This window comes from Gymnoscopelus microlampas (assembly GCF_963454915.1).
Source record: "Gymnoscopelus microlampas genome assembly, chromosome: 14".
Lineage (NCBI taxonomy): Eukaryota > Metazoa > Chordata > Actinopteri > Myctophiformes > Myctophidae > Gymnoscopelus > Gymnoscopelus microlampas.
The window spans coordinates 50,851,142-50,923,230 of NC_139951.1; the positions used below are offsets into that span (position 1 = coordinate 50,851,142).

Here is a 72,089-nt window from a genome sequence, read left to right on the forward strand (position 1 = left end):
TGTCACTAGAGATGCTATGGAATGTCCGTGCGACGTGCGTCTTTTTTCTTTTTTTTTAAACCGGTGCTGCGCTGACAGCAGAGCAGTGCGCTCTGTATGTTGGATGCCATGTATGCTGGATGGCTGTATGTTGGATGCCGCATGTATGCTGGATGGCTGTATGTTGGATGCCGCACAGAGTCTGTCTGTTGAGCGCAGCAGAGCAGTGCGCTCTGTTCAGCGCAGCACCGGTTTTATATTTTGACATACGGGAAAAATGGTTGGTGCGGATGCGGATATTTTAATTGGATAATATAATTATTGCGGTTGGATAACGGGCGGATAATTAATTTGTACATGCAGATTCGGGTGACATGAGAGGCCATCCGCGCATCTCTAGTTGTCACCCTCCCGAGTATCGGGATTGTAATTTATTTTATTATTATTATTATTATTATTATTATTATTATTGTTATTGTTCATTATTATTATTCTGTGTTGGCTTATTATTATTGTTATTGTTCATTATTATTATTCTGTGTTGGCTTACTGAAATATAAAAAATACTCTGTTACAAGTAAAAGTCCAGTATTCAAAATTTACTTGAGTAAAAGTACAAAAGTATTGGCATCAAAATGTACTTAAAGTACCAAAAGTAAAAGCACTAAATATTAGAAAATAGCAGATCTACAAGCTCACAACACGTCGCGATGCGACATGTTGTGAGCTTGTAGATCGGCTATTTTCAAATAGCCTAGGTATAAAATAGGGCTGAAGTGGTTAATGTATGTTTTATAATATCATAATTTATTTCTGAAAACTAACTAGTAACTAAAGTTTTCAAATAATTGTAGTGGAGTAAAAGTACAATATTTGCCTCTGAGATGTAGTGGAGTAGAAGTAAAAGTATTGGAAATTGGAAATACTCAAGTAAAGTACAAATACCTCAAAATTGTACTTAAGTACAGTAAATGTACTTAGTTACTTTCCACCACTGCAGCTAGGCAAACGATAGCTTCCCCCCCCACACACAGCAGAGTACAATACAAAAATAGAATGAGGCACTATTTTAGGACGACAATTGTTTTATAAAAAATAATAATAATAAAATAAGGCATAGTACATAAAGAATAAAAACATTGTCCAAGACCAGTGAAAGTGACCAAAGTGTCACTATTACTAATATCTTCCTGGGTGATCATAGGGCCATCACCATAGTCACAGATGGAAGACACACTGACACATACAACATGTGTTTCTAAGGGGATGAAGTTATAAGTGCACTAGTGTGTTACATTTAACTTACAAATGCACACACACACACACACACACACACACACACACACACACACACACACACACACACACACACACACACACACACACACACACACACACACACACACACACACACACACGTGTCTACCAAACTAAAAATCTTTTGAAGTCCGTGTTGCAGAGTGGGCCATTGTTTGTTTTCACACACATTTATTACAGAGAAAACAGAACCGAATGTTTGTGCAATCATCACACAGTAGCCTACTGTTACTGTATGTATATTAAAGGGATATTTCACTTTCAAAAAAACTTTTGGTCATTTTATCGTCTACTCAGGCTTTAGTGAGCCCCCCAGACCGTTTTTAAGTTGCTTGATTCAGTATTTAGATATTTGATATTCATTTTATCAGACACGCCCCCTTCCTATACAAACACATTATAACTTCAAACTCCATTTTTAACATGTTAGATTCATGAAAAACACCCGTCCTTGGTTCTGCTGACTCACCCGGCCCTCCTAATATGTGAGGGGGCCGTGTTTTTTCGATTACTTTTTTAAGTACTCGCTGCTGTCTAAAACCGGAAGTGACCACGGGTCCGTGAAATGAAGTCCTTGTACTAGGTTCCTCCTTGACCATTGCAAATCCTTTAGCTCCACACGGACTCGGACCACACAAATGCGAGTCACCACATCAACACACAGAATTCTTTTCCATCCCAGTCATAACCACAAATAGACTAAATAGTAATACTACTGCTAAAATGCACATTGCAACCCCCTCAAATCTCATAAAAGTCACTTTACTTCCCCCCATTCAGCGTGCTCCTTTTATATCCTCAGCCCCTTCTTTGTCATTAACTCCACAAGCATTTAAAAATAGAAAAGGACTAGGTTTACTTCACCTAAATGTCAGAAGCATTCTGGCAAAGGAAAGACTTGACCATCTGAGGATTTTGGTTGCACAAACTGTTCCTGATATATTGGTTCTGAGCGAAACCTGGTTAAAGAAAAATTATTCTGATTCAGATGTATCTTTAAATGATTTTAATTTGTTTAGAATAGACAGAAATGCTAGATCTGGTGGAGTGGCCATTTTTATAAAATCATGTTTCTCAGCTAAGGTTTTAAAAGCTGTTACTATAAAAAAAATATTTTGAATTTATTGCTGTAAATGTTAACCTGGGGCCAAATAATGATATTATTGTGATTGGAGTTTATAGACCTCCCTCTGCAAAATCTGATGCCATTGATAAATTAGCCGAATTAATTTCTAAATATTGTAACAAGGAAGTTATAATTCTTGGGGATCTAAATTATAACTGGGTCTCAAATGCCTCAGATTATCTAAAAGAGGTATGTGGTAGTCTAAACCTAGTCCAACAAATTACAGATCCTACCAGACCTAATTTAATAGATATGGCAAGGTCGACCCTAATAGATTTCATTCTGACAAATAGGGACGACAAAATTATTGCCTCGGGAGTCTTTGATCTGGGAGTAACTGACCACTGTCCTATAGCGTGTATCAGAGATACACGGGTAAAAATGTCTCACCCAGAAACTATCATAAGGAGAAATTTTAAACATTTTGATGAGATGGCTTTTCTATCAGACTTATCAGACAGCAATATCTCAAACATTTTTGACATCATGGATGTAAATGAAGCTTTAGATCATTTTATTTATTATTTTAACACAATTGTAAATATACATGCCCCATTTAAAAAACAAAGGGTAAAAGCTAGATCTAGTCCTTGGTTCACTACTGAGCTGTCATCCATGCTCCAGGTAAAAAACAAGGCCTGGAATTTAGCAAAGAAATCTGGGGAGCCCTCTCTTTGGCTTACTTTTAGGCAGCTGCGAAATAGTTTCACTGCAGCTGTTGAAAAAGCAAAAAGTAATTATTATCTGGAGGCTATTTTTAGCTGTGAGGCCAATCCAGCCAAATTTTGGAAAACCGTCAACTCGGTCAAAGATAAAAAAGCCACCTCTTTACCGGCACATGTAAACGTTGGTCCACGTATGATCTCTGACCTAAATGGTATTTGTACAGCTTTTAATGAACATTTTGCTACGGCAGGTCATCTTTTTGACAATGATGACATGACAAGGGTAGACGCTGAGAGACATGTCTCTCACTCAGAGACACAAAACTCAAATTTCTCTCTTGAACCTTTTACTTCTAATGATGTTTTTTCTGCTTTGCTCTGTATTGATCCAAAGAAATCAACCGGGGAGGATGGTTTAGACCCCTTTTTTCTCAAACTAGCGGCTCCCTTAATCTATGAGCACATATCACACATTTTTAACCTTTCTGTGTCATCAGGTATAGTTCCTAGAATATGGAAAATGGCACATGTTACACCACTACACAAAGGTGGAGATGTAAATGACCGGAACAACTATCGACCCATCTCCAAGTTGTCCTGCCTGGGAAAAACCTTGGAGTCATTGGTAAACAACCAACTTAAATTATATCTATCAAATTACTCTATTTTATCTCCACATCAATCGGGTTTCAGAGCGAAACATAGTACAGTTACAGCCACTACTTTAATTGTAAATGATATAATCTCTGCCTTAGATAAAAAAAGGAGTCAGGGTTTTTACCCATGTCTAAAGGTGTCCCGCAAGGATCGATTCTAGGCCCTGTTTTATTTACCCTATACATAAATAATATTGCTTTATCCCTCAATAATTGTAAGGCTCACTTTTATGCAGACGACACCATCATCTACTGTATTGCTGACTCTGTCCAGCTCGCAACTGAAAACCTGCAACTGGCTTTTAACTTACTTCAGAACTCACTACAAGAGCTGAAGCTTGTTTTAAACGCAGGAAAAACAAAATTCATGCTATTCTCTAGAGCCAGAGAAATTGATTTTAATTTCTTACGTATTATTACTTCAAGTGGATGCAATATAGATAGGGTTACTGAATACAAGTACCTCGGAATATGGATTGATGATAAGTTCACATTTAAACACCATGTAGATAACCTTGCCTGTAAGCTAAGGCAAAAGATTGGCTTTTTCTATAGGAACAGTGCCAGTTTCCCAATGGCTTGTAGGAAAAGGGTTATTGAAGCCGTCTTTCTTTCTGTATTGGACTATGGAGACGTTATATATGGAAAGGCATCCCCTTCTGTCCTCAAACCCCTTGATACAGTTTACCATTCTGCTCTGCGCTTTGTATCAGGTGCCCCATACATGACCCACCACTGTATCCTGTATGACAGAGTAGGTTGGCCTTCTTTGAACGACAGACGAAACAAACATTGGTACCTGTTTATTTTTAAGACAATCGATGGGACTTTACCACTATATCTTAAATCGTTGCTGGACTGGACAGCCTTTTGCTTTAATGCTGCAAACACGTGGAATGAGCTACAGCTTAAATTCAAAATAGATTCTCCCATAACATATGGAACTTTTAAATCTTTGATTGCTGACTTACCTGCAACTGTTTGCAACTGCTTTTAAACTTGTAGTACTGTTATTATTATTGTTGTTGTTATTATTTTCCTTTTGAAAAAGTACTATTTTGTGATGTATTGTCTCGATGATGTTGTAAATGAGGGTAACCTCAACTTCTTTCGAGAATAAATAAAGGTTTGATTGATAATTTATTTAATTACATTTTTTTATTGTATTACATTTTTTAAATTTTCCCAATAAAATATTAAAAATAAATGAAAAAAGTTATCGAAAAAACACGGCCCCCTCACGTATTAGGAGGGCAGGGTGAGTCAGCAGAAACAAGGACGGGTGTTTTTGATTAATCTAACATGTTAAAAATGGAATTTGAAGTTATAATGGGTTTGGATAGGAAGGGGGCGTGTCTGGGGGTTCACAAAAGCCTGAGTAGACGATAAAATGACCCTAAGTTTTTTTGAAAGTGAAATATCCCTTTAAACATATCATATTCATCTGCAGTCATCCATCACACAGTTGTTCTATTAAATAAATGATATTAATGTCTATTATGGCTGTTTTGGACGACTGGGCACATGGACATCTGGGCACTATGGTACATGTGGGCACCTGTACAACTTGGCACTAGGGACATGTGGGCACTTGGAGAGGTGGGCACCAAAACCATCTGGGCACTAGGGACAGGTGGGCACCTGGAGAGGTGGGTACCAAAAACCATCTGGGCACTAGGGACATGTGGGCACCTGGACAAGTGGGCAATTAGGGGTGGAGACATCTGGGCACTAGGGACATGTGGGCACCTTGACAACTGGGCACCAAAGCCATCTGGGCACCATGGACATGTGGGCACCTGGACAACTGGGCACTAGGGACATGTGGGCACCTTGACAACTGGGCACCAAAGCCATCTGGGCACCATGGACATGTGGGCACCTGGACAACTGGGCACTAGGGACATGTGGGCACCTTGACAACTGGGCTCCAAAGCCATCTGGGCACCATGGACATGTGGGCACCTGGACAACTGGGCACTAGGCACATGTGGGCACCTGGAGAGGTGGGCACCAAAACCATCTGGGCACTAGGGACATGTGGGCACCTTGACAACTGGGCACCAAAACCATCTGGGCACTAGGGACATGTGGGGAACTGGGCACCCGCCGTTCTAAAAATGGTTTATGCCACTTTTTAAGGTTAATACCATGGTATGTTGTTTTATATAATGGCATATACCGTATTTTCTTTCCAAAACGGTATGTGCCTTTCCAAACCGGTATGCACCGTTCCTGGGAGTGGTATGCAAAATTGCTTTATACCACTTTTTAAAAGGTATGTCGTTTTTTATATAATTATCTATAATAACACTATTGTAGTGGCTATTTGTCAACAACAATAAAAACTCAAAAGCGACTGAGGCACCAGGCAGCGAATCTTATGCAGATCAGGGGGTAATTGGAATGAGTCCATTGTCCAGACAGGCGGCGAAGTTTTGTGGTATTTATTTAGCTCTCCAAAATGAACAATATAGAAAAAGGATGTTGAAATGTTTTCACATTATAATCACAACACTATAAGAATAATAATAATAATTATATTAATAATACTAATACTAATACTAATAATAATAATAATAATTAACAACAAGTGGTATAAAGCAATTTTGCATACCACTCCCAGGAACGGTGCATACCGGTTTGGAAAGGAACATACCGTTTTGGAAAGGCATACCATTTTAAAAATATGGTATATGCCATTATATAAAACAACATACCATGGTATTAACCTTAAAAAGTGGCATAAACCATTTTTAGAACGGCGGGTGCCCAGTTGCCCACATGTCCCTAGTGCCCAGATGGTTTTGGTGCCCACATGTCCCTAGTGCCCAGTTGTCCAGGTGCCCACATGTCCATGGTGCCCAGATGGCTTTGGTGCCCAGTTGTCAAGGTGCCCACATGTCCCTAGTGCCCAGTTGTCCAGGTGCCCACATGTCCATGGTGCCCAGATGGCTTTGGTGCCCAGTTGTCAAGGTGCCCACATGTCCCTAGTGCCCAGATGGTTTTGGTGCCCACCTCTCCAGGTGCCCACATGTGCCTAGTGCCCAGTTGTCAAGGTGCCCACATGTCCCTAGTGCCCAGTTGTCGAGGTGCCCACATGTCCATGGTGCCCAGATGGCTTTGGTGCCCAGTTGTCAAGGTGCCCACATGTCCCTAGTGCCCAGATGGTTTTGGTGCCCACCTCTCCAGGTGCCCACATGTGCCTAGTGCCCAGTTGTCCAGGTGCCCACATGTCCATGGTGCCCAGATGGCTTTGGTGCCCAGTTGTCAAGGTGCCCACATGTGCCTAGTGCCCAGTTGTCCAGGTGCCCACATGTCCATGGTGCCCAGATGGCTTTGGTGCCCAGTTGTCAAAGTGCCCACATGTCCCTAGTGCCCAGATGTCTCCACCCCTAATTGCCCACTTGTCCAGGTGCCCACATGTCCCTAGTGCCCAGATGGTTTTGGTGCCCACCTCTCCAGGTGCCCACATGTGCCTAGTGCCCAGTTGTCCAGGTGCCCACATGTCCATGGTGCCCAGATGGCTTTGGTGCCCAGTTGTCCAGGTGCCCACATGTCCATGGTGCCCAGATGGCTTTTAAATTATTTATTTAATTATTTATTCAATTATTGATTAAAAAGCAGCTCAGCTTTGGCATTTCGACAGAGAAAGAGAGATATAATATATATATATATATATATATATATATATATATATATATATATATATATATATATAGCTATGAAAATGAACTTGGGATTTATGGACTGTCGGAATGGCGGGACTAAATGTCGGAATGGCGGTATGTCGGAATGGTGGTATGTCGGAATGGCGGTATGTCGGAATGGCGGTATGTCGGAATGGTGGGATGTCGGAATGGAGGTATGCACCCAGGGAAGTCATGTGGCTCTGCTGGGGAAATCTCCAACGGTCAGTTTGTGTACACCGGATCAAAGTTTGGAGGTTCTGCTACAGGTGTCTGTGATGAAGGGTAAGAACATTATAAATATATATAATAAGAACTAGGGCTGGGACTCGATTAAAAACATTTATCAAATGAATTAGAAGCTTTGTAATGAATTAATCACAATTAATCACATTTTAATCGCATATCAATATTTTATTTGAGAACAGGGAAAGGCCATTTTTTCATACGTCTTTTAAGTACATGTAAAAAAATAAAAGGCTTAAAAATACTAAAAAGAAGGAAAAACGTTGCGACGCTGAGGAGGAATAGCCAAAGTATAAAAGGTCATAATTATTGTGATGCTATATTAACACATTTTGCTGGGGACCCCCTGGAACCCCCTCAAGTACCCCTGGGGGTCCCCGGACCCCACTTTGAGAACCAACGGCTTATGGGCTATGATGGGATGCCACCGGCGATCTGCAGAGCCAAGAGCTGGCTGGTGCAGATTTCTCCGTCTTCTCCAGTGCTCTCAGCTACAAACGTACTGCTCTGTTAAAAAATGCCAGGACTTGCCTGGTGAGTTGAGAGTAACCAGTAACCACCGGACCCACACAAATTAAACTATTACTGATAATGACAGTCAAATCCACTGACATTGGGTCTCAGGGAGAACATTGTACAGATGATCTTCAAACCTTCACATTATAACAGTGATACAGGACAATATAGATAGCTTACAATCCAATTTCAATGCTGTGATACTAATAGTTCTGATGCCATTATTTTCATGAATGAACCGAAACCTTTAACCACTTCATTGACCAGAGTCCCCCAGGGGTCTATATTAGGCCGCCTATTTTTTTCCCTGTACACAAAATCGATCTATGAGCTTGTAGATCTGCTATTTTCACAGATTTCATGTGCTTAAGTTTATTCATATTTTTTCCCCCTTTTTTTCTGTCTTACCTTGACAGAGGATAACATCAGTTTTGGGTAACATGTGCTGTAAGATTGGTGCGGCTTATATTACGAATTCTCACTCATCCATCCTGGAGAAACTAAAGAACTGCCCAAATATCAACACAAATCGAGCGGCTGCCATGGAAACCCTCCTGTTGTCAGGGACAACGACATACGGGTAAGCAACGACAAGCACAGTTCAGTTATTAGCAGTGGTGGAAAAAGTATTCAAACTTTTTACTTACAATAAGTAAAAGTATCAATACAGCAATGTAGAAACACTCTGTTACAAGTAAAAGTCCGGTAATCATAATTGACTTGAGTAAAAGTACAAAAGTATTGGCATCAAAATATACTTAAAGTACCAAAAGTAGTTCAAGTACTCATTATGCAGAATGTTTTTCAAGTCTATAAAATGCATAAAAATATTTAGAAAATAGCAGATCTACAAGCTCACAATGCGTTGCATCGCGACGCATTGTGAACTTGTTGATCAGCTATTTTCAAATAGGCGAAATGTATATAGGGCTGAAGTGGTTTTGTAATAATAATCAAAATCTACAAAGTAACTTGTGGCTAAAGTTTTCAAATAATAATGATTTATTATTTATATTTGCCTCTGAGATGTAGTGGAGTAGAAGTAAAAGTACTGAAAATTGGAAATACTCCAGTAAAGTAAAAAATACCTCAAAATTGTACTTATGTACAGTACTTGAGTACATGCACTTAGTTAATTTACACCACTGATAATAAAATGCCCAAAATAGGGTCACCAGTCTGCCTGTGGGATTTAAAAATATTTAATAAGTGAAAAGTATCAACAAGAGCATACGACAAACAACTACATGGGATCCAATGGACAACAGGTTATTTTCCCCATTTGCTGAAAAGTAACCTCCAACAATTTGAACGTTGATGATGTTTTTTGTTTTTCAATGACAACTGAAATACCGTATTAAATGTTTTTGTGCACCCAGAGATCCTGCAACATGGAATAGAGACACTTTGAACAACCTGGGTATTCTGCCACTGTACTTATCATCGACCTTCTACGATAAGTTTGATAAAGTGAGTAAAAGATTGCCTTGGCTCTGTTAGGGATAGTTCACCCAAAAAATACTTTGATTCTATCGATTAGTCACCCCATGGAGACTTGAATTCATGGATTTTTGTTTTTGTCGCATTCCTAAGCCAATCATTTGATGACCAGCGGTTCCGGTAGGAGACACAAAGGAGACTCTTTGTGTCTCCTACCGGAACCGCTGCCGGTCATCAAATGCCACTCCTATGAATTCAAGTCTCCATGGGGTGACTAATCGATAGGAAAAAAATGTCATTTTCGGGGTGAACTATCCCTTTAACATCATTTCCACTTTTCTGTTGCTTTGTGCATTTGGTCATGTCTGTCTGTTTGTCCATCACTTTTATTGAGATTGGCGTTTTCATTTTGCCCGAGCAGAAAACTAAGCGACAGTTCCTGAAGGCATTCCTTAAAGTCCTTAGGCGGGATGGAGTGAAGAGGTGGAAGAAGAGGAGAATGAAGAAAGCCATCAGGCATTCCATTAGGAACAGCAGGACAAAACGATCCACCAGTAAGTCTCAGCTCCTATTTCTGCCTGCTGTCATCTCTCAGTGGAGTCATGGTTCCCAGACGTTTTGGCTCGAGACCAAAAAGATAAATGTGATGTCTCCCTGGGAACATAGCTTATTTACAAACGCACAACGTTGTGCACTTGGAGATACGCTATGTTCACTACTTCTTAAAAGTATTATACATTTATGGAATTTCTTAAATTGTTTTCTTTTATTTATGACATTCCTTTGAAAGATGTTAGATTTTTCTTTTAATGTATGATTTTTCTTTCTTTTCACAATCTTTTGAAATATATATTTTTTTATTCATGTAGGAAATGAAAAATATATATATTTACTCGCGCCCCATGAAAATGCGTCCGCTCCTGACCCACTGTTGGGGAAACCCTTAGGGCGTTTCCGTGGGGTCCCTGGTCCCTGGACCCCACTTTGCGAACCACTGTCTTGGTGCATTTGTTTCCTTTGGTGACCTAACATACTGTAACCACTTTAAACCTGCCGTCCCTGTTTTGGGCTTGTCATCATAGGGGAGACATTTGTAAAAGAATTTCAAGAAACGTTAAATAGCAAAAATAGCAGATCTGCAAGGTCACACGACCTGTATGAGCTTGTAGATCTGCTATTTTCGTAATTTTCTTTTTGTATAAAACCACTCATCCCATTAAACGCAGGAATTGCTTGTCTGTGTAACCACTTAAACCATTCTTTTATACTTTGGATATTCAAAAATAGCAGATATACAAGCTATGAGCTATTTTTGAAAAATCGTGAACATTTTAGCAAATCTTTGAATATACATATTTTTAAAGCCAAATACATATAATTTTGGGGGTCCTTGACATGAAAAGGTTTGAGAACCACTGACATAGTAACATACGTTTTTCATAAAACTGTTAGGATTTAGAAGACGTTTTGTAGAATCGGAACCTCAGGCCTTAATGGGTTAAGCCAAAGGCCTTGGGCAGGTGGTTAACAACACCCACAATGTGTGTAACAAGCTGTCCTTCCCTGCCTCTTCTGCTCTGTCACAGCGACTGAATGCACGGTGGGACAAATCACACAGGTGACGATCGACGACGAGACCTTCCCCTTCGACTACGACGACGAGACACAGTTCAACTCTTGCCTCAGCGCGACGACTGTGAAACACAACCTGGCCGCCATCTTGGACAAAGTGGACCAAGAGGAGTACGCCAGCATTGTTCTCACCAAGCTGCAAGAGGTGGGTCACTGAATATGAAGCAACATCCCCCCAAATGGACCAGTAAAGGTCCATGTTTTAGATTGTCTGAGTTCAATTAACCACTTTCAACCTGGCGTGCCTATTTTGGTCATGTCATTACAGGCGAAACTTAAAGGTAGGGTAAGTGATTTACTTTTGTTAAAATAAGTGTGAAATAGCTCTATATTCTGATAGTAATCATTGCTATAGAGTGTTTGTTCAGTAAAATGAGTCTCTATGTCTCTCCAGCTCTTTATTAAACAGAAAATGCATTTTCAGTACTCTCTCCTGATTGGCTTAAATGTTGTCACCTACCTGAAAATGTACATAATTCTGTTTACTAAAGAGCTGGAGAGACCCCTGTGACCGAACAAACGCTCTGTAGCAATTATTACTATCAGAATATAGTATAACGTTTTAACAAAAAAAAAAAAAACATCACTTACCCTACCTTTAAAGATCTGCTAGATATTTTTGAAAATAGCACTTCAAAATATATAATAAGGCTTAAGTGGTCAACAATTGGTATTTTCTTGTGCGCCTGGTTTATTTCATCCAATTAAATGATAACTTCATGAAGACATTTGGAAAGTCTGTTTCCAATGTATTTTGCATTGTATTCTTGCATGTGAGGCTGTTGTCCTTTTACCATAATATTTAATATTGTCTGACCACATTACCACCAAGATAAAAGTCTTGTAAATGTATTGCATGAATGAACAGGTATCGCAAATAAAGTGATTCCAGTTGCATTTCTGATCTGGGGTCCCGTCTAATATGTCTCTATCCACTAATATGTCTCTATCCACAACGTCAGGCCTATGTCAGTGAGTCGTTCATCCCAGAAGAGAAAGTCCAGGAGCTGGGGCCTGCGTCACGCAACGCCACTACTGATGACATCAGCATGTGGAACATCACACAGATTGACACATTGTGTTCTTTAATGGACTCTTCAGATGGGGAGTGGGATTCAGCTCTGGTAAGTATACAAATGATCTTTGATTGATTGATGGTGTTATTGACAAATATACATGGGGGCGGCAGTGGCTCAGCAGGTAGAGCGTCTGTCTGTCTGTCTGGCTGGCTGGCTGGCTGGCAGGCAGGCAGTGTAATCAGTGTAAAAGTGAGAAAACATAATGCGTTGTGATTATATTTACACGTTTTTGCATGTGTGTTCGTAAATGTGTGCAGCGCAGTGGTGGAAAAAGTACTCAAATTGTTTACTTAAGTAAAAGTAACAGTACTGCAATATAAAATACTCCGTTACAAGTAAAAGTCCAGAATTCAAAATGTACTTGAGTAAAAGTACAAAAGTATTGGCATCAAAATGTACTTAAAATACCAAAAGTAAAAGTACAAAATATTTGAAAATAGCAGATCTACAAGCTCACAACGCGTCGCATCGCGAAGTTCATGTGTAAAGAGTTTTGTGCAAAGTACTCAAAAATCCCAGGAGGAGATAGATTTTAACTATTGCAGTTTTATGAAAATGATTCATCTGCCCCTAACACATACATGCAGACTCACAGAACTGTACTTAAGTACAATTTTGAGGTATGTTGGGGCCAACAAGGCCGTGGCCCGGTCTGTAAACCCTGCTTGCCCCTGTGTAGGGGCAAGATCCGCCAGGGGAAAAAAACTAAAAATCAACATAACAACATTAGCAGCCCCTCACCCTATTCTGTTGTAGCCAACCACAGCAAGTCACCTTTGTTTTCAAAGGAGGCTCATTTGCAATCGGGGAATAGAGGGTATGCGCATGCTTAAAGGAGCACTTCACCCCTGGAAGAACTTTTGTAGTATAATATTTGTAGTAGATAACAGTAGCAAATTTTGACATTTGCACCCTATGGCCAGAACAATATAGAAGTATGTGTTTTTGACTGGGGTTTGACTGGACTGCAGTATTACTACAATGACCATAATGCTTTGGGGCACTGCCCTTCCTTGATGGGAGGGGAGAATGCGTGGGGGTGTGGTCTACATTGTAACTTTCCCCTCCCAGTTCTCACTACAACATCAACACATGTTGATGTTGTCATCAACCAGTGTTGCCATGTCTGCTTATTATAAGCGACTCTGGGACTTTGTAAATATTGGTAGTTGAGGGTTACTTTTTTTGGGCTTGTTTTTAAATACATAGATAAAATAATTGTGTACTTGTCCACGGACCCTCATCTGAAATTATAATTTCTGCCAAGGACCCCTGTACCAGATTTGTGTTGTTAAAATGTTTCAAAAATATTCCATACATTTAGTGCTTTTTTTACTCAAGATTTCTTAGAAAATAGCAGATCTACAACCTCACAATGCGTCACATCGCTACGCGTTGTGAGCTTGTAGATCGGCAATTTTCAAATAGCCTATGTCTAGGTTTCAAGTGCTCTTGGCCTATAGGTATTTTCTTTTGGGCTTGTTTTCATAGATCTGGTTGCTTATTTCTCTCACAAGATCTGGCAACACTCAATCTTCGCTGCTGTTGTATTGTATTCTGTATCGATTGCATCTTTTAGCAAACTAAATATCATGTGTAAATTAGCAGAGTAGCACAAAGTGTGTGTGTGTGTGTGTGTGTGTGTGTGTGTGTGTGTGTGTGTGTGTGTTCAACATTCCTTCCCAGTTCCCACCATGAAGACAGTCCGGTGCTGGTGATGTCCATCTAGTCGGGACATCCATGGCGTTGAGGCATAGTCAACAATATAATAAAACAAAACGTTTCATACTCATGTCATGCATTTTTCCTTATTTCTGAGAACATAATGTTTCACTGTCATTTACAGTTATATTCTTTGGACTAAACTTGGCCATTACTTTAGAATAGATGACATGCTAATGTTCAAATACTCTTGTCATACACAGCCGAATCGTTTTCTTTTTATTTTCAACTGAGACAGTTTCATGCTTTCAATTGGTGTATATGGATAATGTTAGGTTTTACTATAGCCTATTGTATCTAAGACCAGTAAAGTTGAATCCAACGTGCTGGGGTCCCCAGAAAAATAATGATTGCATGTCGAAGTAAATACTAAGAGAATGAACAAGAGTTTTTCACTATTATATCTGTAATGCTTACAAGTCATGTAATTATGTACCATATTCTGCCAAATGAAAGACCATCTCCTATCCTATATCATGAAACCGTTCAAAAGAACCCTTATAGATTTGGGTGTTCATACATTTTGTCATTATAAATGCTTACACAATGTAGAATATACCAATGAGTAGAGCAAGCAGTGTGTAAATGTAACCGTTTTATTTAGAAAAATAATATATATGGCTGTAGTCCCAGGTCTTCAACAGCAGTTCCATTTTTGCAGGCTGATGACGACTTTCTGTCCTGTCATTGGAAAGAACACATTAGATTAGACTTGTAGTTTACATGGATATCATCCGACGTGATACATAATTTGTTCTTAGTTGCATGCGCACCGAAAATAGCAGACCTACAAGCTCACAAAGTGTTGAGTCCGCGACGCGTTGTGAGCTTGTAGATCTGCTATAAGGCGGGGACAAACGACGCACCCTTTTCTTTTTCCCTCCCTGCACAGAGATTAATTAATTTCATGTAACCATACTTTTTTTGTGAACAAGAGACACTTGTCTTCTCCCATTACCCGCAGTCCGTTTTAATTTTAGTGAAACGAGTCGAACGCAATCAGTAAGTAAAGTGACGTTGTGCTACTCTACGCACACGGCCGTCAGTCGGGACGAAACATGTCAGTCATGGCGGAGCTTCAACCTGGTGTTTGCACTTTCTACATGTACAGACGTACATCTACATAAACGTTCAAATTTCAAATATAAAGTGCTGACCTCATGCCACGGATGTTACAATTTGAATCGGGTGGGTCTAAGTACCAGTATCTTCCGTATTGTTTAATAAAAAGCATTTTAATCCAATCGGTGGCCATTTTCTCCTTATGCTTTCAATTACGCGACCCTATCGGTTGGGATGTGTATTGCACTCTGATACATTAAACATCTATGAGAAAATGGCCACCGTTCGGATTTAAATGTTTTTTTATTGAACAATATGGAAGATACATGTACTTAGACCCATCCGATTCCAATTGTAACATCTGTGGCCACGGGGTAAGAATTTTATATTTGAAATATGAACGTTTATGTAGATGAAAGGGCTGTGAATGGAAAAAGTGCCAACACCGAGGCTACATCAAAGTCAACAATGACAAACGTTCCGTTCACGCCAGGCTCCACAAGCTAGTTTAGTCTACCCAAGGGATATACAACATGAGATTATAGTGATAGTGGCAACTTTACAGCATGTTTACTTACTCGAGAGACAAGCGTCCACCGTCCACGGTCCGTGTACATTGTCAGTTCCACTAAGAAACATCCCCGACGGGTTGTTGCTCCTCACTGCCCGCCTTAGCTGCGTGTGGGTCCGGGTACTAAAGTATAACTCTGATATGTTTACACACACGCCATGACAGTACATGTGTGAGGTAGCTAAAGGGAGTTGCCGAGTGGGGAAATGTTTGGGAGACACCCTCAGGGGCCGGTCCTTTGAACCATGGGGGTTGGTTTGGGTTTGAACTACACCTGTAGTCACCTGCAGTATGTAGTGCGGACATAAGGTGAGACACGGCTGAAAACGTCATTTTCCGCGTCATTTGACGCTTTCAGCCGTGTCTCACGGATCAAACGGATCAAAAATCTAAAAACACAGATACAACACAAAAAAAACACCAGGATCATGTTTATGGGGTCCTAGACTTCATGAAAAAAGGTTTTGGGTGAAGTGTCCCTTTAAAGTGAATGGCACATGGAGTGGCAAAGCGAGTGGCAAAGCAACATGCAAAGTGAGTTTAACATTGTTTAATGTTGTTTAATGCAATCAGATATGACTTTTCTGTTTGGATGCATGGGCTGTCAAGGCCAGAAAGTATTTTTTGACACTCAGTAGGCATTCCTGCATAACTTCCGGGTTTGATAAAAGCTATGATCAGTGTTGCCATGTCTGCTTATTATAAGTGACTTTGGGCTTGTTTGTTTGCAAAGTGGCTTATAACGTTTTCTGGGCTTGTTTTCTGGGCTTGTTTCTAAACTGTAGTTGCTTATTTGGGCTTCCTTTCTAAATGTTATTTAAACCAGTGGTTCTCAAACATTTTCATATCAAAGACCCCCAAATTAATATTAATATGTATTTGACCACGGGCCCCCATCTGATAGCAGTATTTGATATCCCTTTGAGATTTATTTAAAAAATGCAGACTTTTTTTAATGTATAACTTGTCACTTTAGAATTAAAACAATGAGCAGATAGTCTGTCTACAGACTTAACACTATATTGTAAATAAGTCAAGAAGCAAGTCAAGACGCTGGTATGGTACTCATGGGGCCTGTTCCTCAAAAGGGAATTAGAGCTTAAGCCTGGCTTTAACACCTATCCTGGCTTAATTTAGCCAGGATTAGGGCTGAATCGTTTCCTCAAAAGCTGAATTAGCTTGAAGATTAGTTTAGCCAGTTCACCCTGGCTAAGTTTAGCCATGACCCGATTCCTCAAAAGAGAATTGAAGCAAGCCTACCTTAGTTACCATGGCAATTTAGCTGTGAAGTTAGCCTGGTCAGGAGTAGTGTTTAACACCGGGATTCCCGGGATGCGGGAATCCCGGGAATTCGGGATTCCCGGGATCCCGGGAGGGAGAGAGAGAGAGAGAGAGAGAGAGTATTAGACCGATGTGGTCCGATTTTTTTTATCATCATTAATGTAGCCTACCCTACCTACACTTGCATTTTAGAACGTTCAAACTACCATTTTACTAGAACTACCCAGTAGAACAAGTGAACTGCACAACAGCTGTCTGTCTCATTGATTGTCAGTGCTGGCAGCGCATGCATGTGCACATCAAAATCACACTACAAAACCCCACATTTGATCAACAACAAAATATAGATTAATAGACAACATACAGCCAACATCCCAAAATGGAGTCTTATAATATCCAGCAAGTAGCCTAATATAAATTAATAACTGCAAACAAATGACAAGTTTAGGCTATCAAATCAATATCCTACAAAAGTAGAGAAAAGCTGTGACCTCACCGGCGCTCTGATGGACAATAAATACATATTCCTTTTGCAAATTCTCTTGTCAATAATGATACAAATGGAACGTTTATTTCAGCAGCTAGAGTTTGACATTGTTTGAGTGCGATTTGAGCGCAACAGGGCAGATCTCCGCAGGCTATTATATTTATATATTATATTTATATGATTTTTAAAAATCAAATTAAGTCATTATTAGTGCAAGTTCATAGGTGGACACAATAGGGACATTTGGGCACCTCGTGTAAAATTGTCTATTTAAGTATCTACATATAAATGCATTTATTGGGCACTTTTTTTTTTTTTTACCCTTTAACGGGAATTCCCGGGAAGCCCGGGAAAAGGTCTGAAAATTCCCGGGAATTAAAATTAGCTATTTCCCGGAAAATGTTAAACCCTAGTCAGGAGCAGGCTAACAGCCAAGCTTACTTAATCCAGTGCCTTGTTCTTCAAGTTTTTCCACAGTTAATTCAACACATGTGTTTGAATATGGACTCATTTTAATGACCTTGCATTCAAATAAAATGAAATAAATACAATCAGATATAATCAAATTAATGATATTACTGAAGTAGTGTGTGACCATGAATCATAATTGTTTCACAATGACTCATGTGATGTCATTGTCACTCTGTTAACACTATAGTTCATATTGTTGTTAGATGTTTGATAATATATAACAGATTTTTTTTTATATTATAAAAAATGTCTATATATTTATATAAATAAATTATTTTTTATTTCTTGTCCACCTTTGGAGTTACATCATGATGGCAAGGTAACTACACAACCCAAACCTCTACCAAAGTGGTCTTGCAAATGTGGGGTTATTGCGTGTCGTGCCCCCGTCCCCCGTGCCCCCGTCCCCCGCTCATCCCGTCGCGGCCCCCAGTCGCGGTCAACCGTCCCGTCCCGTCCCGTGCGTCCCGTCGCGGCCCCCGTCGCGGTACACCCCCCGTCCCGTGCGTCCCGTTGCCGTCCCGTCCCGTCGCGCGCGCACACACACACACACACACACACACACACACACACTCTGTGTGTGCTTGCAATACTTTGCAACGCTTTCTCCCTGGATATATTTATTGCGGTCGCTTATAACCACTTTCACTTCCTTGTATGATTTCATGAGCTGCTGCAATGCTGCTGTTCAGCCACAGAGAGGAACGCCGCTCTGGTTTTGGACTCCATGATTGGTCAAGTTCAAGGATTCTGCTATCGACTTTCATGGTCTTTTATAGAAATACGTGAAGCCTGGCTTCATTATCCTGGCTGGACATAGCCTGGCTTGACAAGGCCTAGCTCGACAAAGTCGCTCCTTTTCAGCCTGGCTTTGCTTCGAGGAACGGAATAAACAAGGCTTATATGGTCCCGACTTTGTCAAGTCTGGTTTTGGCTTAAGTCCAGGCTTAGTTTATTCACCTTTTGAGGAACAGGCCCCTGGTTTACTAGGATGGGGTTCAATTCCCTGCGGTGTCTGCTGATTGCAGGTTGCTGTAGTCTGTTACGTTCCTTATGAAACTACTGTATCAAACTGCCATAACAAACTACCGTATCAAACTACCATCAGGTACTACCAGGAACGGCGTACCTGACGTTCCTGGAACTACCAGTTCCAGGAATTAGTCATGTCCAGAGTTTCGGTAGTGACCCAATGGTGAAAAAATACATTTGAATGTTAGGGACCAACAAAAAGTGTCACTACAAAGTACTACCAATCAACTATAAATTGCCTGAAACGTACTCCTAACAGGTTTTCGGGGGACGATTTTGGACTCCACACTTAGTGATTTTTTCGGATTAAACTTTCGTTTTGGTAGTGACCCAATGGTGAAAGAATAAATGTACTAAGTCCAGAGCTCGATGAATGTTAGGGACCCAAAAAAATGTCACTACAAAGTACTACCAATCAACTCTAAATTGCCTGAAACGTACTCCTAACAGGTTTTCGGGGGGACTATTTTGGCCTCCACACTTAGTGATTTTTTCGGATTTAACTTTCGTTTCGGTAGGGACCAACTTTCGTTTCGGTAGTGACCCAATGGTGAATTTACTAAGTCCAGAGCTCGATGAATGTTAGAGACAAAAAAAAATGTCACTACAAAGTACTACCAATCAACTCTAAATTGCCTGAAACATACTCCTAACAGGCTTTCGGGGGGACGATTTTGTCCTCCACACTTAGTGATTTTTTCGCATTTAACTTCGTTTCGGTAGTGACACAATGGTGTCACTACCGAAACGAAAAAAAAATTACTAAGTCCAGAGCTCGATGAATGTTAGGGACCAAAAAAAAAGTCACTACCAATCAACTTTAAATTGCCTGGATTGTACTCCTAACAGGTTTTTGGGGGAACACATTTTTTTTTGGCCTCCACACTTAGTGATTTTTTCGGATTTGACTTTGTTAGTGACACAATGGTGTCACTACCGTTAGGGACCAAAAAAAAAGTCACTACCAATCAACTTTAAATTGCCTGAAACGTACTCCTAACAGGTTTTTGGGGGAACAATTTTTTTTTCGTTTCGGTAGTGTCACTACCGAAACGGAAAAAAAATGACTAAGTCCAGAGCTCGATGAATGTTAGGGACCAAAAAAAAAGTCACTACCAATCAACTTTAAATTGCCTGAAACGTGCTCTAACAGGTTTTTGGGGGAACAATTTTTTTTCTGTTTTCGTCACTCGTCACTTTTAGTCAATACCGAAACGGAAAAAAGAATTCACAAAAAAATCACTACCAATCAGCTTTAAATTGCCTGAAACGTGCTCCTAACAGGTTTTTGGGGGAACAATTTTTTTTCTGTTTTCGTCACTCGTCACTTTTCGTCACTACCGAAACGGGAAAAGAAATTCACAAAAAAATCACTACCAATCATCTTTAAATTGCCTGAAACGTGCTCCTAACAGGTTTTTGGGGGAACATTTTTTTTTCTGTTTTCGTCACTCGTCACTAGTCGTCACTACCGAAACGGAAAAAAAAAAATCACAAAAAAATCACTACCAATCAGCTTTCAATTGCCTGAAACGTGCTCCTAACAGGTTTTTGGGGGAACATTTTTTTTTCTGTTTTCGTCACTCGTCACTTTTCGTCACTACCGAAAAGGAAAAAAAAATTCAAAAAAAAATCACTACCAATCAGCTTTAAAATGCCTGAAACGTGCTCCTAACAGGTTTTTGGGGGAACATTTTTTTTTCTGTTTTCGTCACACGTCACTTTGTCACTACCGAAACGGAAAAAAAAATCCACAAAAAAATCACTACCAATCAGCTTTAAATTGCCTGAAACGTGCTCCTAACAGGTTTTTGGGGGAACAATTTTTTTTTCGTTTCGGTAGTGTCACTACCGAAATGGAATCCACTCAATAACATGACTGGACTTGACTCGAGTGGGAATCGAACCCACTCAAGTCAAGTCTCTCCAATAACATGACTGGACTTGACTCGAGTTGGAATCGAACCCACTCAAGTCAAGTCTCTCCAATAACATGACTGGACTTGACTCGAGTGGGAATCGAACCCACTCAAGTCAAGTCTCTCCAATAACATGACTGGGCTTGACTCGAGTGGGAATCGAACCCACTCAAGTCAAGTCTCTCCAATAACATGACTGGAGTTGACTCGAGTGGGAATCAAACCCACTCAAGTCAAGTCAAGCCATGTTATTGGACAGACGCTCTACCAGTTGAGCTATGCTGTAGGCTGAGATTTACAGGTTTCCTGGTGGTTTTAACTTGTTTTTCTAGAAGTTAGTCTGCAAAGGGAAGCATCACTAAGGATATCAGTCAATTTATCCGTTGCCCCAAGTTACCGGGGACACTTGACTCGAGTGGGAATCGAACCCACTCAAGTCAAGTCAAGTCATGTTATTGGACAGACGCTCTACCAGTTGAGCTATGCTGTTGGCTGAGAGTTACAGGTTTCCTGGTGGTTTTAACTTGTTTTCTAGAAGTTAGTCTGCAAAGGGAAGCATCACTAAGGATATCAGTCAATTTAGCCGTTGCCCCAAGATACCGGGGACACTTGACTCGAGTGGGAATCGAACCCACTCAAGTCAGGTCAAGTCATGTTATTGGACAGACGCTCTACCAGTTGAGCTAAGCTGTTGGCTGAGAGTTACAGGTTTCCTGGTGGTTTTAACTTGTTTTTCTAGAAGTTAGTCTGCAAAGGAAAGCATCACAGTAAAGACACCAGTGGGATTTGAACTCATGGCCTCTGGATCATGTATACTGCGTCTCAATCCATTGAGCTAACAGATGGCTAACAAGTACAGCCTTCCTGGTAGTTTTCAGTTGATCTTCTGGAAGCCAGTCTGCAAAGGAAAGAATCATAGGAAAGACATCAATGGGATTTGAACTCATGGCCTCTGGATCATGTATACTGCGTCTCAACCCATTGAGCTAACAGTTGGATGACAAATATAGCCTTGCTGGTAGTTTTCAGTTGATCTTCTGGAAGCCAGTCTGCAAAGGAAAGAATCATAGGAAAGACATCAATGGGATTTGAACTCATGGCCTCTGGATCATGAATACTGCGTCTCAACCCATTGAGCTAACAGATGGCTGACAAGTACAGCCTTCCTGGTAGTTTTCAGTTGATCTTCTGGAAGCCAGTCTGCAAAGGAAAGAATCATAGGAAAGACATCAATGGGATTTGAACTCATGGCCTCTGGATCATGTATACTGCGTCTCAACCCATTGAGCTAACAGTTGGATGACAAATATAGCCTTGCTGGTAGTTTTCAGTTGATCTTCTGGAAGCCAGTCTGCAAAGGAAAGAATCATAGGAAAGACATCAATGGGATTTGAACTCATGGCCTCTGGATCATGAATACTGCGTCTCAACCCATTGAGCTAACAGATGGCTGACAAGTACAGCCTTCCTGGTGCTTTGACTTGAACAACAAACAAGACAAATAACTTTAAAAAAATGTGTTACAGCATAAATATAAATCTTTTTCATGGGGGGGCCTGACACTACATTTTTTCACATTGGGGTCCACTGCCCAAATACATGTCAATTTGGGGGGTTGACAAGAAAACGTTTCAGAACCACAGATTCCAAGGAAACAGCTGTAGGTGAATGGATAGAGTCACTGACTAGTGAGCCGCAGGTAACAGGTTCAAGCCTCAGCTACAGCAGCAAGTCAGGATGTCAAATCAAATAGGTATTATTAGGAGTGAAATGGTTGTGTTTCTTCACCCCAACTGCACATGACATCAGTTTACATGTACGTTATTTTCAGTGATGAAGACAAACCGCACAGACGTTCACTGTACTTTAGTACATTTTGTAAACTTATGACTCTGAGTAGAGTATAGCCTGACTTAAACAAACAAATAACAACTTAGTATAGTCAGATTATTTTTTACACAACTTACATTTTGTAATCAAACTACCGAAACGAAAGTTGGTCACCACCGAAACAAATCCGAAATAATCACTAAGTGTGGAGGCCAAAATCGTCCCCCCAAAAACCTGTTAGGAGTACGTTTCAGGCAATTTAGAGTTGATTGGTAGTACTTTGTAGTGACTTTTTTGGTCCCTAACACCACAAATGGTTTACATACTCTTTACGAATGTCTTACGCATCATTTGCTTAACATGAATGATAATTCTAGTAATTGTTTGGTGTCTGCATTCATGAAAGCCAGGTAGTTTGCAACAGGTAAGGAGAAAGTCCACATTAACAGACAGTCATAAATGATGAACTGTCTTCACTTTACTGTAGGGCACATAATAACATGTACAAAGGATTTATAGATACTTTAGGAATGTTTAACAAAGCATATGTTAAACATGAACAAGCTACCAATAGCTTGTATATATTATGTAACATCAGTTACAAATGATTTAATAATCATTTACAGATGTATTATACATGGCTTATTCATGAATAGTTACTAATACCTTTATAGATGATTTGTAACCGTAGTTATAAAGGTTTTAGTAATCATTTACGAATGTCAATAAACAGGTTGTTAATGATTTGTTAATAGTCTACAAACTGCTTATAAACATTTATAAATGCTTTAGAATGGGTCGTTACAAATGATTTAATAATCTTTTACAGATGTATATAAATGGCTTATTCATGAATAGTTCACTACTTACTAATACTTTACAAATAATTTGTAACTGTAGTTATAAAGGTTTTAGTAATCATTTACGAATGTCAACAAACAGGTTGTTAGTGATTTGTTAATAGTTTACAAACTACTTATAAACGTTTATAAATGCTTTATAACGGGTCATTATTGTAAAGTGCTACCGACAGTTGTGTATGAACTTGGGGTCCTTGACATGGAAATGTTTGAGAACCACTGCAATATACAGTATGTGTTTGTACGCATATGTGAATGAATGCTTGCTTACCCAAAAATGGCTCTGTATTCTGGAAGCTGGTAGTGCTGATAGCTGTAGTGCGGCTGAGTCCAGAGAAGGCTTTTTCTGCAATGTTAAAGAGAGAGAAAATTTTTCGTTTCGGTAGTGACACCATTGTGTCAAAAAAAAAAACATTCCCCCAAAAACCTGTTAGGAGTACGTTTCAGGCAATTTAAAGTTGATTGTTAGTGACTTTTTTTTTGGTCCCTAACATTCATCGAGCTCTGGACTTAGTCATTTTTTTTTCATTTCGGTCCCTAAACGAAGTTAAATCCGAAAAAATCACTAAGTGTGGAGGCCAAAAAAAAAATTATTCCCCCAAAAACCTGTTAGGAGTACGTTTCAGGCAATTTAAAGTTGATTGGTAGAGACTTTTTTTTTGGTCCCTAACATTCATCGAGCTCTGGACTTAGTAATTTTTTTTTCGTTTCGGTAGTGACACCATTGTGTCAAAAAAAAAAAATATTCCCCCAAAAACCTGTTAGGAGTACGTTTCAGGCAATTTAAAGTTGATTGGTAGTGACTTTTTTTTTGGTCCCTAACATTCATCGAGCTCTGGACTTAGTAATTTTTTTTCGTTTCGGTAGTGACACCATTGTGTCACTACCGAAACGAAGTTAAATCCGAAAAAATCACTAAGTGTGGAGGCCAAAAAAAAAATTGTTCCCCCAAAAATCTGTTAGGAGTACGTTTCAGGCAATTTAAAGTTGATTGGTAGAGAATTTTTTTTTGGTCCCTAACATTCATCGAGCTCTGGACTTAGTAATTTTTTTTTCGTTTCGGTAGTGACACCATTGTGTAAAAAAAAAAAAAAAATCCCCCAAAAACCTGTTAGGAGTACGTTTCAGGCAATTTAAAGTTAATTGGTAGTGACTTTTTTTTTGGTCCCTAACATTCATCGAGCTCTGGACTTCGCAGCATTGTAAGTACAATTAGAAGGTACTTTTACTTTACTGGAGTATTTCCAATTGTCTATACTTTTACTTACATCTCAGAAGCAAATATTGTACTGTTACTCCACTACAATTATTTGAAATCTTTAGTTACTAGTTATTGTAGATATAAATTATTATATTATACAAACATACATTAACCACTTGCCTTTCCCAGATGTACAACCACAAGGCCGCACGCACGTACGCACGCACACGCCACTAACCTGTACAACACTCGGGTCCAGATTGACGCAGGTATCCAGGTCCATGTTGACATTGGAGGCAGCGGCACTTCTCACATAGGAAAGGGATGCACCACCTACAGGTCATAAAGAAAATACTGAATTTATCCATCCCTAAAGTGTGTGTGTGTGTGTGTGTGTGTGTGTGTGTGTGTGTGTGTGTGTGTGTGTGTGTGTGTGTGTGTGTGTGTGTGTGTGTGTGTGTGTGCGTGCGTGAGAAATTTGAGACATTGTGAGGATGTTTGAGTTAGGCTATTACCACTGGTATACAGTACAGTACAGACAGTTGTGTATGAACTTGGGGTCCTTGACATGGAAATGTTTGAGAACCACTGCAATATACAGTATGTGTTTGTACGCATGTACATGTGAATGAATGCTTGCTTACCCAAAAATGGCTCTGTATTCTGGAAGCTGGTAGTGCTGATAGCTGTAGTGTGGCTGAGTCCAGAGAAGGCTTTTTCTGCGATGTTAAAGAGCACTTTCTTCTTCTCCAGCGTACAGCTGGACACTACCAGCAAACTGGAATTACTGGAAACACCAGGAGACACACAGCATACATCTCAAAAGAGTGCTACCACATTTTCAACCACAAATGTCATTTATTCAGTCTCTAAAATTCAGTCCCTTACATATCTTATTTACCTTTTGGCTAATATGTCATGGAATCACACACATCACTCTTTTATAATTTGTTGTACGATGTTGCTTGTAGAAATGTATGCTAATTTTACTACTTTCTTTTTTATTTGTGAAAATGCGTGAATTATTATTATTAGGACTTTTATTTCTATAAAATAATAATTGATTCTTATTTTTGCCAGCCCAAAATACGGATGCCAGGGTTAATTAGGTTAAAAATAGTTTTGGGTGGGGGCGCCCGTTGGCCTAGCGGTCCAGGCGCATACCATACATAGTCTGACAGAGTGTCGCGAGTTTGAATCCCAGTCCCGACAACCTTTGCTGCATGTCATTCCCCATCTCTCTCTCCCTGTTTCCTGTCTCGCTCTACTATACACTGTCAATAAAGCCCAAAATATTCCCAATTCATTTTTTATAATGATAGTTTTTTGCATTAATGTCGATGTTCAAGTGTGTGCAAGTAGTGAAGAAATACTAAAGTAAACATGATTTACGATACTACTGGCTCCCTCCCCAACACCCCTCACCTGAGGGTGTCCTCTGAGATGGTCTGTAGGACACTGGTATCCAGGGAACACAGGTTGGGTCCCTTGACACAACTGAGCTCTGCACTGCCAAGACTGTTGCCCGCCTTAGTCAGATACTTGGAAATGATGGCCTTGGCCTTGATGGTGACAAAAAATGTGTTAGTGCCATATACATGTACTGCACACATTTACGAACACACATGCAAAAACGTGTAAATATAATCACAACGCATTATGTTTTCTCACTTCTACACTGATTACACTGCCTGCCAGCCAGCCTGCCAGCCAGCCTGCCAGCCAGCCAGACAGACAGACAGACAGACAGACAGACAGACAGACAGACAAACAGACAGACGCTCTACCTGCTGAGCCACTGCCGCCCCCATGTATATTTGTCAATAACACCATCAATCAATCAAAGATCATTTGTATACTTACCAGAGCTGAATCCCACTCCCCATCTGAAGAGTCCATTAAATAACACAGTGTGTCAATCTGTGTGATGTTCCACATGGTGATGTCATCAGTAGTGGCGTTGCGTGACGCAGGCCCCAGCTCCTGGACTTTCTCTTCTGGGATGAACGACTCACTGACATAGGCCTGACGTTGTGGATAGAGACATATTAGTGGATAGAGACACATTAGACGGGACACCAGATCAGAAATGCAACTGGAATCACTTTATTTGCGATACCTGTTCATTCATGCAATACATTTACAAGACTTTTATCTTGGTGGTAATGTGGTCAGACAATATTAAATATTATGGTAAAAGGACAACAGCCTCACACGCAAGAATACAATGCAAAATACATTGGAAACAGACTTTCCAAATGTCTTCATGAAGTTATCATTTAATTGGATGAAAGACACCAGGCGCACAAGAAAATACCAATTGTTGACCACAGGGTTGTTGGGGGGCAATATTTATATATAATATATATTTTTTTACATTCATGGTGTAGCCCCTTTAAAATGTAAGCCATTTAACATCATCACAACACACTCACATGACTTGGTAGACATCACAGGGTGGCTTAACCTAAGAAATAAAATAAAAGTCCATGCATTATAATAATAATTATTATTATTATAATTACTATTATATTTTGCTGTACGTTTTTTAAGCTGTCATAAGACGCTCTACAGATGAGGTTACCTCTCTAGCGAGCAGAACCAGGTGGTGCAGGAACTCAGGAAAGTCTCCTTGAGACTGTGTCAGATGGTCAAACACTGCATGGATGATGACGTCTTTCTCTGGAGGAGTAGGCACCAGCAGCATCTCTGCAGTCTGCTTCGGAGTCAGGAGGTGTAGAACCTCCATCTGGACACGTTTAAGACAAGAGACAGACAGACAGGATATAATGGGAGAGGGCAGGATATGAGATTTAAGCACTGAAGCCCTATTTTATACGTAATCGAATTATAATGTCACACTCGCAAATCAGCTATTATGTTTTTGAAAATCTTGCAATCCTGTGATGACATGCCCAAAATATACGCCAGGTTGAAAGGTTATTAAGTTACTGAAATTGTAGTGTCAAGTACAAACAATCAAATCAATGTTTTCAGTAAAAAATGTTCAGATTGTCCACACTCACTCCAGAGAAGTCACGGTTGAGGTCATAGAAGTCTGTGATGGGGGCGAACATGGAGAAGAATCCAAAGTTCTCCTCCAGCCATTCTGCACTATGGCTGGATGAGGAGACACACTGAGGATCTGAAGATGAATACAAAAGTCAGTGTAGGCTATAATAGTATACTATTAGAATAGAGTAATGTTTTACTCAAAAATGTACCCTGAAAGCAACAGAAATTCCTGTACATCTGCAGACAAATGGTCCTCTGAGCTTGTCTCTAGCTATGGCTACTTGGTTCACTTACCGGACGTGTTGTGATGTAGCAAGAAGGAATGGATGAAGTGTTCGTACATCACTGGGCTGTGGTTGTGATCAGGATCCATGAGACGCATATGATGACTCAGGTCTTTTACTCTGGACCCAGCAATGCAAAGAAATGTATCATTATTCCGGGACTATTTTGTGTATTTCGACTATAAGTGTTTTCCAAACGTAGGGTCTTACTCTTGACCCATTTTTGGGTCACAGACCAGGTTTTATGAATTAAAGTAAGGTAAAGTAAATATCCTGCTTGTTTTTTGTTTTTTCAAAAATAAACAAAGTCCCACAATCTTTTTTTTTTTAAATCAACAGATTTTCAGAAATTAAAGAAAAGGAAAAGGAATACAAAAGATTTTCAGAAGATTTTAAGAAATACATTTTTTAAATATGCATACTTTATAATTCATAATGATTTTTCTTAAAAGTTTAGGTCTATGGACGTATTATGTGGCGTGTACATGCCAGCCAGCTCAGCTAGGGTCCAGTTCAGCAGGGTCTGGGTCAGAGTCATGCTTCCGATCTCGGATACATTTCTCTGGAGAGCAACAGATAGATAGGAATGTCAGGGTCAGGTTAGCAGATGTAATATGCATAATCATAATAAACTAGTCATATAAAAACAAGTAATTGGCTTCTCATATATGCATATAGTATATGTATGTACGCTGTATGTACCTCACGTGTGAGAGAGACAAACTCACTGACGAGGCTCCCAACAGGTCTGAAAGCTCCCATCAACCCATTCACCACCTGCAAGTGTTTCAAAAAGAACAAAATAATATTGTTTAAGGTTATGAAGATTACCATCAACAATCTGGTAAAAGTTTAATTGGATGAAAGAAATGTATAATATTTAAAGCTATGCAACCTCTCTGAAGCTATTCTGTGGTGGTGATGGTGGTGAGTAGGGGCTATGTGAGGTGTATGTGTATCCGGGGGTGGGCCCAGGACCACCGGTCATCAAGCTGTGGAAGACCAGGCTGAGGGTCCCGTTGTCCAGGCCTGCAACCTCAGGCCTCAGTAGCAGCTCAGCCTTCTGTTCTGGAGACAGCAGGTGAAGAACCTCCAACTGCAACCCGGAAGACACGGAGAGAAGGAAGGTCAATTCATAGACAGTGTAGGGGAAGTTACTTTTAATTATTACACATGGCTTTCAATTAAAAGTAATCATCGTCTTCACTTGGACCACAATAACAAAGGGTGGGTGTAAAAATGTATCTGTCACCCCCCAGACGTTACGTTTCGCGTCCGGAGGAGCAAGCCGGTAATTCAAATTATACCGTTGATGTTTAATTGTTTTGTTTTAGTTTTTTTTATCCCAAGAGAACAGTCGAATAATGACAGTTATTGACCCTTCTTTTTTTTTAACTCTATGCTCTTCATCAATCATTATGGACATATTAAACATTAAATTAAACGTGTGTTCCGATGCTCAATAATATAATTTTCCATTATTAACTGTCTTGGTTGATGGGGTATGATTTGGGACATTTTGCTAAACATTTGTGGTAAAATATATACCATACAAATAAAAGGCCCCGTTACAATGTTGAGCAGAAACAGGAGCACATCTAGCATAAGACTGAACTAGAATTTTCACAATTCAGGGCAATTGCAAAGTGTGGTTGCGCCGACGCAGAGTTCTGGGTTGCGGCCATGGGGGTCCAAGGAATCCATCGTCACATAGTAGTTCACAGTCCAGTCTCCAGTGGTGTTGAAGATCTCAAAATAAATTATTGTTAAAGCAAACTTGCCTGTTTTTTTTTACCTTATTGTTATGATCTGAGATATTGAGGAGACAATACCCTGTGTATATAGAGTAAATGGCATATCTGCTATTTGCAAACAAGTTGTAAATACTCAGAAGACATTTCACGTTTTCCTTATATTATGATGTCATGTTTTGTGAGTATAAGATTCAGCACCAATTTTCCCCAGCCTGATAATAGATATTAAATACCTTGTAATGTACTTGGGAATGTCTCACCATATAATACATGTGGAACCATTACGATACATGTCGACCTGGCTAGTAGCTGGTTTGAAGCCATACCATTTTGTATATTGTAAAATAGATACTCCCCAACATATCAGGCACATCAATGTTACTGAATGGCGTCAATACCACAATGAAAAACTATTGTTTAGCCTACATTGTGACAGGCTTGTCATCACCAGGCAGGAGTTTTGGTTAAGCTCTAATGTCCATGTAGATTGCTTCACAGTTTTACACACAGTAGAGGGATTGAAGTCCATTTTGTCCAGCAGGCAGAGATTATAGTCTGACAACACTTTCAATTACAAGCTTTGACTCTTGCATGGATCAAACCGTTAAGTGGATAAGTTGGTCAAATAAATTAAAACACCAGATTGTAGAAGGCAAAAATTATTGTCAGTTAAACAAACAACTTTTGTGTATTATGTTCATATGTGTATGGGCTTAGGTATTAAGAGATGTTACATTCCAAAGTTTCACTTTTTGTTCAGCTTTAGTAGTGAAGAACCCTTCTGATCCTGAATAGTAATTCCAACAAAAAAAAAAACACACATCTGTATTCATTGTAAATGTTAAATACATGTGACTAAATACATTACCAAACATATAGATTCACTTTTCAACCACATGGTAAAAAGAATAATAAGTAGAGACAAAGCAGAGCAGATATAGTTTAAAGTATTTATTAACACAATTGTATTATTGGTACCTTTACTGTAAGCAACACCATCAATATATTTGGTATAATGTCCTATCAATTATTGTTATTATAGTTGTTGTTATTATGATGATTATATATGTAATAATAGTATGGTTATATTTTATGATTCTATATATAGGTTAATTATAGTTATTAGTGATAATTATACAATTATATATTATGGTAACTATTACAATGCCTGTAAACAGTTTATTATTGAACTAACTCTAACTTTTAAGTAAATTCAATATTTTCCAGGGTGAAGCAAAAAAAACGCCTCCTATTTCAGCCAATTTAGGAGTGCACGGGGAAAAAATTCTTGCACCGACCCATTTGTTAAAAAAGGGGATCAAGCAAGCTCCTGGTAAATATATTAATATATTATTAAACAACATGTAACATTCTGAAAAATAGGTACAAATTGTAGGGCTGCAACTATATTGATTAAGTTAATTATCTCAAAGTGTATTTTGTAGATATCTAATTTTGTATTTATCAATGAATCAATGTGTAACATTTTCCATAATTATTTTGGGATTACATTTATTAGTTTAATTAAGAAATTAAGTCCTATTTTAATAAGTGTATATTGGCTGTTTGAATAAAAAAAAAATTTTTTTTTGTCAAAATGAATTAAAAAATAATTTAGTCCTAATAAGTGTTACAGTCTTACAGCCCTAAAAACAAATGGTGAGTTAAACATTTACAACATGCACATGTAAATATAAGGTAGTGGGTTATGAAAAGGCAGTATACAATCCAAAATAGTTTGTTATGCATTTGTTAGAATTGATTATTTCATGTGTGAGTTTGTTATTAAATTCAGGGATGGCCAATATTGTGTTATAGAAATTGGGTACTACCGGTTCACGAGCCACAACATAAATGGAATGCAATTATCTTAGAAATATGACAATTATTCACAAAGAACATTCCTGAAAAGTAGAAAAAGGTTAAAGGCAAAAAAAATGTCAGTGCTAGACGGCTTCTGAAAAACAGGGAAACAAGTGTTAGTGTTCTTTTCAAACAAATGCTTCACAATCAATAGTTATGAAAAAAGACAAAACAATGCTACAATATGAATAAGACAAAACAATGCTATAATATGAATAAGGCAAAACAATGCTACAATATGAATAATACTGTGATTTATGCCTTGATTTCATGGATTTATTTTTGTTTTTGTGGCATTCCTAAGACAATAATTTGATGACCGTGTGTATTTCCGGTAGGAGACACAAATAATCTACTTTGTGTCTCCTACCGGATACATTAGCTGGTAGGAGACGGGAATCAAATTATTGGCTTAGGAATGCGACAAAAACAAAAAATAATCAGGCTTCATTGGGTGTGCAATTGATAGAAAATAAGTAATTTTTTGGGTGAACTCCTCCTTTAAACACTGGCCCTGGAATGACCCAAAGACACGTAGGCACACAGAAGTGAGCATGTTTGTATGCCAGGTACTTATTAAAGCATACTTTCAAATGGAAACGAATATACTAAATAATACATTGCATCCACGACGTGAAAACACAGCAACTATACCAGTTAACTACACCACTGTACCAGTATGCAAACACAGTCTTACTTAAGTAGGGGTGCGACTGCTATTATACTGCTTCTGGGTGAATACAGTAACTGCCTTTAAAACTAAATTGTGATTTTGAGAGACCAATTTCATCCAATCAGGAGAGAGAACTCATACAGGACACATCCTATACAATCAAGTTGTTGATTATGGTTGGATGAAATTGCCAACACACCCTTAATTTTCTGTTTAAAAAGGACCTGCAGAGACAGGCTGTTCCCTGTTACTAAACAAACACAAAGCAATGATGGCTATCAGCATATAGCTTTCTATAAACTGGACAATAGCAAAGAAACAGTGCCAAGATCCATCTTGAAAACTGTCATATTGTGCTGAAACATTGGCCACATATGGATAACCACACCTCTAATCACCCCCCTATTATCACCTTTCAGTCAGCTGACTCGTCCACGCCTTTATCTCCTCCAGGCTGGATTACTGCAATGCACTACTCATCGGGATCCCTAACAAGAGCCTCCAAAGGCTCCAATACATCCAAAACAGCGCTGCTAGGGTCCTGATGAGAGTGCGAAAATATGACCATATCACACCCACCCTCCGCTCACTTCACTGGCTCCCCATCTCCTTCAGGACCCAATACAACATTTCCCTTCTCACCCATCAGTGCATTTACGGCAAGGCCCCCCCCCCCCCCACCTGAAAGAACTCCTCACCCCAAAACCTGCCACCCGAAGCCTCCGCTCCAACAACACCAATCTTCTTGTTGTGCCTGACACCAACCTCCGCACCATGGGCGACCGGGCCTTCTGCCACACAGCCCCATGTCTGTGGAATGCCCTCCCAGACCACCTGAGAGCGCCACAGTCCACTGATGCTTTTAAAAATGGACTAAAAACCTACCTTTTAAAAAAAGCATTTTTCAAATTTTTCCTTTTAATTTCTAAAAGTTGGCCCTTTAGTTTAGCCTGGTTGGGTCTATTGTAATTGTTTTGTTGCCTATGCTGTTTTTATGCTCTGCTTTTAATCTGTAGCACTCTGACATCCGTGAGAATGTAAAGTGCGTTATAAATAAAATGTATTATTATTATTATTAGCTGACAACTATAGAAAATGTAAGCAACATATACTTGTCACCTGAATACCAGTGGTTCTCAAACTATTGTAGTGTCAAAGAGCTTCCATTTTTTAGCCTATGCGTTAAACCACAGACCCCCACAACCTAGTATTTGACCTCAAGACAATGTCAATAAGCCAACATTAGATAGTTACACACCTTGCAGTAGGTCTGGGATGGTGTGTCTGTCACCTGGGTCCGCAGCAGGAGCTGTAAAAAAAAAAGAAATACAATATTTTAGACACAAAGCTATGAAAGTACATGCATATCAATAGACAATAGCAGATCTACAAGCTGACAAGTGTCCAACAAGCTGACAAGTGAGCTTGTAAGCCTACAAGCTCACAACATGTTGCATTGTGAGCTTGTAGATCTGCCATTTTCAAATAGCCAAAGTTTAAATGGGGCTGAAGTGGTTAATGTACCCTATGTTTTTTTAAACAATACCCAAAATCTACAAAGTAACTAAAGTTTTCTAACAATTGTAGTGGATTAAAAGTACAATATTTGCCTCTGAGCTGTAGTGGATAGAAGTACAAGTACAGTATTTTTCTATGCAAACTGCTACAGTAGAAATCACTGTTTTTGCTGGCAGCAGTGGCACACTATTACACTGTTCATATGGCAGTCAAAGAGTTAAGCTACAGAGTATATATATTGGCAATGCCTCCTTAAAAACGGACAATGGACTGACCACAAGAAAATGTCCATATGCTAACATTAGATAGTTAGATCTAAAAGGTTTTGATTTGCACATGTGTCATGTTATGTTAAACAAACCTTGCAGTAGTGCAGTCTGGGACGGTCCCCTCAGTCCACAGCTGTGTTGGCCAAGATATCAGATCCAGTGTACAGCCACGCCACAGCTGAAAACTTCAAGCAAAAATACTGTATTTTAGACACAAATATATATTTGTCACTATATAAATATAGTGACCGTTTGCAAACAGTTTAGAGCCGGATCTCAATGGGATGTTTTGGTCACGATTAGGTAGCCTCCAGAATCACTTTTATTGCCACAATATGCAAGATGAACCATAAGGACATTTTCTGCTGTATAATTTATATTCTGCAAAATGTAAAGGACCCCCCAAAATGATATGAATTTGGCCGCGGACCCCCGTCTCAAAATATTTTGTTCCATGGACCCCCAGAAGCAAAGATTTGAGTTATTGTTCGCTTTAAAAGAATATATATTTTCAAAAAATAGCAGATCTACAAGCTCACTCGGTGCCGCGCTATGAGCTTGTATATCTGCTATTTTTGAATAGTCAAAGTGTAAAATAATGCTTTTTAGCTCAAATGAAAAAGTGACACAGATGCTTCCTCAGGTCTTAGTGGGTTAATGCAAGGCAGTTGAAGAGCCACATACATACATACATACAGCCACATATACAATGGCCTCACGACACTGGGTTTCTGTGGTTAGCTGGTTTTCCTCACAGACGGGAGCTCTGTCGCCAGCATTTGGACCACCTGTAACAGTGTAGAAACCACATATACTGCTGCAATACTTTCCTTTTTTCCAGGCCTGGCAGACAGTTTTTCTCATTTCAAAATATATCCAGGAAATTCATGACGGTGGGAATCCTGTTATTAACTGTAAAAGTACATAAAGAAATACATTCCCGGTTGTCAGGGGCAAACACTCTAAGAGAAGTTGTCAAACAACATTTACCTGTATGTGGAATGGTCATTGTGAAAAATATATCAGTGAAAGATTATATCAAAAAGTAGCTTTTTTTTTAATTGAAAACATATTTTACAGGGTAGATTGGGGTTCCCAGAGATGAAGAATTGACCCCAGAGATGAATTGCACCAAATGGGGGTCTGTGGCCTAGTGCACATAACAATTAGGGGTGGGGGGGGGGGGGGGGCGGGTCGTTGAAATTCAAAGGTTTGAGAATCACTGACCCGTACAGACAGTAGAATGGGTGTATGTGTACCTGTGGTCCAAACATGACAGCGGCGGGTGCTCCCATCACGTCCGTTCCGGGCATGCGGCGACGGATCTTCTTGCAGAACTGTCTGATGTCGGAGCAGGAGGTGTCCAGGTCCTTCAGCAGGATGCAGAGGCTGGAGCTCTCCTGACCGGCGGTCAGGAAGGCCCGCAGGCGAGCCGACGCCACTGCCACACAGTCCAGGCCACTCTGGATGAACTGAGACACACCCATGGATTAAAGCAAAATACAATCTCACGACTGAAAAAGGTTTGTATGACCAAGTCGTAATGTGTGATTTGTGAAACAGTCGCAGGCGCATTGAGAGCATAGTTGCGCAACATGATGCCATAGAAGACATGCTGGCTTCTATGGAATACAAATGACTGAAATCAGTCGTGGCGAGAACTTGAATCCATGCACACCAGGCACTTATTCTCTCTCTCCATTCCCCTGTATCTCAGGGGCGCCCACCCTCTAGAGCCTGGTTCTGCCCAAGGTTTCTTCCCAATAACCACATGAACCCTATTCTGGGGCAAACATTTGATGACGATGTATTTCAGTGTAGAGCGAAAACAGGAGTGGATCTAGAATAGAGTTCTTGGGAATCCAGTCAACTAAGTATAGGGTTTAAGTGGTTAAAAGGAGGGTTTTTTCCTTGCCACTGTTGCCAAATGCTCTCTGGGGGGGAAACGTTGGGTCTCTGCTCTATATGTAAACTGTCTTGAGACAATTTGTTAAATTTGACTATAGTGCCAAATCACAACAGAATTAAAAAAAAAATCACCAAATTACAAAATAAACTTCCTTAGTCTTATTTTGTTAGATCCGTTTGTCTTCACAGTTGCAGTGTATGTAGCTTGCTTTCGGCTTTAACGGGCAAGGGTGTGACCGCATTAAAGGTGCAGCAGACAGCAGCAAACGGTAACCGCCTTCCATTCCGACATCTCGCCACTCCGACTAGTGGCTTCCGCGTGCGGTTAGGGTTAGGGTTAGGTATAGGGTTCGTTAACGTCGGAAAGGCGACATGTCGGAAAGGCGACATGTAACCCAGCAAACACCAACAAAAAATAAATAAAGACAAAATAAAATCACAAGGCGTTGAAATACCTTGATGTGGTCAGCCAGCTGCACGGTGCAGTCCTCTGTGAGCTCCGCCAGGTGGATGCTGTACAGATGCTGGAGGACACAACAGTAGTGAGTTACTTACAGACAAGTAACAAGCATGAATACGTTGAATGCGTATTAATGCAGACCGGACACATGCACAGTTTTTCCATGGAGAGAGAGACACACACACACACACACACACACACACACACACACACACACACACACACAAATGTGTGCATGTTTTAAATGCTAGATGGCAGCCTAGAGGTCCTGTATTGTTGTTACCTGGTAGTATTTGATGGCCTTGGTGAGTGGCTCCACTTGAATGGTCTCATCCAGCTGGTCTTTGTGCAGCAGGTCGATGAAGTAGTCCAGAGAGCGCTCGTGGACGCTCATTTCAGAGTACAGCGTGCCCATCCTCTTAAACACCTCCACACTGCAGCCACTCATAGCCCTGGATGAGAGGAGGACATGACAATGGAAGGACAGATAATGTTAGAAGTGGCGAGAGTGGAGAGACCGATAACGTTAAGGTTTTTGTGATACACAGGACGCTCAAAAGTAATGCATTAAGTGTGTTTTCAAACCAGTAGTGCGTTTGCTTTGTTCAGATTCAGGGACCAATATGACACAATGTCGCACTTTCCCTTGCAGCAAAAATAGCAGATTGTTGTGAGCTTGTAGAATTGCTAGTTTCACTATTCGTCATACGGTATGACGGTAAGTATGTAGGGCTTTAGTAGTTAACAGAGGACAAAACTTATAAACGAAATACGAGCGAGAAAGGTTGTCTCTCATTGGACTGAATTTTTATTGAAGATGTTCAATACATTGGGAATAAAGGTGTTCAGTTCTGGATAGCAACATGGAGCATTACCAGAATCTTTTAATTTATTTGGAATCTTGTTATAACGTTTTAGCATGGTGGGTATTCTCCAATGACAACATTCCCAATTTAGTCTCTCATGTGCGATAGTCACTCACTGTTCATATTTGTGCAGAGTGGCCTGCAGCAGGCCCAGGGAGTAGACCAGTCCTGAGGCGAAGCTGAGCTGCTCTCCACGGGATCCCCTCATCGCGGTTCCCTGCAGGGGGTCACCGTTCAGGTCAAACTTCTCCTGGGCCTGCTTGCTGATCAACTCCGCCTGCAGGGGAAATGACACACGGACATGTTGGGAACAGGTGGTAAGCAGAGCCTGAGCGATACATCGGCTGGCTGATATATGGCCATTGTTTTACTTATTTGTCGACGATCAGTATTGTAATTATGCAGCCGATGTGTCCCAATGTTTTACCACTTTCAACAGAGTGTCCCTATTTGGGCATGTCATTTTAAGTGAACATTAACAAACGTTTTCAAAACAATAACAAAAATAGTCGATCTACAAGCTCACGACACATTGTGAGCTTGTAGATAGGCTATTTCTGAAAATGTATGAACAGGGCTTATGTTGTTAAACACATTAAAATACTTTTTTTTTTACAAAAGATCGGTCAAACATTAGTGGTCTAGGACTCTCCAAAATCAGGATCGAACCCATGTGGCATTGGTCAGACTATTTTTTTCGTTTTTTTGCAGATCACACACACCTTGCAGATGAGCCTTGGAATGAGCAGCAGCACCAGGATACAGTCGTGGTCTCCTCCATGGAGGAAGGACTCAGGCATGAAGGCGGTGAGGAGGGACACCTGGCGGTTAGCCTGGCCCACCTCCATCTTCCTCAGTTCCATCTCGATGGCCTGGAAGACACACAGTCAAGGTTGGGTATAGAAGTTAGGAACCATATCCAAACTGCCAGGTACCCATGAAAATGAAGGAATCGGAATTGATAAATATCGTAATAATTTTAGGATCCAGAAATGATTATCCTAATTTTATGATATGAGCGGTTACTATTCATTACTCTTCTTAAACTTTTATTAATGTAAAACTTTTAAACTAAATGTCCATTGATGCCATTAACAAGAATTATGATCACGTAAGCCTAGTGCTCAGTTAAACTGGATACAACCTTTTCCAATCCATTTCTTTCCAGTATGGCTTGGCTTGAGTTTTGTGGTAGTGGTACCAAAGTGTCACTTTAGACATTTTATTGTCATTGGATTGATTCAAATCCCCATCAACTCCCAATCAGATTCCTAGCATTCTGACATTCGTCTCAGCCGTACCTTGGCATAAGCTTTGGTCTCTGCAAACTTTATCTTGAAATCAAACATCTCTGCAGGAGGATGCAGCAGGACCTGCTCAGCGTTGGCATTCTGCTGGTTGGTCAGCTCTCTGTTGGTCTCCTGGTGCACAGGGAAAAGCACACACAGACAGCAGTGAGCAATGTGCATTTACTGACGACCTACTGATAATCATAGCAGCTCACTTCTCATTCCTGTGTGTGTGTGTGTGTGTGTGTGTGTGTGTGTGTGTGTGTGTGTGTGTGTGTGTGTGTGTGTGTGTTTTTGAATATACTTGAGGGCCACGTGTCCCCATAAGTATAGTAGAAATTGACCTTGTGAAGGCCATTTTCCTGGACACCACAAGAGAATTTGTTAACAAAGACTTTTAGAGCCAAGGTTACAATTAGGAAAAGATTCAGGTTGGGGTCAGAATTAGGATTTAGAGTTAGGTTCAGGGTTACAAACGGCAAAAAAACTCATGGGGGAAAAAATGCATTTAAAACGAAAATCCATCCTAAAATGTTGCGGTAAGTAAGTATAGTAGTACAACGTGTATGTGTGTAGTGATCTATGCACCTGCAGGCTGGCAGTGAGCTCTCTGTACTTGTTGATGGTCTGCTGGTAATCGGCCATGGTCTCCTGGGCAGCCTCAACTCTCTTGTGGGCCTCGCGGACCTTTCCCCCCCGCTCATGTCCAGCTGCTCTCTCAGCTCCATCTCAGTCTCTCCCTGCCGTTCTCCTGGAGCTCGTCATTCATGTCATTAATGGCCTCCTGTTGGGAGGACAGAACAGGGGACCGACCGTCATGTGTGGTAGTATATACATTGTAAGGCGTAGAACAAAGCCAAATGCAGTGGTGGAAGGAGTACTCAAATCTTTTTACTTAAGTAAAATTATCAATACTACAATGTAGGAAAACTGTTACAAGCTAAAGTCTGGTATTCAAAATGTACTTGGGTAAAACTACAAAAGTAGTGGCATCAAAATGTACTTAAGGGATAGTTCACGCCCAAAATGACGTTTTCTATCAATTACTCACCAGCAGCGGTTCTGTATGGAGATACAAAGAATCTCCTTTGTGTCTCCATACGGAACCGCTGCCGGTCATCAAATTATTGGCTAAACTATTCCTTTAAAATACCAAAAGTGAAAGTATTCCTTATGCAGAATGTCCCATTTTAAGTTTTCAAAATGTATACCGGTACAAATCTTTTGAAAATAGCAGATCTACAAGCTCACAACGTGTCACTTCGTGCCACGCTGCAAGCTTGTACAACAATTTGGGGGTCCTTGACATGAAAAGGTTTGAGAACCACTGAGAGGGCGTTTGTAAAATGGGCCTCAGGTCTTGATGGGCTATGAAACACTGATTGCATGCAAGTCGGGGTGAAGAACACAGGTGCACTGACCAGGTCAGTGACCGTCTCTCTCAGCTCCCGGACTTTCTCCTCCAGGTCCCTCTCCATCAGGGTCTCCACCATCTCCACTGACCCCAGAGCAGCATCCACCTGTGACACACACACACACACACACACACACACACACACACACACACACACACACAATCATTACAAGAGGCACATGGTTTGAAAGTCAGGTACAATTATCCATATCCATTTAAATGTCACTTCACCCAATCCCATTCACTAATATCTGCAAATTTGACAGAATGACATTCATATCTGCAAAGGAAACCTGTTTAACCCAGATGGTTTGCCTCTTACAATTTTTCATCACTTTGTATTGTGTTTCTTTTGCTGTGCTTTTGTTCTTTTAAACATTCTATTTTTTTTGACAATATCAGCATCAGCAAATACAATATTTAACCACTTTCATTCAACGTCCCGTCCCAATTTTGGGCATGTAAGTGAGAATTTTAGGGCTTAAGTGGGGTTAAATAAAATTAAGTGCATGTGTATTGCATACTTAGCTGTTTGATTGTTCATTGTATAATTAAAGTGTGTAAAATGTATTATTAAAGTAGTTTAGATATGGTGAAATAGTAAACTAGAACATGTTACCCCTTAAAAACGGGAAAGGATCTGTGTCATTTTAGATTTTATCTGCCATTTTTTAACATTTTTGAAAGATCTTGGAAAAACTACTGGTTTAGAAGGCATTTGCAGAATCGGCCTCAGTTCTTAACGATAAAGAGCATTAGCAGTCATCTTTTTAAAGAAAAAGATGAGATCATCTTCATTTTAAGCATGTGGTTCATATCCTATACAGGGGAAGACAGTACCCCCTCTTCAAAATGACAGTGATTCGCTCCAACTGTCCGTACCTGTTCTTTCAGCTCATCGATAGTTGCCTCGGCTAGTGTCATGTCCTCTTGGAGTTTCTCCTTCTGGCTCCTCACAGTGTCCAGCTCCATGTTCTTCTTCTTCGTCTGCTTCTGCAGCTTCACGTGCTCCTGCTTCTCTGACGAGGACAGGTCACGCGTCCTGTGAACATAACAGGGGGGTTAACAACTTACAATTAGAGATGTAACCGATACCATTTTTTCCCTTACCGATCCCCATAACTTGCGCATCTCATTTAAACAAATCTAGGACAGTGGTTCTCAAAGTGGGGTTCAGGGACCATCTGGGTTCCTTGAGGGGGTTCCAAATAGACCCTTACAGGTCTGAGAGTATATCATTTGTACACTCTCAGGTAAATAGTACAAGTAAGAGTATAAAACAGTCTTGCAACATCAATTGAAGAAATCAAAATATGAATGAAATATCATGTAATTTATGTGGTATCGGAATGGCATCCTCGCCAATACAGATACCAGCATTTTAGGCAGTATCGGCAGTTTTTCCGATACAAGTATCGGTACAACTCTGCTTACAATTTGACAGGGAGGCAATGCCATAACCAGACTATGTCTTGTTATTGTAAAAGTACAATGTGCGTGTGTCCGAGGCAGCAGAGGACACCTACATATCATTTAAGTCAAGTGGTTTATTTTTAAACCACTTGCTTGTGTGGATAATGGTTATTATGACTATCATGCTGTTGGCAAGTCATTCCTGATTGGAAACCATTTGGGTCAACTGCTGTTGTTTTTAAACAGATGTACACATTTTGACTGACCTGACCAAGGCCTCCTTCAGCCTGCCGTTCTGCTCCTCCAACTGTTTGACATGGTAGCTGGAGGCCGCGCCGTCTGTACCTGGAGGGACAGCATGATGAGAGGAACCCGGTAGAGGTGGGAGAGAAAGATACACACAGGGAGATAGGGTTGATAGAGAGAGTGGCGTAGAGAGAGGAGTCAGAGAGAGAGAAAGAATGAGAGAGAGCGAGGAACCATTGGACAGAGAGACAGGGGTGGATGGGAGAGAAAGAGAGACAGATACAAACCATTAAGAAACACGTGTACATAGATTTTTGAGCAGTGATTATCAACCTTTATCATTTTGAGGACCCCCAGTTTGTTTTGCATGAGGTCGCGGACCCCCATTTCATACGATTCTCATCTCTGGGAGCCCAATCTACATGGCAAGGCATCAGTCTGAGTGTGTAAATGGAACCAAATGGACCACTACGGGTCAATTTGGTTCCCGCTATAGACTCTGAGTTAAAGACCCATTAAGGGTCGATTTGGTTCCTAGCAATCAATCAAGCTGGGGACCCCCTGGAACCCCCCCAAGGACCCCTTCAAGTTCCTCAGTCTGGTCCTACAGGCCAATACATTTGGTGGCCAAGTATATTTGAGGAAATTGGAATGGAATTGCTTGCAGAGGGGCTCACTGAATCTAGCAATAATGTTGACATAACAAGTGTGATTAGCAAGAGAGGAATGTTTGTGGCAAGTGTAATGTAAAAAGCTCAAATTAGATACGGAAGGATCAACACACCAACAAAGTTCTTCCTCAGACACTTTCTCTCTTTTACTTACATTGGGCGTATAGAAACAAAGATCATTTAAAAGTACAAAAATATAGCTGTGTGACATTTTAGGTTAGCCAGGACTGTATGGATGAGGCTATAAGGCTCCATGTTGACAAGCAACAGAACTCTTCAGGATTTGAGTCTTGGGGTGAACAAATCTCCAACACACAAGGTCTGGTTTCTTTATAAAACTTCAGTGTTCAACTTCAGTGTTCAAGTCATCATAGACTTTTAAGTCTGAGGTACTAGGAATTTCAAATTTCTTGGCAACTGAAGACAAAACAAGATTGCACAAGCTTATTGATAAATCTGTTGTGCAATTGATTTAATTGTATTAATGTGTCATAAAAATTGATTAAAATAGCCACAGAAAATTCAATCATATGAGGAAGATTGACAGCCCTACTGAAGACATTGAATCACTCTATCCTAAATAAAACGGATTGTGCCTTGTACTGTACACCCAGCATGTTGTTGCATATGACAGTGGTTCTCAATTTTTCATGTCAAGGACCCCCCAAATTGACAATTAGCCCACAGACCCCCATTTGAAAAGATATGCCAGGGACCCCCATAATAAGAAGACTTTTACGGCTCTAGCAGTGATTCTCAACCCTTAATATCAAGGACCCCCATTTAATGGCATGTCTATCTCTGGGACCCCAATCTATATTGTAAAATCAATGTTAAGACAGTGTAAAAATGGAACCAAATGGACACCAATCATTTGTACACCATCAATGGCATAGGGCATGCTGTGGAACAATGTTTCACTCACCACACTCCAGAAATGATGTAAAAGACAGTGGTCCCTCAAAGCAGATGTATTTCTGCCGGTCAAGATGTTTCACACGTACAGCATGCATGCTTTGATGGAGAAAACATAATAATGTTACTAAGACGATATAGGGTACAACATGCAGTATGAGGAGTGTTACAATTAGAAACTATTACAAAAGCACTATCTACAGGCAGGCTATCTAGCAGTGGTGTAAAGTAACAAAGTACATTTACTTAAGTACTGTACTTAACACATTCCCTGCCAGAGTTTATTCATAAGGTACTCACCCACTGCCAGCGTTTTTGAGTTTTATAGCCTTTTGAACCGTTCACAAAAAAAATATATCCATTAAAATCCGCGATCGGATGGTGTTCATAAACAGCAACGACGGACGTACGAGCCCTCATAATGTTTACACTTTTTTTTCTTTTTCTTCTTCTGTGGTATGAGCCACTGAAAGAGGCTGCAAACGTCATTTCCGTTTGGCTGTGACGTGGCTGTGACGTTTCCCCACCGGCCATCTTAGATTAGCTTAGCCTCCGATCGGCTATCAGATCGTTTTTAAACACAAAGAGGATAACCGTTCGTCGATCAAAGAAAAGAAAATACAACCGGAGCTTACCATTCGTTTTTTAAACCGTGTGAAAACCATGATCTTTAGCCAAAACCATGGAAAAACTGTTTTTTCAAGATAAAAAACGAACCGGAAACGGTTGTCGGAAATTTTCTCATAGGATGGGTCGGAAGCGTCATGGGGAAAAAAAAAAAAATCAAGGATGGTACCCAAAACATTTTTTTTCGTTATTAAACCACATTAAAAGACGATCCCGAGATATCTCGGGATACGCAGGTAACGGGTGGATTTAATGTCCCGAGATATCTCGGGATTGGCAGTATATGTGTTAAGTACAATTTTGAGGTATTTGTACTTTACTTGAGTATTTCAAATATACTATTGTAATTACTTTTACTCCACTACATATCAGAGGCAAATATTGTACTTTTACTCCACTACAATTATTTGAAAGCCATTTTAGCCCTACTTTATAAATATGCTACTTGAAAATAGCAGATCTACAAGCTCATGAGCTTGTAGATCTGCTATTTTTCAAACGTTCTAGTACTTTAAGTATATTTTATGTTTGAAGTTTAAACACAGAAACATGAGGAGACAAAGAGATGTTGAGCTCTCTCAGATGTCTCACCTGTCTTCTTTCTCCTCCTTCTCCTTGTCCTCTTCCTTGCCCTTGTCTCTGTCCTGGTCAGTGATGATGTCCGACACCAGTCTGAGGGCACGTTCTGTCATGGACACAATCTTCTGGATAGCTTGGAGTTCATCCTCTGAGGGATAAATGGCTGCATGCTTGGTCATTACGTAGCGATCGTCTGAAGAGTCGGGGCGACTAAAAGAGAAATGGTGGAAAGAAAACTATTCATTCACAGGACAAGAAAGGAATCGCAATGAGGTTTCAATTTAGTTCATGTAAGAGTATTCCAAAGAGTTACTATTCTCAGTAGGCAATTCTGTAACCAATTACTTTTTAATGACAAAGACATAGTTCTGAAACGAGTTACTTGATTAACAGAACGCAAAACTGCATTCAAATAGTAAAAATCACACCCAGTGTGAAGTGGGCGGTGTGTGGTCATCACAACATGACTCACTTTAAAAAAAGGATTAATTACTTTTTTTAAAGTCCATACTGCTATTCATAGGGCTGCACATGTGTCATGTGCTTCGCTAGCCAATCACAGTCCTGAATTTGCAAAGTCAGCCAATCACATTACAGTTAGTGGTGATGACACTAGCTGTAATGTGATTGGCTGACTTTGCAAAAGTATCGATTTGCATTAACAATGGAAGGGTTAGGGGTATACAATGCGTTGTAGACTATTGGCCAATCACGGTGCAGGATTGGTCAGTGTCCAAAACTCACTTATAGGGGGCGGCTACACCGCCCCAAAAATCACACCCAGTGTGAAGTGGGCGGTGTGTGGTCATCACAACATGACTCACTTAAAAAAAAGGATAAATTACTTTTTTTTAAGTCCATACTGCTATTCATAGGGCTGCACATGTGTCATGTGTTTTGCTAGCCAATCACAGTCCTGAATTTGCAAAGTCAGCCAATCACATTACAGTTAGTGGTGATGACACTAGCTGTAATGTGATTGGCTGACTTTGCAAAAGTATCGATTTGCATTAACAATGGAAGGGTTAGGGGTGTAGACTGTGTTGTAGACTATTGGCCAATCACAGTGCAGGATTGGTCAGTGTCCAAAACTCACTTATAGGGGGCGGTTACACCGCCCCAAAAATGTGAAGTGGGCGGTGTGGTCATCGCAGTGATGGAAGCTCACTTAAAAAAAAAAGTTTTTTTTTAAAGTGCATAGTCCTATTTATAGGTTATTAATTTCATCATGTGTCTCGCTAGCCAATCACAGTGCTGAATAGAGTCAGCGGGGGTGTCCAGGGGCCACCCATTGTGGGTGGAAGGGGTGTACAATGGGTGGCCAATCACAGTCCAGGAGTGAACTATTGGCCATTAGACTGCATGGTTAAACTAGGTTATACACTTGTTATTCTACAAGGCACAGAACTTCAAGAAATGTCAGGTTTGGAAACGCACGCCTGGTCGCCGTCCATCACTACACAAGTTGGCAGAGACTTATCCAGACATTGGCATGTAGCCTTTGAGTGCAAAGCACGCTCTGTGAAACCAGCTTCACTCTTTATTAGTGATGAGTGTTTGAACCACTTTCAACCTGGTGTCCCTATTTTGGGCACGTCATTATAGGTGCAAATTGTCAAAAATAAAATGTTTTAACATTTTTAAAGTGAAAATGGAAGTCGTTTTCTTTATTCATTGTGTGATAAGTACATAGGGGTTCAATGACTTAAACCCTTTATACTTAGATGGGTGTGCAAGGGGTCTGTAATTGGCCCCGTCCTTTTCTATCACTCATCAATCTCTGCCGATCTACAAGCTCACACAATGCCTCGTGACGTGTAGTGAGACGATTTTTGTTTTCACTGAATGTTTGCCTATTACGACGAGCCCCGAATAGGGACGCTAGGATTCATGTGGTTGAACTGGTTAAATGCAGAGCTATACTAATCAAACAGGAATACAGCAAAAACACAGTACAGAGCATAATGGCAACAAGGTGAAGAATGAAGTCATTGTCAAATACCGCCAGGAGACGTCAACATTCAAAGGGGACCTACTGACCGACAGAGTTGATCTTGGGGGCGGAGGCCTTCTTGACGGGGGGGCGGTGGAGTTGGCAGACGACAGACTGTTGCCGAGCACGTTCTTGCCGAGCGCCCCCCCGCCACCGCTCACTATGTTTCAGGTTTCAGGCTTCAGGTAGTAGGAGGAGTTGTGGGTGAGGAGGCAGAAGCATTGGACGAAGAGGTGGTGCTGGAGCTGCCCAGGCCAGAGGAGGGGGTCTTACTGGGGGCGGCCGTGGTGGAGGAGGAGGTCTGGGTGACCACGCTGGGCTCCGTGGAAGGGATGGGTTTCCCCAGCTTGGTGTGAAGCTTCACCACCTGGGGAACGGAGCAGAGCAACACGTTTGAGGGTTTGTTGTAAAAAGCAGCTGTCCAAACCCTTTTCTAAATCAGTGGTTCTCAAACTTTTTCGTGCCAAGGACCCCCAAATAGACTCTTATTAGCCCACGGACCCCCATTTGAAAAGATAAGCCAGGGACACCCATAATAGAAGATTTTTACGGCTCTCTAGCAGTGATTTTCAACCATTTCAAGGACCCCCAGTGTGACATGCATTAGGCTACGGACCCCCATTTAATAGCATGTATGTCTCTGGGACCCCAATTCATATTGTAACATCAATGTCAATTTAACTCTGAGAGTGTACAAATGGAACCAAATGGACCCGTTAGGGTCCATTTGGTTCCATTTGTACACTCTCAGAGTTAAAGACCCATAAGCCAGGGTCCATTTGGTCCCTGTCCATCATTTAGCTGGGGACCCCCTGGAACCCCCTCAAGTACCCCTGGGGGTCCCCGGCCCCCACTTTGAGAACCAATGTTCTAAATGACATTGTGTATTGTAACGACATGTATGTTTACGACACTGAATTTTGTTAACTAACACCACTAAACTAAAAGCCTATCCATCCATCCAACATATCACTGTTTATTTGCCATCCTAGGCAGCATGATAGCAAAGCCATGTTCAGCCATTGCTTGAGCATCATGCAAATTGCTGTGTGGCTTTGATTGATTGAATTCTTTATTGTTATCTTGTTCCAAGCAGCGATCCGCCTCATGACAAAAGAGAGACGGCCGTTACCATACCACTTGAGAAAGAGGTACTCTAACCCACCGTTTCCCAAACAGTGTGTCGGGACCCATATGTGGGTCGTGTTGTATGGGTCACGCGAGTAAATATGTTTATTTTGTGTTTCCTAACTTCCTCATTTTTTTATTATTTCAAAAGATTATCAAAACATTCCCAACAAAAAACTTTTTTTCGAAAGCATACAAATACATTTAAAAATCCATTAATTGGAGGGGGAAAAGTACTTTTAAGAATTTGTGAAAATAGCAGATCTACAAGCTCGCAACATGTCGCATCTTGTGAGCTTGTAGATCGGCTATTTTCACTATTTTGGGTCACGGCGAGACATAAGATTTATTTTGGGTCTGGAGCTAAAAGGTTTGGGAACCACTGCTCTAACGGACATGGTTTCATAGTCTGTGTGATACATGGTCACCGCTGATGAACATGGGGAATTATGCTGCTGTCCAAACAAGCAAACTCTCCTCCTCCCCCTTACAGGTGTCCAACAGACTATGGTAGCCAAAGTGCCGGTCATGTTGTGTAAACCATTGGTTCTCAAAGTGGGGTCCGGGGACCCCCAGGGGTACTTGAGGGTGTTCCAGGGGGTACCCAGCAAAATGTGTAAATATAGCATCAGAATAATTATGACCTTTTATACTTTGGCTATTCAAAAATAGCAGATATACAAGCTCATAGCGCGGCACCGAGTGCCACGCTATGAGCTTGTAGATCTGCTATTTTTTAAAGATATTGAAAATTTGTGCAAATCTTTGAATATATATATTTTTAAGCGAACATTTGTAACTCAAATCTTTGCTTCTGGGGGTCCCTGTAACAAAATGTTTTTGGATGGGGGTCCGCGGCCAAATACATATAATTTTGGGGGTCCTTGACATGAAAAAGTTTGAGAACCACTGGTGTAAACACTTAGTGTTTAAGATCGCCCTTAGGAAAGAATATTTCCATCTTCCCTTCAATCTGCGACATAATATTAAATGAATAACTGTAATAAGCCTGATGCAGGGAAAAACAAATCAGGGTAGGCTATAACAGTAATAGACGAAAAGAGAAATAGCCGTATTGATTCATTTGACCAAGAAAATAATCGGTAATTGGATATCGGCCAAAATCGTGCATCCTTAAAATCCTTGCTAAATGAAAAAGCAAAGAATAAAGAAGAGGGGATTTATTTACGGCATTCAGCTGTTTTGTGATAACTGAAGCATCTGGACACCAGAAGGCAATTTTGACGATATAAAAAGCACAGTGTGTACTGAATCAGACAGCTTCTTTCAATCTGTCTTCTGACTGGAAAAGCACTACTTCTTAAATCAAGTCTAACACTGGCATGAAGCAACCAATAGATTACACCGTGATCCCTGCCCACTTTACACAATTCTGTCCTTCTAAGTTGGAGCAGGAAGGGACAAATATTTAGACTAAAATAAAGTCTTGATGTGGGCATAGATTTACAAGTAAGTCACGTCAGTGTTCTAGTTAACCAAAGTTATTCATGAATATAATGTGAATATTAATTCCTATTCATGAACATTTTATAAAACCTATTTGCCTACAATTTTGAGGTATTTCTACTTTACTTGAGTATTTCCAATTTCCAATACTTTTACTTCTACTCCACTACATCTCAGAGGCAAATATTGTACTTTTACTCCACTACAATTATTTGAAAACTTTAGTTACAAGTTACTTTTAAGATATAAATTATTACATTATAAAACATACCTTAACCACTTTAGCCTTATTTCATACATAGTCTATTTGAAAATAGCCGATCTACAAGCTCACAGCGACGCGTTGTGAGCTTGTAGATCTGCTATTTTCGACATGTGCGACAGTGAAACGTGTCTGGGCGGAAACAATTGCTTGACAGTTTGGTTCCGCATCGACAGTTTCTCCACAATTTAGAGGCAAATGTGGACACATAATCATAAATATGATGATCCTAATATACAATTGAGAGTGGCGCGCGTGCGCGACCGACACGGTATGACCAACCGTGTACCGTCTACTCTCATTACGGTCCTTTTCAACCCCAAAACAAGCCCCAAAAGAAGCGCGACCATCCGCTTACAATAAGCGGACATGGCAAGTTGCCAGGTTCAGCGAGAGAAACAACAACAAACAACAAAGCCACGGCGTCCTCTAACATTAGTCAACCCAGTACAATGCTCGGTGCAGATAAACACTTGTTGAACCAAACAGTGCGTCAAATGAATGTCTATTTACTGCTAGTAAAACAGTCAAATTACAACAGCATCTCCTTCTAGAGTTAAACTCATGTTACTCTATACTGAGTCAAAGCCACGTTGTTTGCCATTGTCTCAGTAAAGTCCACCAACATATAAAATATCATTGTTCTGTCTCCTGTACTATGTCTACTGGTCTTGTATGGTATTGATACAACCGTTTTTGTATGGATAGTTATTATATCAGCACTTTTAACAGCCTGCTCAGGGACTACAGATGAAAGCTAGCTTCTGGCTAACTCTGGTTCATTACACGGATGTGAAAACCAACATGTTGATTAATGTGCACTGTGTCCCTGGTAAATACATAAACATGATAGCAATACTGTTGATAATGTAATCATTTACCTCACTGCCATGCGGAAGTTGTAGGCATACGTTTATAGCCGTTAGTTTTAACCCAGTTTCAGAGGCTGCTTAAAGTTAGTTTTAGCAGATCTACAAGCTCAATTTTAACAGACAAGATATAACAAATGCAATGTTGATTAAAAGCTGCATTCTGCGTTGTATAATGAATTGTTATGGACAGGTCGATTGTGACATAAGTTTATGAAAACAAGCCAACAGAGTCCTGGGGCCTGAAACAAACGTAACCTGGCGTTTGTACTTAATTCATTTAAGGCCCGTACATGTACATAAACGTTCACATTTCAAATATAAAGTTCTTACCTCCATGGCCACGGATGTGACAATTCTGTTCGAGCCCTCAGAAGTAACTGTATCTTCAGTATTGTTCAATAAAAAGCATTTTAATCCGATCGGTGGCCATTTTCTCAGCATGTCCGCCTTGTGCTTTCAACTGCATTACCCATCGGTTGGTAGGTGTACTGCACTCTGATAGAGTGTGCCAGCTATGAGCAAATGGCCACCGATCGGATTAAAATGCTTTTTATTGAACAATACGGAAGATACGGCTATTTCTGAGGGCCCGTACATAATGATAACATCCGTGGCCATGGGGCAAAAACTGTGTTTGAAATCTGAACGTTCATGTAGTCCAAAAAAGGCGGGAAAACATAAAAATAAAGTAATAAAGGCGGGAAAAAAGTATATATCAAGTAATATTACTCACCTCAGACAAAAGACGATGAAATGAAAGTAGATCAGTGATATATGAACCGAAATCAAGTAGAACAGTTTCCAATAGTAATCTATCATCGACCGGAGAGACCTAGTATCGAGCGACCTAGCCTCAGTTCTGTAAACCTTGAGAACTGAGCCGAGCTCTGCAAGAGCGACGTAGTTAAGGGGAGGGACAACACAGCAAGGGCTGTGATTGGTCTGACAAGCAGACATGCGTACATGCAAGAGGGCATCCCCGGGAATGCCCTCTCGCGTGTACGCAAGCACAGCCCCCCCCCCCACCGCCCACACACACACGCACGCTGTTACACGCACGCACATGCGCACGTACCCAAACAACTCTATGACGTGCACACACAAACAGGACACGGACAAGACACAAGCCCCGCCCCCCTCCCCCCCCCCCCCCCCCACACACACACACACACACACACGCTATTACAAGCACGCACATGCGCACGAACCAAAAATAGATACATTTTTTTTCAATGCAAACGTCATTTCACTCATTTAAAAGTTAAAGAGAAGAAGTTAGCGAAATATATAACAGCAATAATAATAATAATAATAATAATAATAATAATAATAATAATAATAGACATACATTGTAATATTTATTTAACAATGAATATCAATGAATCAATTATATCAATACTGCAATTGTAGAAACACTCTGTTACAAGTACAAGTCTGGTAATGAAAATGTACTTGAGTAAAAGTACAAAAGTATCGGCATCAAAATATACTTAAAGTGTGGTAGATTGTTGATAGTATTACATTCTTCTCAGTTAGTAAAGTATGTTTACTAATGGCAGTGGATATGAATGAATATATTAATCTATTATTTGAATAGCTTGAATGCACAACATGGTACGTATGTCTATACATATGAAACACAATGTTATACATTATACCAGGGATCTTCAACAGGGGGTCCGGGACCCCTAGGGGGTCCTCAGAGTTACTACAGGGGGTCCGCCAAATCTTGAACCCTAGCATCCATTTTCTGAGGAGAATAGTAGATCGGAATGTAGATCGGCTATTTTTGGCAAAGAGTTATTAGGTGTAGAGGGAGAAAAGAGCAGCAAAAGTATATCTGAAACACCATTCTATACAATATAGAGGGGGTCCCTGCTTCATCTCTCTCTCTCTCAGCTAGGGGGTCCTTGGCCTGAAAACGTTGAAGACCCCTGCATTATACAATATATGCTGTACCACCCCCCAACAGGGGTCCCTGGCCTGAAAACGTTTAAGACCCCTATGACTGACACATTTCTGTGCCCTTGTATTAGGTGTTACAGTGAATAATAAATCTACAGAATGAATATATGAAATGAATATACAAAAAAAGATGCACACCTTAAAGGATTTGTCTCTCAATGATCAAGTTATTTGAAACTTGTCCGCCGTCTAATCATATCATGTAAACATCCAACTATATTACATCTATGGTCTTGTATAGATCATCCTGAACATTCCTCAAAGCCCCTTTGTTCAACTCATCACCCTATATCGGTTACATTCATCAAAGTTTGTGTAATCTGAATCAGAACAGAAAGTCAAGACTAGTGTATAAATTATGTTAACACACATTGTTAGCAAACACAAACCTGAAAATAAGTATATTTAAAACCAAATCTTATCACTGAGTCTGAAGGGACAGCAGTTACATAAAGAATCTTTATTTATATTTCTAATTAAAGTTACAATTGTGTCCTTTCACCAGACTCCCATGAACTACCAAAACACAAAGTACAAAGTAACCAATAACGAAAATCATACCAAACATTAAAAACACTTACAATCAGCCCATCGTAACTGAAATAAAGAAAGTACAAATAGTCAAGGGAACCAATAAACTCTTGTGCTCTGCTGGGGTGCTGGGGGGAATAGCCGAGAGCTGGCTACAGCTCCTCTTTATAGTGTCAGGCTCTAATCACACATGAGCTGAGAAGGGGAGTGACAGGTGTCTAGCCAAGACCAGGTCAGCATAGACACTAGGACAAATAATCATTAGTGAACACATAAGCATAGAAAGACTGTAGACTGAGGTGTTAATATTTGGAATTAACATATGCTTTATCGAGAGTGAGAGCTACTGTGATACTTCTTAGCTGTTGAATTTGAATCACTCTGCTGGGACGTGCATGACAGATTTCAGTGAAGGCCTCACCCAAGTAATGCCATTTTTTTTAACTTTAGTAACTTTAACCTGGTTACTGTACTTAGGAACTATAATGTATAACAGAGAACAGGAAAACAGTTACTTTAATGTGTTAGTTTAATCCCACGTTTCTCACAGCAGCATAAAGTCTGTCAAGTGCATAAGTCTCACTTTGGTCTGTCGCTAGACAACATGATTCACTGCAGTGTAGACTACATGTTGTCTTAGCTTGGCTTACTTAACTATTGTTTGTTTTACAGGTCAATCCTCATGTCATTTGTGCTCATATATGCATTACTGAATGTTGTAATTAAAATGATCTGAAATTAGTGTCATTAGTAAATGAGCACCTTCTTAAATGTGCTATCTTGACTCTGCATTATTCTCAATGTAGGGTCCAGCTACTGGAAGCAAAAATGCCAGGAAGGTGCTGGCTGTGGATGAAACGGCCTTCAGGTAGTGGTGCGAAAGACACAGTCGGGTATTGTAAAACAAAATAGAGCTACTGTTGAGTGAGTTTTTAGCTGTTGAATTTGAATCACTCCATCAATAAGAGAAATTGTTCCTCTATGTCTAATATCAGGGATATTTCTTGCTTACAAACTGATGGCTGTGCAATGCAACTTAAACCATAAGGCATGCAGTAGGCCTAAGATTGTATTGTCATTTTTTTCACAGCAGCATTAAGTCTGTCAAGTGCTTAAGTATGCACTATAATCCTGCTTCACCTGTTTTTCACTCCAGAATGTTTGTTCTCAAAGCTTAAACTTGATCTGCTAATGATTTGTGAAATGTCTCAGTTCCAGAAACTGAGCCGTCCGAACTGCAGTCCCTGAGGCAGCATGTGGGCGACCTTCTAGATGGAGCTCAAGGCCTGCAATAGGTCACACAGAAAATTCAAGGTGTAGTGTCTGCTACCCAGGAGCTGGTGGAACCACAGGCACCGGTTGCCAAACAGGCATTTGCCTGCCTGCTCTGCAGAGGTATTGTTTCCATTTTGCATCGGTAACACAGTAATAATCCAATATAGTATTGGAATTAGTGTTGTGACAACTGGCTTGAACGGTTAAAATATATTGACTGTATATAAAATTTTGACGTAAAAGAAAAAAATATGGATTGAGAGACAAGTAAATAAAATGTTAAGACTTTGCTTTTCAGGAAATAAAACAAAGACAATCAAAAATCATTCAACAAATATGAAAGGAGTCAGCTATCCATACTAGCATAGATAAATGTCTGATTTTCAAACCCAACTTTTTATCAAACCAAAATTGTATCTATTGATGACATCATGTCACAAGACGGACATTTGTCCACCTAGACTAGTCCACACCAGTTATGGCTGGTGTGGACACTGAAAAATGTGTGTATAATATCAATGATAAATGATAAAATGTGTGTTTTTCTTGCGTGTATTTTTTCTTTCTTTTTCTAAACAGAAACAATGACACAGCCCATGCTGTCCTCCTGCTCTAAACGCCTGGTCGGGTGTCGTGTCTGTATTGCAGAGCGGGAGAACGGGCCTTGCCCAAATGCAGAATGTCAGAATGTCTGGAAATATCTGTACATCTGTAGAGTCAAGTGAAGAGACCATAGATCATAGTTATACTGCCACTACTTTCAGCTCATTTGCATTACAACATACCATTTGTTTATCGCAAAAACTTGGGTGAGGTCTTTACTTAAATTTGTCAAATCTGTCCCAGCAGAGTGATTGAGGTCGCCCACATGCTGCCTCAGTGCCTGCAGTTCTGGAACTGAAACATTTCACAAATCATTAGCAGATCAAGTTTAAACTTTGAGAACAAGCTTTCGGGAGTGAAAAACAGGTGAAGCAGTGAAGCAGGATTATAGTGCATACTTACTCAAAAGTGCAGCCAGTTATGTTAAAATACTATATATGAAATAAGCAAGTGAATATCAAACTGTGGTTTTCATACAAGTGGCAGAGATGGGCAACAACCATGGCCACAGCCTGACAATAGAAAATTAAAACTCTTTGATGGCCACAGTGGCGTCTTCTAGGCCATTGGATAATTCTGGCAGGTCTACAATACGGACCCTCAGTACCTGCACCTGGTACATGTCAGTTCTTGAACTGACACGTTTTGCAAATGGTTAGATAGAAGAAGCATTCATGCATGCGTCTTTCAAATTCACCGGCTAAACTGTCATATTTGCTCGCAGTCTGAAAAAGAGCATCTGCTAAATGCCCACATTTTACAATCTGTTTTGTCATCCAACACCTTTTTCTGGCCCTCCTCTGGTGCCACTGCCTGTTTGACATAGTCCTCATTGCATCCTGTGGCAAACTTCACCTTCTTGGGCATAATGGGCAGTAGAGCTTCTGCCTCGAAAAAGCGCACTGTAACAACCATTAAGGTTCGAAGCCTTTCATTGACCACTTCAGAGACTTGAACAGTCCTGTAAAAAACATACAAAAGACAAGGTAAGACATAAGATGAAGTCTACACAGCTGATGGAGCATGCATGCATTGCGTGTGTGTGTGTGTGTGTGTGTGTGTGTGTGTGTGTGTGTGTGTGTGTAATATAGCTGCTGCAGGATGCATTAAACCTTAATGCATCCTGCTAAGTCACCCCTTAATGATTAAGTGGTGACTTAACGGTTTCACATGGGGCATCTTTGTATGTGTGCTGTAGCCACATACCATTTTCATTCAGCTGAATGGCGTTGGTCGTCTTGCTGAGCTGGGTGAGCTGGGTCAGGATGGTCATCGACGAGGGTGGGATCTCGCCCACACAGCTGGTCCTAGACACGCAAGAGGACAACGTACACAGTCAAATCCCCAGTGTTCATTCAATTTGTACACCAACTTGTGACCAGGAGATTATTTTTGGGAACTTGGGCGTGGGAGAATATGTAGTTGAGCACGTTGGCCATGTCAGCTTTTTTTTCTTCACGAAGTGCAAATACACACTTGAACACTTGAACAACACTCAACAGGTCTTCACATTGTCCCTTGGTTAGTCGCCTAAGTAGCCTAAGCTTCAAAATGATGATATGTGAAGGGTGGAGGATGACGGGCAGAAAGAGCGCTAGTATATCCTAGGATATACTCACTTCTGAACTGCACAATGCTCTGAGTGTTCATGAAGAAGACCTCTCTCTCTCTCTCTCTGACTTCCTGTTCAGAGTAGCAGCATGGCTGTCGAGGATGTTGGCGATCTGGAAATGAGGGATAACATTCCATGTTCATAATTAAACCATTTGTCTTGATTTGAAGTAAGAAAGAACCTGTCTGAATCATGTGAATAAATATAAAGCCTCATTTAGAAACGAGCGCTCGTGCATTACCTGCTGGGTGCTGGCTTGGGAACTGGCACAGCACTGAGGTTATGTTGCTGACATACTGTGTCGTGTCTTTCTTGACAGCCTTCTCAACAGCAGGGAGAATGCGACCAGACACACTGGTCATGATGTCCTGCAGCTCCAACACTGGCAAGGAGGGATCTCGCATGGTCTTCATCAGCCTCTCCACCCGCTCCCTAAGCTGGGGAGATAGAAAGAACAGCATGTTTATCAACCACTGTACTGTTAGCTAGGTAGGTGTTTGTTTCTTGTGCACGCGTGAACTCGGACCGTGATGCAGAAGAAGGGTTCGGGCAGGCAGTAGCCATTCATGATGTGGATCAGGTGGTCCAGTGTACTGTGGAACACTCTGTGTAGCTTCTCCCCTCTCAATGCTACAGCCTGGATAGTGGGCAGGGCCCCTGTGTGCAGCTCCGCCTTAGGGACAAAAACACATAGTTAGAGGAGCATATGAACCCTAGCGTCCCTATTCTGGGGATGCCGAAATAGGTGAACATACAAGCTCACAGGCTTGTAGATCGGCAATGACACAAGAACAGGCGTAGTCCACATAATATACCTGCTGCTCTCTGCTGGGGTCGTCCAGTTGGAGCTTGGCAATGACGCAGCCAGGCTCTAGTGCAGCCCCGGCCCTCTCACATAATGAATACAACCAGACTCTGAAGCGGTCAGAGTCATCACCATCTTCATCACCTGGAAAACACACATGTTAATGCAGTTTACATCTATACATTCATGTCCATGAAATTAGGGCGAATTTGCCGTTAATGCTCTTTCATTTGGATATCACACCTCCATCTCAGTATAGCACTGGCCAGAGAACACGTGCCCACCGTCCTCTACAGTGTACTGGATGAGTTTTCCTGCCGAGGGCGAGCGCAGCAGCGACGGGTCATTCTCCTTCTCAAAAACACAAGTCGTGTTCCCGATAGTGATGGGATACCTGCAAAATACAAAAAAAACAGTACTAACCAAGTTTAACCATTGAATATTGTATATACAAATCAGAATGGCAGGGAGGATTGTGCACAAAATGCCCCAAAAAGTCAACAGGAATTGGTCACCCCCCAAAAATAGGCAATCTGCAAGCTCCCAACGCGCCGGGGTGCGAGTCGACGTGTTGTGAGCTTGCAGATCGGCTATTTTCAGCATGCCACAGCGTCATACGATGAAGGTTCATTGAGGTTCTAAACATTAAACAGCAATGTACCCGTCCACCTCCTCTTTCATGTACAGTAGGTGGTACAGCTGCTGCCGTCATATGAGAGCAGAAGGCCTCAGGCGCTGAGGCGATGGACATACACCTCGGCAGATGCATGGTTCATGATGAGCACGTAGGAGTTGGGAGACTGTCACGTCACGCCACGGCCTTCATAGATCAGCTCCACATCCACCGTGTTGAGGAGCGTGTGTGCAGGTAACACCTGACCTCTGGCAAAGACAGTGGGAGATGTGTGTGTTAGTGGGTGCGGTTATTTATATTCCCCCTTTTCCCAATTTGGTCATTATGCCGATTCAACGTTTTTCCCCTCTTGTGTAGTCCCTGTCACTGCCAACCCCTACATTTGGTCATGTGGGAGGCTGCAGACAACCATGTGCCTAATTCAATACACATGGAGTCGCCAGCCATTTATTTTCACCCGACAGTGAGGAGTTTCACCAGGGGGCTGTACGTAACGCATGTGGTGGAACATGCCATTCCTCTCGGTTTCACACCCGGCTGAACAGGCTCCGGCCAACCTGTAGGAGTCACTAGTGTAGCGATAGAAATTGTGTTTGCTGGAGAGCCTGGCCAAGCCGGATGCACCGTGGAGGATTCAAACCCCTAGTCTCTGCAGTGGTGGGCAGGAACTTCACCGCTGTGCCACCCTGATGCTCAGTGGATGTGTTTTCTATCCTTTTTTCAATCCCACAATTTTGTAACCCATTTTTTCTACCAGTGCCAATTGTCTATGTAATCCTGGCCGCTACTCTCCCAGCCTAGGGAGAGCCCAGAACTGAGCTCAATGCCTCCTTCAATGCATGAGGAGCTAGCAAGCCGCTTCTTATCACCTGACAGGGGGGAAATTCCCCGGTTGGACGTAGTTTGTGGAAGGAACACGTTATTCCAACCAGTTCCTTTCCCCTCCATCACCAGGGGGAGGCAGTATAGAGACCAGGATTACTGCATGTTTTTTTGTGAGGATACCTACCTACCATAAGGCATTGGTTCTCAAAGTGGGGTCCGGGGACCCCCAGGGGTACTTGAGGGGGTTCCAGGGGGTCCCCAGCTAAATGATGGATAGGAACCAAATGGACCCTTACAGGTCTGTAACTCAGAGAGTGTACAAAAGGAACCGTTCCATTTGTACACTCTCAGAGTTAAGTTAACATTGATTTTTACAATATGAATTGGGGTCCCAGAGGTATAAATGCCATTAAATGGGGGTCCGTAGCCTATAATGCATGTTAAACTGGGGGTCCTTGAAATTAAAATGGTTGAGAATCACTGCTAGAACCGTAAAAATCTTCTCTTATGGGGGTCCCTGGCATATCTTTTAATGGGGGTCCGCGGGCTAATAAGTGTCAATTTGGGGGTCCTTGACAAGAAAAAGTTTGAGAACCAATGCCCTAAGGGACACAGGGAGAACATGCAAACTCCACACAGAAAGGCCCTTTCAACAACCCCACCCAGGGTATGGGCACTGATGCCCACAGCGTCCCCGGCGGGAATCGAACCGAGGACCTTCTAGCTGTGAGGCTTGTGTGTTTTCTATCCTGACAATCAGCAGCTCTGGGGGCAGGTTCATATTCTAGTGGACAGACACCCATTTAGACCTGAGGCCCATTCTAAAAACGCCTTCTAAATCCAGACCTACGTTTCTGAAAAACATATTTCTTCAATAATTACAAAAAATGTATGTTGCTATGTACTGTACATAGCAACAACAACCCCAAAAGGGGTCCCTGTCCTGAAAGGTCTAGTTACAAAAAGGGCTTCCCGCCCAAAATGGGTTAAGACAGTACTTTGTTTATTCTTTTTGTACCTTTCCAGTGAGTGCAGGAAGTTGGACACACTGTTCCTCAGGTTGACATGGGCTACGTGGAGAGCACCGCTCACCATCCCCAGCATGGTGTCCGGACGCTCTGCCTGCCCTGCACACACACACGTTTTTATCATAAAACTAAAACAAAGTGGTCATTTCAATGTGTTGAGAACAATGAGAACAATGCCAGTCAGATCAAGCTTCCATCTACCATAGTCTAATCACACACTTGACTGCGTACACTCTGTTTGACTAGAACACAGCATGGGGACATAATGGCAAAATAACATTTTTAGATCCATGTCGTACAATCATCATCACATAACACAACAATGACTTGAGGTTACAGTGATGTCTTAATGCCATAAGACAGTGGTTCTCAAAGTGAGGTCCAGGGACCCTCAGGGTTCCTTGGGGGGGTTCCGAATGGACCCTTAACAGGTCTGTAACTCTGAAGATATGGGGGTCTTTGAAAAAATACCACTGCCATAAGAAATGTGGTCCTACATGCTACATGTCCCTCATAGGTCGCCCCCAAATGGGAGATATGGCTGTACCTGCATCTTCTCTGAGAAGAGCCTGTCCAGCCAGCCAGTCTCAATGCGGTTATGCTGGAAGCTCTTTATGAGGTACTCTACAGTGGTCCTGAAGCTCTTTATGAGGTACTCTACAGTGGTCCTGAAGCTCTTTATGAGGTACTCTACAGTGGTCCTGAAGTCCCCCCTGATAGACAGTTCCTTCACAGCCACCACCATGTTACTACAGTATGTAGAGACAAAGACAACTGTTAAAATCTCACTGGGTGTCGTTCACATCATACAAAACAGAAACCCATCAACCCTAGCGTCCTTATGCGGGGTATGTCATTATTACAGATGAAGATATTTGTAGTGTAGAGCAGTTGGTTTTCAACCTTTTTCATGCCAAGGACCCCTAAATTGTTATACATTTGGCCGCGGACCACCATTTGAAAATGTTTTGTGCCAGCGACCCCCAGAAGCAAAGATATCAGTTAACGTTCGCTTTAAAAAAAATATAAATATTCAAAGATATGCACACTTTTTCAAGATTTTTAAAAAATAGCAAAATCACAATATATATTGTAGATATAATATATATATATTATCACAATATATATATCACAAATATATTATCACAATATATATACAAGCTCATAGCGCGGCACCGAGTGCCGCGCTATGAGCTTGTAGATCTGCTATTTTTGAATAGCCAAAGCTAAGTGGTTAAAATGATTGTGACGCTATGTTAACTAATTTCGCTCGGGACCCCCTGGTACTCCCTCAAGGACCACTGGTGGTCCCCGGACCACTGGTTGAAAACCACTGATGTAGAGGGAAGGAAAAAAAGAAGCGATCAAGTATTAGACCGCTGGAGGACCCCGGTCAACAAAGAATATAGGGTTGAAATATAGGGTTTAAGTGGTGACAGAGTTCAAGGGATAGTTTGGATTTTGGGGAATTGCACTATTCTTTCCGACTTACCCAGACTAAAGAGTCAAACAACCTCATTAACAACTTATTAATGTCACTGCATGCAGTTTGAAGCTATGTTGAATGGTGAGCTTATTACATAGTTGAGTTCAATTCATGAATGGCTGTGGAAAAATGTAGCAGCTCCTCTCAAAAGTACTAATCGAAAGCATTTTATTTATTTATTTTTAAAGATATTTTTGGGGCTTTTTTTCCTTTATTGATAGATGACAGTAGACTGACAGGGAATGGGGAGAGAGATGGGGGGGGGGGGTGACACGCAGCAAAGGTCGTCGGGATCGGGAGTCGAACCCGCGACGCGCTGTCAGGCTGGCATTGCAGCCTAGGGTGCCTGGACCGCCACGCTGCGGCCCAGGCCAGCGATAGCATCTTTAAGTAGGAAAAATTGTGCAAGTGCCCCAAATACGGAACGCTCCCATGAACAGAGGGCAGAATTGACATTTCCATCATTTTTCACTGACTGACACTGTATCATCCAGTGAGGGTGAGTGTACTCACCAAATGGCCTCTGATTCGCTCGTGATTCTCTCCCCAGGAGAAGCAGTGTCAGGAGAAGAGTGTCAGGAGAAGAGTGTCAGGAGAAGCAGTGTCAGGAGAAGAGTGTCAGGAGAAGAGTGTCAGGAGAAGAGTGTCAGGAGAAGAGTGTCAGGAGAAGAGTGTCAGGAGAAGAGTGTCAGGAGAAGAGTGTCAGGAGAAGAGTGTCAGGAGAAACAGTGTCAGGAGAAGAGTGTCAGGAGAAGCAGTGTCAGGAGAAGCAGTGTCAGGAGAAGAGTGTCAGGAGAAACAGTGTCAGGAGAAGCAGTGTCAGGAGAAGAGTGTCGACAGAGACTGCCCTCCTGGCAGTGGCGGAGTCACTCCATGCCGCTAGAGCGAACTCTCTCTCCTCTGTCCTGATACTCCTGGACCTGTCTGCAGCGTTCGACACAGTGAACCATCAGATCCTCCTCTCCACCCTCGAGGGGATGGGTGTCTCAGGCTCTGCACTCTCCCTGTTTGCATCCTACCTGACGGGTCGCTCCTACCAGGTGAAGCTGGGAGGGTCTGTGTCAGAACCACACAGGCTCACTACTGGGGTTCCCCAAGGCTCCGTTCTGGGTCCTCTTCTCTTCTCTCTCTACACTACATCTCTTGGTGCTGTCATCCGCTCCCATGGCTTTTCCTACCACTGCTATGCCGATGACACCCAGCTGATCCTCTCATTCCCCCCCTCTGACACACAAGTGGAGGCACACATTGCTGCTTGTCTGGCTGACATCTCGGAGTGGATGTCGACGAACCACCTGAAGCTCAACCTGGACAAGACCGAGCTGATGTTCATCCCGGGGAAGGGCTGTCCTCACCGAGACATGGCCATCACCATTGAGAACGCTGTGGTGACGTCAACTCGGACTGCGAAGAATCTGGGTGTGACCCTGGACGATCAACTGTCGTTCTCGGCTAACATCGCATCAGTGACACGGTCCTGCAGATTCCTCCTCTACAACATCAGGAGAATTCGGCCCTTCCTCACGGAGAAGGCAGCCCAGGTGCTCATCCAGGCTCTTGTCATCTCCCGCCTGGACTACTGCAACTCCCTCCTGGCTGGCGCTCCGGCATCTGCCATCAGACCCCTGGAGCTTGTTCAGAAAGCTGCGGCTCGTCTGGTGTTCAACCGCCCCAAGTTCTCTCACACAACTATCCTTCTCCGTTCCCTGCACTGGCTCCCCGTAGCGGCTCGCATTCAGTTTAAAACCCTGGTGCTAGCCTATAGGGCAGTGAAAGGAACAGCTCCCTCTTACCTCCGGGTATTGGTCAATGCCCACAACCCTACCCGACCACTCCGGTCTGCCACCAAGGGGCGACTGACTCCCCCGCCACTCAATGGTCCTTCTGGTCGATCGACACGGTCACGACTTTTTTCTGTTCTGGCCCCACAGTGGTGGAATGTACTTCCCACTGATGTCAGGACAGCAGAGTCACTGCCCATCTTTCGCCGCAGGCTGAAAACCCACCTCTTCAGGAAACACTACCCTTCCTCTTTGCCTGGCCTACTTGTTGTTAACTAGTTGTACGAATGCTTGTTTTATTGTTGAATTGTTTATTGGATCTTGTTTAGTCAATACAATTATTTGTTTTTAGCTCCTGCTCATTTGACTTAGCTATTTTGTCTCATCTGTTTAAGGAAATAGGTAGCTGATATATTGCACTTTTACCTTAGCGCTAGGTATGCTCTTGGTTGCTTGTTATTGCAGAAAATGCACTTATAACCTCTGGTGATTAGTAGCTTTCGTTCCCTACCTTTGTTGATCGCACTTATTGTAAGTCGCTTTGGATAAAAGCGTCTGCTAAATGACTGTAATGTAATGTAATGTAATGTCAGGAGAAGCAGTGTCAGGAGAAGCAGTGTCAGGAGAAGCAGCGTCAGGAGAAGAGTGTCAGGAGAAGAGTGTCAGGAGAAACAGTGTCAGGAGAAGAGTGTCAGGAGAAGAGTGTCAGGAGAAACAGTGTCAGGAGAAGAGTGTCAGGAGAAGAGTGTCAGGAGAAGAGTGTCAGGAGAAGAGTGTCAGGAGAAGAGTGTCAGGAGAAGAGTGTCAGGAGAAACAGTGTCAGGAGAAGAGTGTCAGGAGAAACAGTGTCAGGAGAAGAGTGTCAGGAGAAGAGTGTCAGGAGAAGAGTGTCAGGAGAAGAGTGTCAGGAGAAGAGTGTCAGGAGAAGAGTGTCAGGAGAAGCAGTGTCAGGAGAAGAGTGTCAGGAGAAGAGTGTCAGGAGAAGAGTGTCAGGAGAAGAGTGTCAGGAGAAGCAGTGTCAGGAGAAGCAGTGTCAGGAGAAGCAGTGTCAGGAGAAACAGTGTCAGGAGAAGCAGTGTCAGGAGAAGAGTGTCAGGAGAAGCAGTGTCAGGAGAAGAGTGTCAGGAGAAGAGTGTCAGGAGAAGAGTGTCAGGAGAAGAGTGTCAGGAGAAGAGTGTCAGGAGAAGCAGTGTCAGGAGAAGCAGTGTCAGGAGAAGCAGTGTCAGGAGAAACAGTGTCAGGAGAAGCAGTGTCAGGAGAAGAGTGTCAGGAGAAGCAGTGTCAGGAGAAGAGTGTCAGGAGAAGCAGTGTCAGGAGAAGAGTGTCAGGAGAAGAGTGTCAGGAGAAGCAGTGTCAGGAGAAGAGTGTCAGGAGAAGCAGTGTCAGGAGAAGCAGTGTCAGGAGAAGCAGTGTCAGGAGAAACAGTGTCAGGAGAAACAGTGTCAGGAGAAGCCGTGTCCAAACTCATGCAGGCCTCCAGCCTCAGCCACGCTGAAGTAACAAAACGTTCTTATTGCTGCGGAGGTTCAGCACTTGGACCGTTCCCGAGCTCGGCTTGAAACCCTACAAGAACACATCAAACAAATACTTAATCAGAGCCCCTTCAATTTGGACTTTTTTTAAGTTAAATAAATGACAGTAGCACTGAGGATTTTACTGTGTATAAATTCTACGTCCGTTGTGGAGAGAGAGAGACAGTGGCACATACCTCATCAGGGTTTTTGCTGGTGATACGGGATGCAATGACGTGGCCGCGAGGGGAGGGGGCCGTGACCAGACCTTCAAAGTCAATGGGACAATCACCCCAGGGCTGGACCGACCCCATACAACATCCTAATGTCTTTGATACGGTACAGAGGGATTCCAATGGAAATCTGACAGGAGAGGATTAACATGTTCAACTTGATGCTCTTCTCTGGACAGTGAAATACGGAACAAATATCAGTTCAATATAACGGTGACCAGATGGTTAAATTTGCACACTCTTTGAGTTACACATGGATACTCTAGAACGGGGTGCACCACAGAGCACATATATGCAGCATATGTTGACCTGGCATCCTATAGTGTATATAGTTTCAATGCACGCTGCTGAGTTCTTGGTTTACGCATGTATTAGTTATTACATTATTTGTTTACTTATGCATTACTTTATTATTAGATTACTATTTCTATGCATTTGATGTATTATTGAGCGTCTGCTAAATGCCTAAACTGTATACATAGATTTTATTTTTTGTAATCGAAATTGTAATTTAAAAAGGCTTTTACCTTCACAATCGATAATTTCATTGCCCTGTGCGTCTGTGAGGACGTAGTCATCCACATTTCCACGAGCAATCTTCACCTTCTGGGTGATTATTGGGACAACTGCCTCAGAGATGAATTCAGAGATAAGGATTGATCTGTAAAACAAACAGAACAGGACATAAAGCAACCTGAATGCACCTCTGATTTCTCCCATACAACACTTTCCTGTACGGTCCTTCCTAAAACACCAACATATTCCACCACATGTAGAGTACCTGGAGTTTTTCCGGTGATGTCCACCACTTTGACGTTAGCGCTCATCTGCAGCAGCGTCTCCAGCAGCTGGTCAGACCACCTCCGGTCGGGCAGAGAGGCCGTTTGATTTGGGCGCGCATCTTCTCAGCCTTCAGGGAAGAGAAAAGAACAGAACAAAACAAATCATGTTATTGTTACATGAATATGCATCTGCATTACAACACTTACAATTCAATCTGTGTCTAATTAAGTTTCCACAGCCATTTGTAATTGGGAAACATGTCCAGGCCCTAATGCGTAAGCAAATGAAATTGGAATGGCTATTTAGCAATATTCATGTTATATACACCTGCAACTTAAAATAAAGTCAGTACTAGTGCTTCCGAGGCAATTCTTATACATGCTAATGACAGTCATGAGCTCATTTGGCCCAACCATTTGTTTTAAAGTCACAAGCCTTCAGAATACTAAACCTTGTATTAAACGCCTACAAAAAAAGGTCATGTGGTTTTGCAGGAAGAAATCTGCTCTCCTCAGAGTACCACAAAGGACATATCAAAGCTTGTAGTAGATACAGCTTACAAATACCGTGGTTTCTGGTTAAGTAACTGTACAAAAACTCCACTAACTAACATCTAGCTTTTATCTTTACTGGTAAAGGTTACAATCAGCTCCTGGGACATAATAATGACTAGTAGGTACAATATTTATTAGCTCCGATCGGCAGTGATGAAAACATAATTCCCAGGTAGACAATCAAATCTTTGACCCTTTTCCGGCATGTTGCTATGAGAGAGCTTCTCCTGATTGGATGGGAAGAGGGAATATGGAGACCATAGGCTCTATAGTGTGAGTATTTCACTCTATACTAACAGCCATAATCATTTCCATCCAATGTCATGCCCCCCACCGGCCCAAGTCTATGGAACACACTCATTTCTGCTTATTAAGAACAAATTTGTTCTTAATAACCTGTCTGGTTAAATGAAGAAGACACGTTAAAGACACTGCCCCACCTTGAGCCTGTTGTTCTCATTCTTCAGTTGTTTGATGCAGAGTCTCTGAGAGAGAGTGTCAGCAGTGGAGAGTCCAACACCTGCACCCGAATGGGGATAAGAGATATTAGTTATCAGCACAAGGAAAAACACTGAAAAATAGAAGTAATGCTTTTTGGGTTATGCAAAAACATTGTGTTGACATGAGTTTGTTCAACGAAATCTAGCGTACATCTAGGAATTAAGTATTGAGAATCTTTGGCATGCAAGAGCAAAACAGACAAGTATAGACAACAACTACAGCATGAAGTGACAGAAGCCAGTATGACTTCAGTGTGCAGGTATCTTTTTGTTTTTCTGTAAGTTATAAGGAGGTGCAGAGACGGAAAGGAAAGGAAACAAGATACATAGACACACACAAAGAGGCGACAGAGAGGGAATCAGCGGGTGTTAGGGTCACGTAGGGGTTTAATCAGCACCTGGGTCTGACTTCATCTTTCACCACATAACTAAGTTTAAAGTATTTTAAAGTATAATTTTGTACTGTATGTGTCAAACGAAGGCAATACAATGAATGTCAGATTGATTTCCGTACCCTCCCAACATCCCTGAGACAACGTCAGCTATGCCTGATGGGATGTTCGTCTCAGCCCGTCGATGGTCATCTTTTATTGGCTGTTGATGGGCAGCTTCAGCTCTGCCTTCTCGGATTCCAGTTGGTCGATGTCGGCCTGCAGAGCATCCATGGTTTCCTCAAACTCCCCTAAGAAAAACATTGCTGTTATGGAGCAGACTGATACTAAACATCAGAGAAGAAGATATCTCCAAAATGCTGAATCACTTCCATCAGTGGCAAGAAAGATTTCACAATTTGTGAAAGTTTATTCTATTCAAAGCGTTTTACAGCAGCAGAGCAGAGCACCTATTACTTACTTTAAGCGTGTATTCCAGTGTTGCATTTACTTCTAGTCATGGCTTGTATATGGATGAATATTTGTGAATTACGTACATTTGCCTTGAGTCAATTATGAGTGGTGTGTATATTGAGACTATAGGGCTTGAGCCTATATGTGATTATGTTACAATTACTACAGCTCACATGCAAGTGCATGTTTTGAAAAACAATCCTACTTCTGTCTTCTTGAGCAGTGTCTTCTTGAGCAGTGTCTTCTTGAGCAGTGTCAGCGTCTGTATCTTCTCCACACGTTCATCTGCGTCTTGATGAGCTGTCCAGCTTCTTCTCCAGCAGACTCAAGCGCACGCTGGCCTCGCTCAGCTCCTCTCCCTGGAAAACACAAAATGACCTCCATTTATTTACACTTCCTTTTTAAACCACTCTTCTAAAGTTCTGAACTAATATTCTCTGGATTCTCTCGTGTCTGGAATGGATCACAGTTGGGATCAGAATCAGAATCAGGTTTATTGTCACATCACAGGTTTACAAGGTCAAAAAGTGGGTGAAATTTGTTTTTTGTACATCATTCCCATCGCAACGTTAAATTCCGTAGAAAGAAGAGTGGGGAGAGAGAGAAGAAGAGGGGTAGGGGGCAAGTGGGAAGGAGATCAAACAAGAGAACAATAGAAGCCAAAAACAAGTTATCTACATATTTACAAAGTACCTGATATAAGAGACAAACTAAGGTGCCTGAGCATAGCAGCAATGTATGTATACTGTGCATGATATACTTATAGACGTTAAGGTAATTAGAGGAAAAAAAAAGCGCAATAAAAAAAGACCAACAAAAAAAGTTTGTGCGTTATACATAAGGTGCAGAAGCCTAAGGGTGGACTGACCCTGGTATAATCCTCTTAATGTTTAATCTTCAAGTGTTTCTTCAAATTAGCATTTTGACTAAAGCTTTTGCCACAAAATGTACAATTAAACCCTTTCTCCAAAAAATTCTAAAAGCTTTTGTCACAAAAAAATGTTTTTGGTGTGATTCCTCAAGTGTTTTTCATATTACCGAGGGGGAGCTAAGTCTGAGTCATTTTCCTGGTATAATCCACAGGTGTGTTCAGGAAGAGCCAGAAAAGTCTGCAACCAGCTCACAATGACTCTTTATCTTTTATGACAGACTGAACACTTTAGGACGTTACTTCACTTATCCGATTACAAAATCCTGAGTGGACTGAGGGTCCACTTATACAAAACACTTGTACAATCTGTACCATTAGGTCAGGTGATTAAACTAATTAAAACACAAATTTACATTGAAACACCATTTCTAACCACAGACTGTCCCTACCTTGATCTTAAGTGACTTCTTAAGCTCCTTAATGACGGTCTCTCTGTCCTCCAGCTTCATATCAAGACCCCCTGCATCAGTGATGTCTGCTCTCAGAGCTGCTGCGTGCAGCCAGGGACGTGCACAGATAGACTCTAGATGGTGCTAGAGCACCTGCCCTTTGCCCTCTTGACCAGAAGTGACCTTTTGAAAAAAAGGGGAAAAAAAGTTTTTCTTTTTCAGTTTACAGCAGGGGTCTTCAACAGGGGGTCCGGGACCCCTAGGGGGTCCTCAGAGTTACTACAGGGGGTCCGCCAAATCTTTATGTGATTTGATTTTTCTTTTTACCAAAACCACTCGAAACCTAGCATCCCTTTTCTGAGGAGAACCTTAGCCAAAAATAGCAGATCTACAAGCTCACATGTGGGCTTGTAGATCGGCTATTTTTGGCAAAGAGGTATAGGTGTAGAGGGAAAAAAGACCAGACCAAGTAAACAAAAAAAAGTATAATTTACTTGAGCACCTGCCCCTCAAAATGTCTGTGCACGCCACTGCGTGCAGCTCCGCTGGTGGAGAGTTCTGGGAAACGACAAAGGCAACATCTAAAACTGGGCTGAAAAACAAGGCCCTGCTTCAGTTAGAGTCATTTGATGATGATGCAAAACTGAAGGAGAAGCCATGTTGAACACAGTGTGTGTTAGAACATGTACACGTGTAGTCACGCCACTGTTTGCTTTAAACTTAAATCCATATTCTTTGGTAGTAACCATGGATTAGTGACTTAACGAATGCCTAAAACATACTGTAAAAGAGAAAAAACATAGTCTATGTCTTGCTTCCATTTTCAATACTACCACTTTAAACATCTTCTACCTCAATAGTACCCTGTTGAATATATAGTGAATATACATTAAATGTTGTTTTACTTGGTTCTGAGGCTTCTCTGAGTCATACTCTCCCTCTTACAGAAGAACAGTGGAACATGCTATACAGTACATGACATGCATCTATTGGTTGCTTTTAGGGGTGCAACGGTTAATTAAGAACTATCGGTTCAATTGATTACAAAAGATCCATTTGATAATATATAGAAAATAAAACAAATTTGGTTAATCGAAAAAGTAATCGTTAGAATAATCACTATAACAATTATGGATAGTTGCAGCCCTAGTTGCATTCAATGCACTATTTTGACTGAGGGATTAGGAGGAGGAGGGGTTAACATTCTGGGTTGTACTGTATGTATTTTTCATAATTTATTTGCAGCAGGCAAGTAAACATTTGAGTACTTTTACTTTTGATAATTTAAGTACTTTTTGATGCCAATACTTTTGTACCTTTACTCAAGTAAATTCTCAAGTGAATTCTGGACTTTTTACTTGTAATTTCTACATTGCAGTATTGATGCATTTACTCGAGTAAAACATTTGAGTATTTCCCACCACTCCACTACTCACAAGTTACCTAACCAACAATATTTTTTTGGGAGACATGGAACATTTGGGAGTTGAAAAGCACCAGTTGCTACGTTTTATATGCAACCAGAAACGTCTGAATATCAGAATTATCTAGTCTTTAAAACGAACGCTAAGCCAGTGGTTCTCAAACTTTTTCATGCCAGGGCCCCCCAAATTGACACTTATTAGCCCGCGGACCCCCATTTGAAAAGATACGCCAGGGACCCCCATAAGAGAAGATTTTTTACGGCTCTAGCATTGATTCTCAACCATTTTAATTTCAAGGACCCCCAGTTTGACATGCATTAGCCTACGGACCCCCATTTAATGGCATTTATATCTCTGGGACCCCAATTCATATCGTAAAATCAATGTTAATTTAACTCTGAGAGTGTACAAATGGAGGTTCCATTTGTACACTCTCAGAGTTACAGACCCATAAGGGTCCATTTGGTTCCTATCCATCATTTAGCCGGGGACCCCCTGGAACCCCCTCAAGTACCCCTGGGGGTCCCCGGACCCCACTTTGAGAACCAATGCGCTAAGCCAATATGTTAGGTCCATGTTAGCATAACAGTTAGCCACATTAGCCATTGAGCCAAACCAACTAACTCTGGGCTCGATCAAACAGGGTAAATATAGACGTCTTGATGTTACAGGTACTGTTAACTAACGTAACTTCACTATGTAGATATAAAACATATACAAACCTTTTCTTTTCATTTGGGTCGCCGGGATCGGTCTGGTACTCTGAGCGTGCGCTAAAACACTTCCGGATACAGTCAGTGACGTCAGACGTAGGGTTCAAGATAGACGCGTCGCGCGTTCACCGCTCACGGCCGCCATTATAGTAGTTTCTTTCAGTCAAATGAACTACACATTGTAAAAGTGGATTGTGCCCACAGGCAATGTAGGTAAACAAATAATATACATGCTGTTGGGTACAAAAATAACCCAATACCATATAAATAACCCAAAATGGGTAAAACTAAGTACATAAAAACAAATCATTAGGAGTCATGGTTAAAGGGTAAGACCACTTTGGTAGAGGTTTGGGTTGTGTAGTTACCTTGCCATGATGTAACTCCAGTCCAAAGGTGGACAAGAAATCAAAAATAATTGCTCCATTGATTAGAAATTGATAATTCAAAATATGCTCCTCATTGACTTACATTGTACGGTAAAACAGCTCTCAAAGTCACTCTTTAAGCATGTAAACAAACACAAACAAAATTGATTCAGACAATATAGAACATCACCAAACCCAGTACTGTTTTTTTTTTAATAAAAATGTTAACTTCCTGTTGATTTTGCTATTTTTATTAAGAAGAAAACCCGGACTGGATTCGCGGATCCGGATTTTCAAATAGTAAAATCAGCAGGAAGTTAACATTTTTGTTAAAAAAACAAACAGTACTGGGTTTGGTGATGTTCTATATTGTCTGAATCAACTTTGTTCGTGTTCGTTTATGTGCTTAAAGAGTGACTTTGAGATCTGTTTTACCGTACAATGTAAGTCAATGAGGAGCAAATTTAGAATTATCAATTTCTAATCAATGGAGCAATTATTTTTGATTTCTTGTCCACCTTTGGAGTTACATCATGGCAAGGTAACTACACAACCCAAACCTCTACCAAAGTGGTCTTGCCCTTTAACATCAGTTACATTATCATTGTGCATAGCAATGCACCTCAAGTAGTGACTGTGTCTGTTTTTAATTACATTATTGTTTCATAGAGACAGTATATCAATCAATCTGTCAATATGATTACCATTGTATTGACATATTAGTTTGTGCAATGATAGATCTTACAAAACTGTTGCATGACAGCACAAGACATAATCAAAATGAATATTCATTCTCATAGTGGGATATGGTATGATACATTCCCTGGCCTTAACACGGTGCTCATCTCAACATAACTGCACTCACTAAAGGGAAAAAACAACTGCACCCATGTGAACTTGAGACAACGAGGGGACTGAGCAGCAGTTCGGATCCATGTAGAACGGGTCATTGGTCTTGTGAGGAACAACTACACCATATTACAAAGCACATTACCCATCTCTATAACTCCAGGAGAGCGAGAGCCT

At 41.2% G+C, this 72,089-nt stretch overlaps 2 protein-coding genes, 2 long non-coding RNA genes and 1 pseudogene across 5 annotated transcripts; all 5 read right to left on the reverse strand.

The window, feature by feature from the left end:
• Positions 1-14,649: 14,649 nt before the first annotated feature.
• Positions 14,650-16,093, reverse strand: LOC311060624. The gene is made up of 2 exons (XR_014602292.1): positions 15,708-16,093; positions 14,650-14,748 (listed from the first exon to the last, which is right to left on the reverse strand). It is a non-coding gene; the product is annotated as an uncharacterized lncRNA (long non-coding RNA).
• An 11,236-nt stretch (positions 16,094-27,329) lies between these two features.
• On the reverse strand, positions 27,330-44,724 carry LOC311060293 (dynactin subunit 1-like; annotated as a pseudogene). The gene is made up of 19 exons: positions 44,558-44,724; positions 42,431-42,435; positions 41,774-41,852; positions 40,977-41,136; positions 40,102-40,200; positions 39,269-39,464; positions 38,693-38,812; positions 38,114-38,263; positions 37,508-37,668; positions 36,809-36,977; positions 36,521-36,589; positions 35,417-35,629; positions 33,629-33,679; positions 28,976-29,176; positions 28,783-28,857; positions 28,566-28,642; positions 28,091-28,200; positions 27,808-27,926; positions 27,330-27,530 (listed from the first exon to the last, which is right to left on the reverse strand). The product of its transcript is annotated as a dynactin subunit 1-like (transcript).
• Positions 44,725-55,533: 10,809 nt separating this feature from the next.
• LOC311059437 (acetyl-CoA carboxylase-like) lies at positions 55,534-56,619 on the reverse strand. The gene is made up of 4 exons (XM_084077366.1): positions 56,495-56,619; positions 56,261-56,365; positions 55,848-55,948; positions 55,534-55,602 (listed from the first exon to the last, which is right to left on the reverse strand). Exons 1-3 carry the CDS (start codon positions 56,613-56,615, stop codon positions 55,911-55,913), a joined length of 264 nt encoding a protein of 87 aa, XP_083933492.1. The 5' UTR covers positions 56,616-56,619; the 3' UTR covers positions 55,534-55,602; positions 55,848-55,910.
• Positions 56,620-56,793: 174 nt separating this feature from the next.
• On the reverse strand, positions 56,794-59,668 carry LOC311059438 (acetyl-CoA carboxylase 1-like). The gene is made up of 5 exons (XM_084077367.1): positions 59,536-59,668; positions 57,720-57,940; positions 57,302-57,452; positions 57,069-57,202; positions 56,794-56,926 (listed from the first exon to the last, which is right to left on the reverse strand). The coding sequence occupies exons 2-4, from the start codon at positions 57,737-57,739 to the stop codon at positions 57,125-57,127; spliced, it is 249 nt and encodes an 82-aa protein (XP_083933493.1). The 5' UTR covers positions 57,740-57,940; positions 59,536-59,668; the 3' UTR covers positions 56,794-56,926; positions 57,069-57,124.
• A 4,614-nt stretch (positions 59,669-64,282) lies between these two features.
• Positions 64,283-65,166, reverse strand: LOC311059464. Its single transcript, XR_014602167.1, has 3 exons — positions 65,084-65,166; positions 64,521-64,686; positions 64,283-64,375 (listed from the first exon to the last, which is right to left on the reverse strand). It is a non-coding gene; the product is annotated as an uncharacterized lncRNA (long non-coding RNA).
• Between the last annotated feature and the right edge of the window lie 6,923 nt (positions 65,167-72,089).

Excerpts from the sequence above, each read along its gene's own strand:
- LOC311059438 (XM_084077367.1), bottom strand. The coding sequence starts at position 57,739 with ATGAAAGAGGAGGTGGACGG. Across the intron at positions 57,453-57,719 it reads ATGAAAGAGGAGGTGGACGG|GTATCCCATCACTATCGGGA; the intron begins GTACATTGCTGT and ends TGTATTTTGCAG. Across the intron at positions 57,203-57,301 it reads AGTGCTATACTGAGATGGAG|GTGATGAAGATGGTGATGAC; the intron begins GTGTGATATCCA and ends TGTGTTTTCCAG.
- LOC311059437 (XM_084077366.1), bottom strand. The coding sequence starts at position 56,615 with ATGACCAGTGTGTCTGGTCGCATTCTCCCTGCTGTTGAGAAGGCTGTC. Across the intron at positions 56,366-56,494 it reads CCCAAGCCAGCACCCAGCAG|ATCGCCAACATCCTCGACAG; the intron begins GTAATGCACGAG and ends CCTCATTTCCAG. Across the intron at positions 55,949-56,260 it reads GAGCATTGTGCAGTTCAGAA|GACCAGCTGTGTGGGCGAGA; the intron begins GTGAGTATATCC and ends TTGCGTGTCTAG.